This window comes from Arachis ipaensis, chromosome B3, assembly GCF_059453495.1.
Source record: "Arachis ipaensis isolate K30076 ecotype BB chromosome B3, ASM5945349v1, whole genome shotgun sequence".
Lineage (NCBI taxonomy): Eukaryota > Viridiplantae > Streptophyta > Magnoliopsida > Fabales > Fabaceae > Arachis > Arachis ipaensis.
In genome coordinates, this window is record NC_142438.1 from 134294737 (window position 1) to 134349028 (window position 54292).

The 54292-nt window shown below is 32.7% G+C and overlaps 4 protein-coding genes and 1 long non-coding RNA gene across 5 annotated transcripts; 2 read left to right on the forward strand and 3 right to left on the reverse strand.

Annotated features, from left to right (window-relative positions):
* Nucleotides 1–13936: 13936 nt before the first annotated feature.
* Nucleotides 13937–16519, reverse strand: LOC107631294 (tropinone reductase homolog At5g06060). Its single transcript, XM_016334695.3, has 5 exons — nucleotides 16209–16519; nucleotides 15812–16019; nucleotides 15393–15609; nucleotides 15199–15305; nucleotides 13937–14307 (listed from the first exon to the last, which is right to left on the reverse strand). The coding sequence occupies exons 1-5, from the start codon at nucleotides 16301–16303 to the stop codon at nucleotides 14113–14115; spliced, it is 822 nt and encodes a 273-aa protein (XP_016190181.1). The 5' UTR covers nucleotides 16304–16519; the 3' UTR covers nucleotides 13937–14112.
* Nucleotides 16520–16676: 157 nt separating this feature from the next.
* Nucleotides 16677–19406, reverse strand: LOC107631293 (tropinone reductase homolog At5g06060). Its single transcript, XM_016334694.3, has 5 exons — nucleotides 19162–19406; nucleotides 18834–19041; nucleotides 17397–17613; nucleotides 17198–17304; nucleotides 16677–17022 (listed from the first exon to the last, which is right to left on the reverse strand). Exons 1-5 carry the CDS (start codon nucleotides 19251–19253, stop codon nucleotides 16828–16830), a joined length of 819 nt encoding a protein of 272 aa, XP_016190180.1. The 5' UTR covers nucleotides 19254–19406; the 3' UTR covers nucleotides 16677–16827.
* LOC148572522 (uncharacterized) lies at nucleotides 16693–17117 on the forward strand. Its single transcript, XR_015907388.1, has 2 exons — nucleotides 16693–16831; nucleotides 16914–17117. It is a non-coding gene; the product is annotated as an uncharacterized LOC148572522 (long non-coding RNA).
* Nucleotides 19407–24918: 5512 nt separating the features above from the next.
* On the reverse strand, nucleotides 24919–26465 carry LOC148572523 (uncharacterized). The gene is made up of 2 exons (XM_088509023.1): nucleotides 25268–26465; nucleotides 24919–24953 (listed from the first exon to the last, which is right to left on the reverse strand). Exons 1-2 carry the CDS (start codon nucleotides 26463–26465, stop codon nucleotides 24919–24921), a joined length of 1233 nt encoding a protein of 410 aa, XP_088365149.1.
* Nucleotides 26466–43038: 16573 nt separating this feature from the next.
* LOC107631292 (Tetratricopeptide repeat (TPR)-like superfamily protein) lies at nucleotides 43039–45182 on the forward strand. Its single transcript, XM_016334693.3, has 7 exons — nucleotides 43039–43378; nucleotides 43458–43553; nucleotides 43654–43726; nucleotides 43831–43892; nucleotides 44247–44328; nucleotides 44718–44778; nucleotides 44872–45182. Exons 1-7 carry the CDS (start codon nucleotides 43148–43150, stop codon nucleotides 44921–44923), a joined length of 657 nt encoding a protein of 218 aa, XP_016190179.1. The 5' UTR covers nucleotides 43039–43147; the 3' UTR covers nucleotides 44924–45182.
* The last annotated feature ends 9110 nt before the right edge of the window (nucleotides 45183–54292 follow it).

Below are 54292 nucleotides of genomic sequence, written 5' to 3' on the forward strand. Positions count from 1 at the left end.
ACAAATAAGTATATTATCAATAAAAATTTTATATATAAAATAACAATGATTTTATATATCAAATTTAAAATTTTAAAAATAACACAGCTGCTGCATGGTGTCATTCAATGAATAAACCGCTTGAATAACTCAACTTTGATATAAAAGTGAAACAGAAGTCTAAAATCGAAAAAGATACGTTAGACAAATCAATATAATTCGAAACTAGAGACTGATAATGAAAACAAGGACAGTCAATAAAAAGAAGATAAACTTAAAAATAGATAATTTAATGAAGATGTGTAAAGATTGTATGAAGTTTATGCCGATTAATATTTTAAAAGTATAAATATCTGCATGAGAAGTTGTCTCGTAATTTGAATTTTGAGATACAGTATGGTTTTTAAAGTCACGAAATATCTTCGAACTTTCTGTATTCATGTTTGACACCCCATCTATATCTCAACTTACAAGATACAGGTAAAAATTAAATTCTGAACACTAAAGACATAAAATAAAATAAGAGTGCATAAGTGCACATGAGGATGTATTTTTTTTTTGGAAATTCAGGTACAATCGACTTCATGTAAGGTTGATACTTGAAAGTCACTAAATGATTTAACTGATTTGACTAAATTTTTATCTAACGACTCTCAGTATCAAGTCGAATTCACCTGAATTTTTACCATTATTTTTTCTTGATATCTGATATTTATATCTACTATGATAATGCAAATAATTTTTATAATTATCAATACATTTAATTTTTTCTTTTTGATAAAATTTTTAAGTTTATACTTGCACACATATAAACAAATAAGAACTATTGACTGCCCACTCTTTTTTTTTTTCTTGTTCCTTTTTATCTATATTTATACAACAATAAAATAAAAATTATTTTAAAAATAAAAGACGATAGAAAGTTTATTCTAATTAGAAGTTAATAAAAAGTTTCACATGTACGAGATATTTTTTAATATAAAAAAATTAAACTAATATTATATGGCTAACATGCAGTTTAATATAAAAAAATAAATAATAATATTATTATTATTAATATTATTATTATTATTATTATTATTGAAAGATAGATAATAAATATATGATTGTGGTTTAATCAATTATGATTATTACAGAAATTTTAATTAAAATTGTAATATTCTAAATTATTTATATATAATAAATTTTAATATAACAATTATATCTTTTATGATTTTTTTTTAAGATAGAAAAAGTATACTTATTTTTTTCAAACACAGTGATATGTTTTGCATGAAAAATATTTGATTTAACCTCGTTCCCCATATATATATATATATATATATATATATATATATATATATAAAATACTCATAAGAGTACTGTATTTATACACTTAGTTAGTTTAGTATTAAACTTAGTTTTATATTTATCATTTATTATTCAATCAAATGGTAAATATTTTTAGTTAAAATTATATTAATTTAATCTATATATTAACAAATAACAATTATTTTTTACACTTATTTTTATTTTGCATTGTATTTAAACAAATACTAATAAACTTCTCATTTTTTCTACTACAAATATGATTCTCATTTTTAATATCTCGTGCTAAAATTCAATCTATCATACTTTCGTTTAAGCGTTTTTAAAATCTGATTGTTGAGTGTTTTAAAAAATGTTCGTTAAAAAAATTAAGAATTGTTGAGACTAACAAGAGGTAGAAGGAAGGTTATAGCATAGTAGCATGTATAAAGGACACCCGGCATGATTGGGAGGAATGGAAAAGGATGAATGCGTGACACGCGCAAGGCATGCCGGAGATGTATGATTTAGAGTGTGTTGGTGTCTTATTTCGGATAAACTACAGGATTCATGTATCATACTAAAGTTCAATCTCAACTTTCATTTAACCGCCTTAGAAAGCTTATGCATAGTAGCATGAAGGACACGCGGTATGGTTGGGAAAAATGGAAAAGGATGAAAGTGCGGAAGGAAGGAAGGTTATAGCACAGTAGCATGAGGACACGCGGCATAGTTGGAGGTATGAAAAAGAATGAAGGCGTGACACGCGCAAGACATGCCGGAGATGCATGATTTGGGGTTATTGGTGTCTTATTCCAGATACACTCCGGAATTCGGGATAGCCGCAACCTCCTTATTAACTTTCTTCCTCACTGCCACCTATACTCTCCGCAACTTACTTTGAAACACGCGTGCCTTCCTTGTAAATAGCAAATACTGGTAACTAGCATTTTGCATCGCAATCAGCGTAATCTGCTATGCAACTACTGATATGCCACGACCTCCTTATTAGCTTTTTTTTCACTGCCACCTATACTCTCCGCAACTCACCTTGAAACACATGTGCCTTCCTTGAAAATAATAAATATTAGTACGTAATATTTTGCATCGCAATCAGTGTATTGTAATATGGGCAATACGTATGTGCGCTGCTGAATGCTAATACTGTTGGCGCTTCATGTATGGAGATTGTATTCAGTGTATGTAAGAGATAAACAACAACAAAAACTAGGCTCTACATTTTTGTATTGCTTAGAATGGTGGGATCTAGACAATATCTCCTTTCCTTGCCATTAATCTATAGACAACATGCATGGGGTTTACTGTCTAGTGGATATGGATCGCAACTTTGTTATTGGATATGCATGTATTTTTTGGATTGATCTATCAACTAGACGGCTGCTTTATCTATACGCACAAAAATCCATATTTTTATTATATACAAATATCATCTTTTATGCGTACTTTTATCATATATTTTATAAAACAGTTTTTCTAGGAACAACTAATTGAAAAATAAACTGTCTATTAAAAATAATAATAATCATTCACTATTTTAATTTTTTGAATTGCAAAAATACGAAGAATTGGATTGAACTAATTTATGTTATAATTGGTTCTTTAAATTTTTTTTTATAAAATTATTTATTTAAAAAATTTAAACTATTAAAATATAATACATAAGTATTTATATTTTTAGTATGTAAGTTTAATATGTTTTTTATTTACAAAACAAAATAATATATTCACAAAGTAAAATTGTCAAGCAGATCAATTGGATTAAATTTGATTAGTGCATCAAGCACTTACAATATTTCTAATTTAGTTCAATTCCATTTTTACGCTCGTAAAATATCACATAAATATTTGTAGCATTATATATCATAAAAATTAACTTTAGATTTAATGTGAAATTTATTATTTCAACACTTAATCTCAATTTAATTAAAAATTTATGTTATTTTTAATTATTTCAAATATGGTCAATTAAATTCTAAAAAATCAACTAAAATAAAAATTATAGAATTACATAATTAATAATTATATACTATATTTAAAAGATATTATACACTAATTAAAATAGACTTAAAATATTATTTAAATATTATTTAATTAAGCATAACAATATTAAAAAAAGCACATCACATGTTTGAAACATTATATATTTTGATTCATTGAATTTGAAAAAAAAATTACAATAGAAAAATTATAATTTTGTGTATTTAAATTGAAAAAGAAATTATAATTTTATAAATAATTGAAAATAAAACCATTGAATAAGTTAGAATATATTTATCTATCAAATTAATTAGAAGATAATAAATAAAGAAATAATGTAATGAAATGAAAAAGTTCAACTGAGTACATCTTATTTCGTTTGATTGAACTTTTGTGGTCTAAGATAGAATAATATTATACGTTTTCTTTATTTATTGGGTTATATAAGTGGTAGTATTTAGTTGGTCTTTTTTTTAAATGATATGATTTTTTTTATTGATACAAATTTCATTTTAAATATTATATTTAATATAAATTTTAGTTTTAAATTAGTTTAATTACTATATATGTCAGGAGTGATTCCAAAAAATATTTCAGTAGAATGAATCTATTTATTATATAAATTATCCTATTTATTTTTTAAAACAATTTGGATGGAAAATATTGATTTAGGCTAAAAAAATTGGCTAAAAAATCACTTTTGGACAAAAAAACTAGACGGGTAGAAATTTGTTTTAGTTGATGAATTTGTTGTAAAATAAATAACTAATAAAGATATAATAAATATAAAGTAAATAAGTATAAATAGAAGATTCTAGTTTTAATATTTATCAATATAATTATCTCACTATAATAATAAAAGAAACTCATATATTTACTATATATTAGTAATGTATGAAAGAGGGAGGAGAAAAGTTTTGTATATGAGCAATATAAAGAGAGAGAATTGATTTTTATTTATGTTGTATGTTTAGTCAGAGACTAAGCCTCTATTTATATACATATAAGGTTACTTTGTCAAACCTTATTAAATGTGATTTCTCTTGAAAACTTAGAGCTTTATGAAAAAAAAAAAAAAAAAAAAAAAAAAAAAAAAAAAAAAAAAAAAAAAAAAAAAAAAAAAAAAAAAAAAAAAAAAAAAAAAAAAAAAAAAAAAAAAAAAAAAAAAAAAAAAAAAAAAAAAAAAATAAGAAAAAAAAAAAAAAAAAAAAAAAAAAAAAAAAAAAAAAAAAAAAAAAAAAAAAAAAAAAAAAAAAAAAAAAAAAAAAAAAAAAAAAAAAAAAAAAAAAAAAAAAAAAAAAAAAAAAAAAAAAAAAAAAAAAAAAAAAGAAAAAAAAAAAAAGAAAAAAAAAAAAAAAAAAAAAAAAAAAAAAAAAAAAAAAAAAAAAAAAAAAAAAAAAAAAAAAAGAAAAAAAAAAAAAAAAAAGAAAAAAAAAAAAAAAAAGTATTATCTTCTATTCTTGTATGAAAATAGACTCCGAGGTATAGCTCGTTCTGCTAGTGCTTGAACAGACTTTCCCTGGAGCGAGAGGAGTGGAACGTCGTCTTCTTGTTGGGGAGGCGGCGTTGGACACCTGCAAAGGGACTCCAACGCTCAAGTAAGAAAGAGTATAAAGTGATTCAGAGTAAAACTGAATGTATCGCGTACCTTTAGATTAGTAGCTCGTTGGTATTTGTAGTGAGTTGTTTGAGTGGTTTGTTATGTGGATCAGGTCCGTTATTCGTATCTTGTTTGTATGTTTGACGGGGTCTGAGGTTTGTTATCATTCAGATTTGTTGGGATGGTACTGGCCTGAGTGGAGATGGTTGTTGGGGAGAGTATATCTACCAGCTATACCAGGTTCCGAGGTTATAGCGGTTGTGGGTCAGGGTTGAGTAACGGATCATCTTCAAACAGGACAGTTGGAGCTATCTTATGATCAATTAGTCCACATGATAACAGAATATATTGGATCAGACTCCTGAGCCAAAAATACTTGCGACTAGTTTCATGTATCACTAGTATTTCAGCATGATTAGAGGAGGTTGCTGCTATCGTCTGTTTTGTGGACTTCCATGATATAGCTGTACCACTATATGTGACCAAGTATCCTGTTTGAGATCTCCCTTTGTGTGGATCCGATAAGTATCCTGCATCTACATAGCCAACTAGTTGTGACTTGGATCCATATGAATAAAATAATCTAATATCAACCGTTCCATGAAGATATCGAAAGATTTGTTTGATTCCACTCCAATGTCTTCTGGTTGGAGAGGAACTATACGTTGCTAGTAAGTTCACAGCAAATGATATATCGGGTTGTGTGTTATTAGCAAGATATATTAGCGCTCAAATGGCACTAAGATATGGTACTTCGGGACCAAGGATATCTTCATTTTCTTCCTTAGGACAGAATTGATCCTTTTTCACATCCAAAGATCTTACGATCATTTGGGTACTTAACGGATGTGACTTATCCATATAAAATCTCTTCAAGATCTTTTCTGTGTATGTTGTTTGATGAATTAAGATCCCATTTTTTGTATGCTTGATCTGCAGGCCGAGACAAAATTTAATTTTTTCAAGATCTTTCATCTCAAACTCTTCTTTTAGAGTTTTATAATTGTTAGAATCTCTTCAGGAGTTTCAATGATATTTAATCATCAACGTACACAGCAATTATAATGAATCCAGATGCAGATTTCTTTATGAAAACACACGGAAAGATATCATCATTCTTGAATCCGTTTTTGGCCAGATACTCAATACGACGATTATACCACATTCGTCCAAATTGCTTTAGACCATATAAAGTTCTTTGCAATTTGACTGAGTATAACCCTTGCGAATATTCATTGGATAGTTTAGATATCTTTAGTCATTCAGGGACTTTCATATAGATATCACGATCTAATGAGCCGTATAAGTAGGCTGTTACTACATCTATTAAATGCATATGTAGTTTATGATATGCGGATAAACTGACCAAATAATGCAATGTTATCGTATCCACTACAAAGGAATATGTTTCTTCATAATCTATACCGGGCCTTTGTGAAAAATCTTGTGCCACAAGTCAGACTTTGTAACGCACAACTTTATTTTTCTCATTTCGTTTTCTCACAAATACCCATCGGTATCCAACAGGTTTTAAATCTTCTGGAGTACAGACTACAGGTCCAAAGACTTTATGTTTTGCAAGTGAGTCTAATTCAGCCTTCATGGCTTCTTTCCATTTTGGCCAATCATTCCTTTGTCGACATTCTTCGACTGATTTTGGCTCAAGATCCTTACTTTCATGCATGATATTTAATGCCACATTATATGCAAATATTTCATTGATAATTGTCTTATTTCGGTTCCATTTCTCTCCTGTAAAGACATAATTTATCGAGATCTCGTTATTTTCACAATTTTTAGGTACCTGAACGTCTTCTGGCGTTAAAATTATATCATACTTTTGGACAACTACAGGTGTCTTTACTATGTCTTTTTCAACAGGAATAGTATTTACCTCTTTTCTTTTTCGAAAATTTTTGTCTTTGGAACCGACAGGCCTACCATGCTTCTGGCGTGAATTTGCTTCGGTGGCAATTTGTTCGATGGGACATCAACTTGAATCGAAGCATTTTCAGCCAGTATATAGGATTTAGTTATCCTCTTTGTATCAGAAAATACATCAGATAATTCATTTGCTATCCTTTGCAAGTGTTTAATCTTTTGAACTTCTAATTCACATTGCCCGGATCGAGAATCTAAATGCATAAAGGATGATGCATTCCAATTAAGTTTCTTTTAAGGAAACTTATTCTCTTCCCCCTAATGTTGAAAATTTTGATTCATCAAAATGACAATCCGCAAATCGGACTTTAAATACATCCCCAATTTGTATCTCAAGATACCTTATTATAGAGGGGGAATCATATCCAACATATATCCCCAATTTTCTTTGGGTTCCTATTTTGGTGCGAGAAGGTGGTGCAATGGGAACATATATCGCACACCCGAATATTCTTAAATGGAAAACATTTGGCTGCTGGCCAAAAGCTAATTGCATAGGAGAGAATTGATGGTAACTCGTTGGCTTCAAACGAATAAGTGCTGCAGCATGTAAAATAGCATGCCCCCAAACCGAGGTTGGGAGATTTGTTCTCATAAGTAAGGGTCTAGCAATCAATTGGAGGCGTTTAATAAGTGATTCTGCTAACTCATTTTGTGTATGAACATAAGCTACTGGATGTTCAACACTTATTCCATTAGCGATACAATAAGCATCAAAGGCTTGGAAAGTAAATTCATCAGCATTATCAAGACGAATTGCTTTGATTGGATTTTTTGAAAACTGTGCTCTTAATCGAATAATTTGAGCAAGTAATCTCGCAAATGTCAGGTTGCGATAAGATAAGAAGCACACATGTGACCATCTCGAAGATGCGTCTATTAGGACCATAAAATATCTAAAACATCCACATGGTAGATGCATAGGTCCACATATATCGCCTCGAATCCTTTCTATGAATTTAGGGGGACTCAATTCCAATCTTTACTGGTGATTGCCTTAAAATTAGCTTCCCTTGAGAACATGCAGCACAACAAAATTCATTATTTTTAAAAATCTTCTGGTTCTTTAGTGAATATCCATGAGAGTTTTTAATAATTCTCTGTATCATGGTTGTTCCCGGATGACCCAATCGATCCTGCCAAGTTATGAATTCATTTGGGCTAGTAAACTTTTAGTTTATATAATGGCATGTGATTCAATTGCACTAATCTTGGTATAATATAATCCAGATGAAAGTGAGGGTAACTTTTCTAATATAACATTTTTATTTGAATCATGAGTTGTGATACATAAGTACTCATGATTTCCCTCATTCATTGTTTCAATATGATATCTATTTCGGTGAATATCTTTGAAACTCAACAAGTTCCTCCGAGACTTGGTAGATAATAGTGTATTATTTATTATGAATTTTGTTCCTCCAGGAAACAAAATTATAGCTCTTCCGGATCCTTCTATCACATTGCCCGAGCCAATAATAGTATTAATATATTCTTCTTTTGGCACAAGATGGGTAAAATATATATTACTTTTGAGAACGGTGTGCGAACTCGCACTATCTGCAAGGCAAATATCTTAACTATATGTCCTTGCCATTCTCTTTAAAGACAAATAATAATAAAATTAGTAAAAATATCTACGCAGTAAAATCATTTCCCTTGATTGAAAATATTTTCATAAGAAGTATAGTATAAAAATTTTATTATTATTATCTTGGCACATTCAATAATTTTGAAATTCATAAATATTTTATCAAACATTATTCATATATATCACACTTGAAATCCAAATGCATAAAACTTAACAAGAAGTTTCTTACATTATTTATTCATATGAATAATTAACAAATACATATATTAAATTATTCCATTATTGATCAAATGACCAATATTTCTTTCAGGATCCTCAAAGAAATCATATATATCATAATGAGTGGTGGAAATCTCAACAGCATCATTTGAAACAAATTTCGTTTACTTTCCTTTGTCATCCTTTTTCAAAGATGCTTGATAAAGATCGACTACGTGTCTTGGGGTACGACAGGTAAGCGACCAATGACCCTTTCCACCACAACGGAAATATTTTTCCTCAATTGATTGACTTTGCCCATTGTTTCTTTCTTTATCCCACTTTTGGTGATATCCTTTCTTGTGAATATAATTCTTCCTCCTTCCATAATTTTTCTTGTTACCAAAACCTTGTCATTTACCTCTTTTGGGGTAATGATTTGCCGCATTTACTTCAGGAAATAGGGCGGCGCCAACTAGACGCGCTTCATGATTTCTTAAAAGCAACTCATTGTTGCATTCAGCTACAAGAAGGTAAGAAATTAACTCAGAATATTTTTTAAATCATTTTTCTTGATACTGCTACTGCAAGAGCACATTTGAGGCATGGAAGGTCGATAAAATTTTCTCTAACATATTATTATTAGATATCTTTTCCCCACATAATTTCATTCGTGAGGTGATTCGAAACATTGTTGAATTATATTCATTTATGGATTTAAAATCCTGTAGACGCAAATGCGTCCATTCATATCGGGTTTGAGGAAGTATCACCGTCTTTTGATGATTGTACCTTTCTTCAATGTCTTTACACAGATCTGCAGGATCTTTTAATGTGAGATATTTATTTTTCAATCCTTCGTCAAGATGACGACAAAGAAAAATCATGGCCTTGGCTTTATCCTTTTGGGATACATTATTTTCAGCCTTAAGTCCTTAACGGTATCTCCAAGATCCATTGAATCAATATGGATTTTAGCATCTAGTATCCATGATAAATAGTTGTTTTCAGATATATCAAGAGCATTAAATTCAAGATGAGAGAGTTTAGACATAATAAAAAATTGTTACCTGGAGTCTTCCTAAAATTTGATCAAAGTCTCATGTTGATAACGTGTTGTAAAATAAATAACTAATGAAGATATAATAAATATAAAGTAAATAAGTATAAATAGAAGACTCTAATTTTGATATTCACCAATAAAATTATCTCACCACAATAATAAAAGAAACTTATATATTTACTATATATTAGTAACGTATGAAAGTGGGAGGAAAAATTTTTTGTATATAAGCAATATAAAGAGAGAGAGAGAGAATTGCTTTTTATTTATGTTGTATGTTTCGTCAGAGGTTTAAGCCTCTATTTATATACATACATGTGACGCATTATGATACCAGTACATATCTCTTCTCAACTTATTTTAAAAAAATATCTTCATAATTATATATAAAAATCAGCATTTAATGGATAATTAGACTAATTGTCAATTATTAATATTTTTAATTATTCTAATTATATTAATTATCAATCATTCTAATTATCAATCATTATAATATAATTTTTAATCAAACATAATCGATGACAAATTGATATTGATATCAATAATAAAAAATTCAATTATTCTAATTATATTAATTATCAATCATTCTAATTATCAATCATTATAATATAATTTTTAATCAAACATAATCGATGACAAATTGATATTGATATCAATAATAAAAAAATAAACGTAAATTTATGATTCTAATTACCATAAATATGATACTAATGTAAATATCTTTGTTAAAATAGTCTATAATGCACGTGTATATAACCAATTTGGATTGGTCGAGTGGTCAACTTTCTCGTCCACTTAAGCAAGTATCGGGGGTTCGAATCTTGCCTTGTGCACATGCAGCAACCTGTTGGCCAGCGGCAAACCCTTAAATAAAGCTCAGATCCGCGACAGATTAGTTCTTGACCTTTCGAGTTGGAGGATATCGTGGAAAACAAAAAATAAATAAATAAAGAATGCACATGTATATTAATTAGTGACAAATTGATATCGATATCAATAATTAATTTCTATAATTAATTTAGTATTACTAAATGTTATATATATTGTTTCTTTTGTGATTCATGAGTCTAAGTTTGAGAGTTAAAGTATTTTGTTTAATTTTTTAATTTGTTATTCTTCTTTGACTACTTCATAAAATAAAAATGTATTCTTTGTTATTTATCGAAGTTGATTCTTTTAAGATACAAATTATAATTTCTTTATGATATTTTTTTATGTAGCCAATCTATTATTATTCTTTTGATAATTTGATAATTATTTTTACTCAAACTTATTCTTTTCATCTATCGAGCAATTGCTTCCAAGGAGCTCTATAGGCCAAGTTTAAATTCCATCCCCTCCATGTTTTCTACGTCTACTCAAAAATCTTTGAAGGGGACTATATAATGAAATTTAATTTTCGCAATTTAGGTTCAATTTTGTTAGAAGTATGTCAAGCTTGGAGATGCGATTTCAAATATTGGTACTGTATTTAATTTTTTTTTAAACTTTTCGTAATAAAAATAATTTTATAAGATATTGTGATTTTTTTCAAAAACTACCGGTCTTGCTGCATTAGTGCAATGCCATTAATGGAAATAAAGGTTAATTTAGTTTCTCGGTGTGACTATTCTATACTTTGTTACATTACATGAATAGCAGATGATGAAACTTATTTAACAAAAGGATGATCTATATTTTCACGGATTCAAAATGTTCGAGCTAATGATGACATTGTTTCAGTTGAGTGTCGTTAATAGAATGACTCTAATCTATATGCGTCTAAGGACTATAATAGCTTAGATATTATTTAAATAATTTAGTTCTAATATTAGTATTTGATTAAATTAATTTTAAAAAATTTAAATTGTTGTCTCAATTTATATATTACGACTATTATTTTTGGGTATATTATTTTTAAATTTTATTATATGAAATTTTTTGTTTTTAAATTTATTTTTTATTTTTATTTACTCTCAATATAACTAAAAAAATAAAATAGTTAAGTTAAAAAATATACTAATAATAAATAATATCTTTGATGACAATTATTTTAATTAATTATGTAAAATTATTGTAAATAAATGATAAAATAATTAATTGTTGGGTTAAAATTTTATTAATAATAGTATTTATTGAAAATTTTAGATGTCCAATAATATATTTAGTTGGGTTAAAATTTTGTTAGTGTGTAATTAATAGGATCATCATTGTGTTAAAATTTTATTAATATATATTAACGTATAATTAATTGCACGTATAATCGTATGATAACTCATAATGAATAGTAGATTAAGGTAAAATTTAGTTGTCTAATAATATATATATATATATATATATATATATATATATCATTGGAATAAAAAGATAGGTTGATGAAGAATATTAATATTATGATTGTTTAGTTATTAAGATAGAAATAATGGTTATTAAACTCATCCGTTACAATATTAAGAATGAATAATATTTAAAGCTAAATTACAATTCATCATGAATAATTAAATTTTAATTATAATTCATATTGCATAATAGATTAATACTTATTTCCTTTGGATAATAAACGAGATAATTAAATAGTATTACATAAATTAGTAAATATTTTTAAATTATATATATATATTAATAAATAAAATATTTAATTTACTTATTTAAAAGAAATATCAAGAATTGGCTTCAAAACAAAGCAGCCACAGTTCACTCTTTTTATTAGATACCTATTTTATACGCATGCATTTATATAAGTTTTGTTATCCATCATATTATGTTTGTTCACATATAAATTGACAAAACACATTATATGTATAAATATTAGTTATAAAATCAATTATTATATATTTATATATATTTATACATATTTTTTATATAATTTTAATTAAATAATCAATTATTATAATAATTAAATTTATTATAGTAAATTAATTAAACGTACAATTGATCAATTATTATTTTTATTTATAATAGTATAATAATTTTTTATAAAATATTAAATATACATTTCTATTTACAGTAGCCTATTGACGACCATTTTTACTGTTATTTGATAAATTTAATCTGTTATTACATTATTGGTAGTTCTCTTGAGTATTCTTAGAGTACCCAAAGAAACTCCAATATTAACAAAAGCTCGAACTAGATTGACCAAACGGTTTGAACAAAAACCGACCCTTAAAGAAACTCCAATATTTATTTTTTTTATTATTCTTGTTAATTTTTTATAATTATATTTTTTATTATTATATTTTTTTTTTCAAATTTTTTAAATGAAAAAATGAGAATAAATTAGATTTCTATAATTTATTCTATTTTATCATCAAACAGAATATAAAAATATTAAATTTTATATCTTTATCCTTTATGTCTTATTATCAATATCTTGTTTTGTCCTGTTTTTACGAACAAATGCAGCCTAAAAGTGCAAGTCCAAACTACATTAGTATTAATTTTGAAACAACTATAAAAAAAATAGAATAAATTCCAATGGAGCCATGAAGGGTTTTTCAGAACAGGGAAATACATGTCAGAGGTGTTTCCAAAGTAGGGATATCTTGCTATAATACCATTCAACACAATTTATGTAGGCTTGCTTTGACCAAAATTTGTGCTTGCTGAGCTGTCAAACTAAACAAACCACCATCAGAATTATTTACTTTGAAAATTGAAAATTCAAGGTTGGAGTTGTTGGAGAGCAATTTCAAACATATGTTACATGGTCACTAGAAATTGAGACTTGAAAGATTTAATGTTGTTCTGTGTAACACGTTTGATACACATTACGTGGTACACTGGTTTATGCAAGCATTTGTTAAGTTAGTCAATCTATAATTCAGTTATTGCCACGTTTAAGTGAAATTTTGGTTTGTGTAAACATCAGTGTCAAAATATCATATCATACCAATACGATGATTCTTGTTCTCTTGAGCGAAATTCTACGAATGACGAATATAATCACGTGGTCCCATTTACACAGCTCTAAGCAATGTTTGATTTGAGGCACATGGTGAATAGTAGTAGAACAATAGTACATACCCACAGGCAAACAATATTTCCTTTAGATGAATTATGATTTCTTATTGTACAAAGGTATGTATAAGAAATTATAAGATATAACATTTGATCCTGTTGAAGGAAAAAAAAAAAAATTAAGAATATCCATCATGTTTGATTTCATAACAAATTAACAATTAACAACCATGTGCTTAGCTTCCTGTTGGATCGAAAATATCATTCTTAATGAAAAAGGGTACTTGAAGCCAGGAGATCCTAAATTTTGATGAATATTAACAATAAACTAATTAAGAAATACGAGAATATATGTTATTTTCATACTAGTTGAAATCCATGCAGGGTCCGTTCTTGATCAAAAGAAATAATCTGTCACTTACAAGACACAAGGATGAAACAAATGAAAGAATGTGGAACCTTTATTCTGAAGATGGTTAACAACAATTAACTGGGAAGTGGGAAGTAACATGAATGTTATGTTATTCTCATGCTGGGTTGGAATCCGTTCACAGTTAAGCCTCCATCAACCGAAATGACCTGTCCAGTGATGTAAGAGGCCGCGGGCAGACAAAGGAAAGCCACCAAGGATGAAATCTCTTTAGGTTCCGCGATACGCCCAAGAGGAGTTCGAGACAGCATTTCATCTATGTACTTCTTGTTGCGCAGCAACTATGGCAGCAGAAAACAATGAGCAAGAATTGTTATTAACAAAAAGTACTAACAGTATATACTATATACTCAAAGTTCATGAGAAATACTGATTTTTCAGAAACGAACAAATAAACACAAATAGTTATCAACTTTGAAGATCCATACATCTTGATCATGCAGCTTAACTAGACAATGCAAGAGCCAAACAACTACATACTCTAGATAAGTTAAGTTATGCAAGATCTCTTAGTTGATGAATTAAGGATTTGAAGACCATTGATTTATTTCACCATGTTCCTATTAGTAGTTACTTACTTCTATTTCACAAGTCATTGCCCCTTTTTTATTACTCAAAAGGAAGTCTTGGTGGTATATATAGTCAAATACATTGGCAGAAACTGCCTAGTTCAGATGCAATGAAATTTCTAAGACAACAGACAAGCTATGATTGTATATCTCTGAGTTATTCATCATAGGGGAATATGTTATCTACTGCTCTTTAGTATGTTAAAATTGAACTGGTAAAAACGAAGGATCTTAAATTCTTGTATTATTTATTAAAAATCTGAACTCTCTTTTAATGGTTGAGCACACTCTTCAGTGACAAGTACATGCTACTGAACAAAAATACTAACCCTGCAGTGATATCTCAAGTGCATCATTACAATCAGTTAACTTTCATGTAAAAGGACTTAACGATGAACTACATTGGACCAGACTATAGAAATTTCAGATTTCACTTACAGTTTAGCAGATATTTATGGAACAGAAACTTATAAACTAGTTTTCGAAGTCCCTACTGAGTCAACAGGAAAGTCAATGTACCATTACTCTAAAATCTATCTTTGAATCCGTGGGAAGAAAACGGAATGTAACTAATCAACTGAAAACATGAAGCAAGAGTATTACATGTTCTACAAGTGGTGTATTGGTGGTTGCAGGAACAACACAATTGCTCCTTATGCTGTCTTTTGCCCATTCACAAGCCAGATTCTTCACAAGCTGATTAATTGCAGCTGAAAACAGCATTGGACACAAAACATTTGATCACAACAACATTTTAGAATAAGCAAGGGAAAAAGTTAAATAGTATGAATGCTTACCTTTACTTGCGGCGTAGACTGTTCCAGTACCTAAGCTCACCACACCAGCAATAGAAGAAATGAACACAATGCTTCCCATTTCAGAAGCTTTTAGAAGAGGATGCACAAGTTGGCACAGATGGAATGCAGAGTCTAAATTAATTGCCATCATTTGTGAATAGTCTTCAGCAGAGTACTCAATTGTTGGCTTCCTAAAATTTGCTCCAACATTGTTCACCTAAGTTCATGTAAGGAATCAAGATTATTTCCCAACGATCCCCTTTCTTCTTCTTTTCTTTTATCTTAAACAAAGAATGCATTCAGTGATTAAGTCATAAGGTCAACATTATAATCTACTACAATTTATAAGTAACACTTAACATACAACATTGAATTTCAACATTTACTATTTCTAATTTAGAAGTGGGGCATTAACTTACATAAATGTTGAGTTTGCCATTGAAGGTGGAGGTCACTTTCTGAATGAGATTCTCTCTGTGGGCTTGAGATGACACATCACACACTGATCCAGAAACCAAAAACCCCTTGCCACGCCATTCATCCAAGCAATTATTCAGCTCTGCTTCGTTTCTGGAACAAGTGTGAACTTTGGCCCCAAATCCACACAATTCCTCCACGATGGCATGCCTATAAGAGAGAGTAACACAGTTTTCGATATTCAGATAAAATAGAAATCAAGGGGAAATAAAAAAAGATCAAATTTTCAATTGTGTTGGCCAAAGTTTGAAGCTTTGTAGCTGAAATTGAAATGGGTAAGGATCAAAATAATGTCTTTTGCAGTAAATGAAAAAGAAAAACATAAAAGGAGAAAGTGACCCGATGCCGCGAGTTCCACCGGTAACGAGAGCGGTCATTCCATTGAGCGACCATCTTGAGGATCTGTTATTGGTACTGCTTTCTGCAACTGCCATTTTAGTATGTCCCAACTTAATTTACTGTGTCCACATATTTTTCTGAGCACAAGGGTTATCTCCTCCTAATTATACATATGTTTACGTTCAATTATGATGTTTTTAAATGTATTGCTTAAATCCCAAGTCCCAACTCATGGTTAATTGTTAAATAATCCTTTTCTTAATTGTGAAACAACTATATTAAATATACATGAAAAATTAACCACCATTCGTGTAAAATGCATATTGAATACAAAATATATATTGAAAATTAAGGGTGGGAATTTTATGCTGTTTTTCCATATACTCACTTTCGTTGACTAGTTAATGTGAATTCCTCAATCAAAGGTGAAATCATCATCAAATGATAAATTGAATTTGCTAGTCCATATTTGTGGATACCTCTCTCAGTAGAGGCTTCATTGTTTATAAATAATGATACAAGTTACAACTGAGTTTGAATAAAAGGAACAATCAATTCATAAAAGAATGAAATTGAAGAATGAGATCAAGGTCTTCAACTAGGAGCAACTAATGGAACTTCAGGTAATTCTCATGCTGGGTTGGAATCCATACACTGTTAATCCACCATCAACCGAAATAACTTGTCCAGTGATGTATGATGCAGCAGGCAAGCACAGGAAAGCCACCAATGATGACACTTCTTCTGGTTCTGCGATGCGCCTAAGCGGAGTTCGAGATAGAATATCCTCTACAAACTGTTGGTTCTTAAATAACTACAAGCATAAAAGAAAGGAAATTGTAAAAAACACATTATATTTTATTATGAGAGGATTATATTATGAATGAAACTAGAGGTGCAATTTAGTTTAGTGCTTCTTCATAACCATAAAAATGTTCTCAGAAAGAAAACAGTTAAAAGAAATGAAGATACGCAATAAAAGAGCTTACATATTCAACAAGGGGGGTTCTGGTTGCCCATGGTACAACACAGTTGCTCCTTATGTTGTCTTTTGCCCATTCGCAGGCTAGATTTTTTGTGAGTTGATTGATTGCAGCTGAAAATTCAATGAACAAAATATCATTGTTTATGTGTTTAGTAATCATGTGTGACTGAAAAAAGATCAAATGACTGGATATAGCAACTAACCTTTACTTGCTGCATAAACGGATCCAGTACCTAAGCTTGTAACACCTGCAACAGATGATATGAACACAATGCTTCCCATTCCGGATGCTTTTAGAAGAGGGTATGCAAGTTGGCACAGATGGAATCCAGATTCAAAATTAACTGTCATGAGCTCTGAAAATTCTTCAGCACTATACTCAGTTGTTGGTTTCCTAAAATTTGTTCCAACATTGTTTACCTAATCACAAAGTCACGCATATGTATGATCTGCGATAAGTAAATTAGATGAAAGGACTAATAGATGAGTTTGAAGCGATTTAGTGAACTTGTGGGAATATAAACTTAGTAATGAATTTAGAAATATTATCAATGATGTTGGTAATTGATTAACTCCAATGAGTGACTTCTCCAAGCTATGAAAACAGAGTACATGAATTAGATTCATTGGTAAATGTTTATAGAAAACTGATCTATTACTTTTTTTCACTCACATTTTAATACTGGTCAAGAAGCACAATTCCTAATCACTCTCCTAACCAACAGAGTAAACACTTTAGTTGTAATGGGGGATAACTCTTCATTTTTCTACACAAATCTAATTGAATTTAATGTAGAACTCAGTTTTATTCTCTCCCAATCCAGTGTTAAACTAAAACTTCTTTTAATGATTTTTTCAAAAGAATACTCTTGATATATAGAAAAACATCATCAAATATGAGATCAGAGGTGTCCGCGGATCGGATCGGATCGGATATGGCCAAAAATTCGATCCGATCCGCACAATATCCATCGGGATCGGATCGGATATAGGATATCGGATATATCCGCATAATTAAACCTTCTCTTTTTAATCATATTTCTATGTAAAAAAATTCGATAAAAGTATTTCTTTCATACTTTTTTAAACTTATTTATTCCTAAAATATTTTTAATAAACTCTCTCTAAATAACAAAAATAAAATAATACAATATATGAATAATAATTATTAACTAAAACATACAAACAAGTAAATATAATACTAAACATATATATATTTATTTATTTTTTAATTATTATAGTGCGGATCCGCGGATCGGATACGCGGATGTAGAGCAGATATCCGCGATCCGATCCGCAAAGGGTGCGGATCGAATCCGATCCGCAAAGGGTGCGGATCGAATCCGATCTGATCAATTTGCGGATCGGATCGTATCCGCAATTTTCGGATCGGATGCGGATATTTACCGCGGATCTGCGGATACGATCCGATCTATGGACACCCCCTATATGAGATGACATAAATATTTGACCAACAGAAAAAAATCAATACATGACAATGTCAGGTAAATTTTCATATGATGAAATCCATTTTTAAATTTAATATCTCCCAACGTATATAGATCTATAGTGGCTTTTTTTTTTCCCTCTAATAAGACCTTAATTAAAAGGGCAAATCATTATTAATTAAGAGTACTTACAAAGATGTTAAGATTGCCATTGAAGGTGTTAGCCACTTCCTGAATAAGGTTCTCTCGCTGGGGTCTCAATGAAACATCACAAACGGAGCCAGTAACCACAAATCCCTGGCTCCTCCATTCTTGTAAGCACTTGTTCAACTCTGATTCGGTCCTTGAACATGTGTGCACAGCAGCTCCAAATCCAACTAAATCATTCACTATGGCATGCCTTAATTATCACAGTTTCAAAGATTGAACTCAAAATCAATATGAATATGGGCAATTATATCATAATGTTTAGGGTACAACAACAATGACAATACATAATTAACTAAGAATGAAATGATACCCGATGCCACGGGTGCCACCAGTGACAAGAGCTGTGACTCCATTGAGAGACCATCGAGCTCCTCTTTTGCTGCTTTGTGCTGCTTCTGCCATTTTCTCAGTTATCACTCTGCTTCATTCAACGATCAAAATATAGGTTTAGCGATTGACAAGCAACTTGTTTAAAAATAATAATTAATTAATGGGGTCGATGAATTGGAGTAGTATTATTAACTTATTATTAATTAGTGTTATTAATAATTAATAATATCAATAATTGGTCTGCTCATTTATTATTATGCTCGTAATTTAGATTTTTTTTTTCGGTTTAATTACTCTGCTGCTCTTTATAATTTTATTGAATTTTTAATTAAATCTTTATATTTTTTTTCTTTTCAATTAAGTCCCTGTACGTTTTTTTTTTCAATTTAATCTTTACCGTAAAAAATCGTTTAAAATAATAGAATATTCTGTCTAAAAACAAATATTCTTACGATTAAGTTAGAATAATTAACTGAAGACATCTCTATTTTTTTAAAATACCAAAAGAACCCTTGGTATTTTATCCCAAAGTGAGATAACCCTAATCAGCCATAACTTGTTCTTGGAAATTCTTGAGGAGCTGTTGCTTTCCGTTGTTTGGTGTCGTCGTCCTTGCTATGCTCTGCTTTATTCGTGCGTCGCTTGCCTTGCTGCCACTCACCGTGCCTCGCAAACTCCTTCTTCGACTAACTCTCCCATTCCCTCTACTTCGCACTTCCCCAAATTGTCCCGATTGCGCCTTAGCCGCCGCCATTTTCCGACTGGCCCATGGCGCCTCCTACGCCACCATGGCATGCCGCTTTGGGATCTCCCTCGCCGAGTCCTGCCGCGCTTTCTTCACGGTCTGCAAGGCCGTGACTAATAAACTAGGGTACCTATTCAAGTTACACATTGATTCGGAGAGGGTTGTGGTGGGTTTCAGGTGGAGCTCGCTCCCCAATTATTTTGGCATTCTGGGATTGGATAAATTCACGACTGAATGTTAAAATGGTGAGTTCAGGGGAGATGAAGGGAAGAACTTCACGAAGCTTGAAAACAGAGGAGAGTGTGTTTACTATCACAACTCTGTCACTCTTGAATTCATTTTCTGATTGCACAAAAAAACTGATTCAATTCACCTTTCTTAGCTAATAAATAGCAGCAACTTAATGAGCTGCATAACTAACTATCTAGTCAGCACTCTAACAAACTTATTCCCTAATCACTCACTAACAGAATCTGCCTATATCCGTAACTCCTAACTAATTAGCTTGCTAACTATTACACATGACTCATTAGCTCACGTAACACCCCCTCTCAAACCAGAATCGGTGACATTCACCATTCTGAGTTTGCTACAATATTTTTGAAACATGTTAGGAGCTAATACTTTGGTTAATACGTCAGCTGTTTGGTTAATTGTGGTAATAGGCAACAACTTGATTACTTGTTCTTACCATTTATCTCTTACAACATGACAATCCATCTCTATATGTTTGGTTCTCTCGTGGAAGACGGGGTTTGCCGCAATATGCAAGGCTGATTGGCTGTCACAATACATAGCAATTGGCTTCTGCGGTTTCACTTGCAAATCCTCTAAGATGTAAGTAATCCATTGTGCCTCCCTAGTGGCCATAGCAAGGGCTCTGTATTCTGCTTCACATGATGATACAGCTGCTGTACTTTGTTTTTCACTTTTCCAGGACACAATAGAAGTACCTATGAAGAAGAAATGACCAGATACTGATCTTCTTGTGTCCGAACATGTACCCCAATCACTGTCTGAAAAACCGGTTGGCTCCAAATCTGTCTGAGATAAAAAGAACAGCTCCAATGCTGGCTCATTCTTGAGATATCTAAGTAGTGAGTACCCTTATAGCTGCCTCAAAGTGTTTGTCAGTAGCGCACTCCAAAAATTGACTCAATCTTCCAACCGCATAACATATATCTGGCCTTGTATTGGTTAGATAGAGTAATCTTCCAATTAACCTTCTATATTTAGATGTTGAGCTAAGCGGAGTTCCAGTATTCTTTGTCAACTTGCTGGTGTAGTCCATTGGAGTTGAGATTGCCTTGGCTTTCATTAACCCGTAGTCTTTGAGTATATCGATGCAATACTTTCTTTGACATATTGCAATTCCCCTCTTACTTCGAACTACCTCCAATCCCAAAAAAAAATTTCAGGTCCCCAATGATCTTGAAGAGATAATGTAGATGTTGCTTGATGAACCGTTGATGTGGTATTTACAACCACACTTACTAACCGGCAAGTGCATCGGGTCGTACCAAGTAATACGTTACGTGAGTAAGGGTCGATCCCACGAGGATTGATGGATTAAGCAACAATAGCGTTTGATAGGATTAGTTAGACAGACAGAAAATAGTGTTGGGGGTTTAAAGACATTAAACAATAGTAAAAATATTAAAGAAGGGCAAGTAATTAAGATGGGAATAATATATGGAGAAAATAGTTAAGGTTTCAGAGTTATCTATTTTTCCGGATTAACTTTTCTTACTAACTAATTTAATTATGCAGGATTTAATTTATGGCAAACTGTATGTGACTAGACCTTAATTCCTTAGACCTTCCTAGTCTCCTCTAAAATTCATTAACTGCCAATTCCTTGGTCAATTAATTCCAATTAGAGGGTGATAATCAATTTCTAGTTTATATGCCACAAAAACTCTAATTACCCAAAAATAAAAGGATTATATGTCACGTATCCCGTTAAATCCAGATAATTAAAATTTAGGAGAAATTGTTTTCAAGTTGTTGTTCAAGTAAAGAGCTTTTCCAAGTTTACAAGAACTCAAATAGAAAGAGGGTCATACTTTCGTTCCACCCAAATTCATAAGATAAAGAGCGAAAACAATTCTTAAATTATAAATCCATACATGAATTAAAATAGAAAAAGCAATAAAATTAATCCATAGAAATAGACAGAGCTCCTAACCTTAACAATGAAGGATTAGTTGCTCATAGTTCAGAGAAGAAAACTAGGATTCTGATAAAATGTACAGAGTTTTCATCTGATGGCATCAGATCCCTTTTTATAACTAATCCTAATAAATTTAAAATCTAATATTTAAAATTAAAAATAATATCTTTTCCTAATTTAAGATTTGAATTTAAATTCGAATTAATTAACAAGTCTTCAACTGATGGGTGGGGACCACTTGATTTGTCTATTCTGCAGCTTCTAATCTGTGTTTTCTAGGCTGAAGACTGAGTTAAAACAGCCCAGAAATTGCCCCCAGCGTTTTCTGTCAATTCTGCAGATCGCTCATGTGACGCGTCCGCGTCGTCCATGCGTTCGCGTCATTTGTGTAGATTCCAGTCCACGCATTCGCGTCAAGCACGCGATCGCATTATTGCGATTTTCTCCATTCCGCGCGGTCGCGTGAGCCATGCGTCCGCGTTGGTATTCGCTGGTCATTTCCTTGGCTTCTTCTCTTTCTCTGCAGAAACTTCATCAAATCCATCCGAATGCTACCTAAATTAAATAAAATTGCACAAAAATCAAAATAGCATCCATAGTGGCTAAAATATAATTAATTCTTAATTAAACTCAACAAATTAGATGCAAATTCACTAGGAAAAGATAGGAAAGATGCTCACGCATCAACCGTATTTCACACATATCATCTCCAGCCAATATTAAATCATTGACATACACCAAAATGGTTGTGAATTTGCCCTTGTTTGATTTTGTGAAAAAGCTATAGTCATGTCGTGATTGAGAATATCCAGCTTGAAGTAGTGTGGTGCACAATTTTGTGTTCTATTGTCTGCTAGCTTGTTTCAAGCCGTAAAGAGAACGGTCCAATTTGCAAACCAAATCTGGTGAGGATAGTTGGAGACCTTGGGGAGGGCACAATATATAGTTCTTCAGCTAAATCACCATGCAAAAAAGTTGTGTTGACATCCAATTGATGGACAAACCAGCCTCTCACCGCAGCAATGGACATGAGGATTCGAAAGGTATTCATTTTCACCACAGGACTATATGTTTCAAAATAATCCACCCCTGCTGTTTGGGTGAACCCTTGAGCAACCAGCCTGGCCTTGTGGCGATCAATTGAACCATCAGGCTTCAGTTTCAACCGGAACACCCATTTGCACCCGACAGCCTTCTTTCCATCAGGAAGCTTGGTAAGTGTCCACGTTCTATTTTCCCTTGGAGCAGTTAATTCAGCATTGATAGCCTCCTGCCAACTAGGATCACAAACGGCCTCGGCATAGCATTTTGGCTCTTTGTGTTTGAGTTGAGAAGTATGTGTGGTGGATAGAATTGAAGATGCATTAATTGGGAGGAGGGGTGAAGGTGACTCTGACTCAAAAAACAAAATTGTGGACTGATCAAAGAAATTTGTTGTTTGCTCATGTAACATATTTTCAAAATTTTCCAAGAAAATTTGATGAGAATCATGTGAATTAAGAGTTGAATTCGAGGAACAATTGGTGTATGACACAGTTGGCATGCAATGATAATCCTCTAGATATGCAGGGGGCTTTCTATTTCTTGTAGACTTCCTAATCTCTTGAGGTGAATTAGATGCCATGCTAGGATGTGGTGAATCACTTGACTGTGAAGATGCAGGCATGATGTCAGGTACAATATTCTCATGTTGATGTTCTTCATCTAAATGATTAACTGCTGGTGATGCATGAGAATTAATGCTACTATGAAACTCAGAAAATGGATCATCAAATGCTAGATTGTTTAACGTAGTAATGGGTGCAGGATCAATAGCAATGTTATTGTCAACTGAATTTTGCAATGAAAAAGGGAATACATGTTCATAAAATGATATATTTCTCGATATTAAAATATTTCTACTTTTCAAGTCATATAGAACGTGCCCTTTGACATCTTCTTTGACACCTAAATATACACATTTAATAGCCCTCTGATCTAATTTTGATCTATGAGTTGAATTTGTTGAAGCAAATCCTAGACATCTAAAGACTTTGAGGTAAGATATATCAGGATATTTTTCTTTCAAAATTTTATAAGGAGAATGATTTTGCAATAGCACACTAGGAATTCTATTAATAATGTGAACTGATTGTGCTACTGCGAAATTCCAAAATTTATTTGGCATGTTAGAATGGAACATCAAAGCTCTTGTGACTTCCAAAATATGTTGATGCTTCCTTTCTACAATACCATTTTGTTGGGGAGTTTTAACACATGAAGTCTGGTGAATGATACCTTTGGATGCATAAAAATTGTTTAGTTTGAATTCATTTCCATTATCAGTTCGGATCTTCTTAATTGTTACTCTGAATTGAGTTTCAATCATTTTAACGAAATTTCTTACTAATTCACTAGCTTCACTCTTTAATTTCATAAAATACAACCAAGTGAATCTACTTTTATCATCCACAATAGTCAAGAAATATTTGAAACCCAAAACAGAAATGGTATTGAGAGGACCCCAAATGTCAATGTGTACAATGTCAAAGTTGTTCATGCTCTTAGTGATCCTTGACATAAAAGGCAACCGTTTTTGTTTTGCATAATGACAAGAATCACAAGGCTTATTACAAATTGAAAACTTTAAATCTTTGTATTCCTTTTTCATAACAACAATTCTATCATTAGGTAAATGTTCTAATCTAAGATGCCATAGTTCAGAGTGCCCTAAGTGTGTGGACTGTGCTGACAGTGTGGATGCAAGTGATGCAGATGCAACTTGTGATGTAGCTTGAATGGGTGTGAGGTTCTCAAAAGCATAGAGTCCTCTCCTTTGTTCAGCTACACCAATTGTTCTCTTGGTAGTTTTGTCCTGGATTTCACATTCATTTTCATCAAAAATCAATTTGTATTTCAAATCGGCTGTCAATTTTGAGACAGAGATCAAATTGAATTTAAAATTTGGAATATAAAAGACATGTAGCAAAGAAAATTGATCAGAAAACACAATTGTTCCTGCAGTATTGACTAATGTATTTGTGCCATCAGGCATGCTGACTAGTACGGGTTCGATTTGGTACAGGTTTTGAAATGAATTTTTGGCATATGACACATGATTGGTTGCTCCTGAGTCAATGACCCAGGATTTAAGACTGAATGTAGAAAGTGACATTATATAAGAGATACCTTGGTTTGATGGTAGAGTTGTGGTGACAAGTTGATTTATGCTATGCTTTGGGTGTGCATCTTGTTGGTTCAGAAGAGCAAGCAAAGCCTCCTTTTGTTCTAAGGTGAAATATGGCTCAGATTTGCCAAGTTCTTCCTTCTGAGATTCATTGCTTACTTCATTATCATCTTCAGCAACCATGTTGTTGATCATGGCTCCATTGTTCTTGAAATGAGGGGGGAAGCCATGCTTTTTGTAGCATGTGTCTGCCAAGTGACCATGCTTGCCACAATGAGAACATTGTTTGGAACCTCTTCCATTCTTTGCATTGTTGCCATAGCCTCTTCCCCCTCTGCCTCTTCCTCTTCCTCTTGTGTTTGTGATACTATTTTCATTTCTTGAATTGATTAACAATGCCTTTTCTTCCATTACTTCATTCAGGTTCAGCTGCCGCTCTTGTTGCAACAAGGACGCAAAGGCTACACCCACCATAGGTAACGGCTCCATCAGCATAATCTGAGATCTCACAGTTGAAAATTGTTCGTTAAGACCTCTCAAAAGCCTAACTGTTCTAGATTCTTCCTTGTAACCTCTCATTATGTTCACCTCACAATTGCACTTCTCCACACATCTTGAACAGTTTGGAATTGGACATAAATTTTTCAATTCCTCCCAAATCGATTTCAGCTTAGTATAGTAGGCAGTTACTGATGCATCTCCTTGCTTGGTTGCAAATAATTCTTCTTCCAATTCTGCTATTCTATACACGTCACCATGACTGTACCTATGCTTCAATTCCTTCCATAATTCTTCGGCTAAGTTAATCCACATGACGCTTTGAGCAATTTCAGGGCTTAGAGAGTGATTGATCCAAGAAGCAATGTATGTGTTGCAATGGTCCCATGCCTCAAACAATACATCATCCTTTGATGGTCTTTGAATCGATCCATCCACAAATTTCAGCTTGTTCTTGGACTTCAATGCTCTCCACATGTCTCTTTCCCACTGTTGAAAATTACTCCCTACCAATTTAACAGCAACTATGGCTGATCCTGGATTTTCTCCAGAATGCAAGAAATAAGGACTCACCGGATCCAATGTTGGATTTGATTGACCTTTGTTCGTGCTTGATTGGTTCATCATGTTGATCTGATTCACCAACGCAGCAAGTGCATGAATGTCTACTGAAGGAACCGATGGAATACCTTCACGTTCCATCGCCTCTTGTTCGTAAACCCTAATTTCAGAATCAAATCAATGAATCTTGTTGATGCAGATTCAGAACTTCTTCCCTCAATCTCGCTGATCAAAAATATTTGCCAGTGCCGGATTGATGCACGACAACGCAAATCTCATCAGTCTCTATCGATTGAGTTTAAGGGAAGAGGAGAAGAATTAGATGAGAAAAATGAGAGAAAATTGATTTTGTAAGAAGAAGAAGACAAAGAATGAAGAAATGTGCTGCAAACTTCTTTCGAAGTTCCTCAACCTTTTATCATCATTCCCCTCCACGCTCACCGCACCATGTTGAAATGGTGAGTTCAGGGGAGATGAAGGGAAGAACTTCACGAAGCTTGAAAACAGAGGAGAGTGTGTTTACTATCACAACTCTGTCACTCTTGAATTCATTTTCTGATTGCACAAAAAAACTGATTCAATTCACCTTTCTTAGCTAATAAATAGCAGCAACTCAATGAACTGTATAACTAACTATCTAGTCAGCACTCTAACAAACTTATTCCCTAATTACTCACTAACAGAATCTGCCTATATCCGCAACTCCTAACTAATTAGCTTGCTAACTATTACACATGACTCATTAGCTCACGTAACACTGAAAGCAAAATTTTGGGTGAAGATGGGTTCTTGATGGTTCAGGCATTGGTAGATTTCGAAGGTAGGTTATTGGATATTTCAGCTGGGTGGCCTAGTACGTTAAAACTCCAGAGTAAGCTCTTTCTTGACGTTGAGAACATAGAGTTGTTGCAAGGGCCATCTTATAAGCTTAGTGATGGTAGTTTGATTCCTCAGTTTGTGTAGGGGAATTCGTATTATCCCCTTTTTTCATGGCTTTTAACATCTTATAATAGGGTGAATAAGGAAGATAGTTTTGGTTATGTTGAAAGAGCATTCAACTGTGTACACGCACATGCAATGGGGTTGGTTAGTGATGCCTTTGGGATGCTAAGGGTTAGGTGGCAGCTCCTTTCGGATTCAAGGAAGTGAAAAGGGAAGTGTGTTGAGTATTTGCCTTATCTGATTGTGACTTGTTGTTTGCTGCATAATTTTTTGATTAAGTGTAACGAGCCAATGCCGGTTAAAGAAGTGAGAATTGTGGAAAAGAAAAGAGCGAACGATGTTGCTTTTAATGGAGTGGTAGATGAGAGTGCAATGAGGATAAAAGATGCACTTGCCATGTATTTGAGTAAGGTGAGCTTGAGAGGATAAATAAATGAATGAATGCTATGGACAAGAAAAGACTGATATTTGTAAAATCTTATAGGGGCTACCACTTCTGTTAAGTTAGTTGGCTTTCAGTATCCTTATTATGTGTAGCATTTTTGTTATGTATACCACGTGTAGTTTTATTGTACCAATCACAATCAGAAAATATGAAGTATTTATAGTGAAAGATAGGGTATATAAGTAATTTTACAACTCAGTAACATTTTTTTGACGTGACTAAATTGAAAAAAAATTAACATATAAGGACCCAATTGAAAAGAAAAAAAAATATAGGGACCTAATTGAAAATTTGGTAAAACTATAAGGACTTATAAAGTCATTAAACATTTTTTTTGGCATAGGTAATTTTGAGTTTGAATTATATATATATAAAAGGTGGACCGATATGCCAACCTATTTTTTAGCAGGATAACGAGTTCAAGTCATATTACTTTGGCGAGACAGATAGGTCTATTTAACTTTTTGACGGGACGAGACGGGATGGTGTAGAAAAGCAGAACGAAAGAAAATATATTATGAGTTGGTTTGGATAAAATTTTTGTAGTAAAAAAATATTTTTAAAAAAATTAAAATATTTTTATTTAAATTTAAATTTATTTGTATATATTTTTAAAAAATAAAAATAAAAAAAATTTTAATATTTATTTTTTAAATATATATTTAAATATAAAATATCTTTTGTCTATTAATTTTCTTTTTAAATAGATAAAAAAATAAATATTTTTTAAAACATAATCCAAATTGATCCTATATGCGACTTGTCTTCTGTATCGCTGAAACATAGGCAAGACTTGTTTGAATGATTTCTAAAAAATGGATAATTTTTAAGTATGTTTTTTTTTTAAAAATACTTACCACACGTTACATCAACATTCAAATTTTTTTTTCTGATGGATTGAATAACTTCTAATTTTAAGCATTAGTGTGTACACTTACACACACTACGTCTACACACAAGAATTTTTTTTTATTTTTGTCAAGTTTATATTAGATGAGATTCGAACTCTAGACCTTCTAGTAAGAAAGGAGGACATATGCTATATGAGTTAAGACTAGGGGTGGCAAAGCGGGTCCGCCTGTCCCGTCTAGATTCACACCATAAGCGGAGTGGTTCGGTCTGCGCCCGCCAACTAAAGTGGGTTCAAAATGTTAGACAATAAAATTAGTTAAAATTAACAAAAAATAATAATTAAAAAATTAAATACAAATAAAAAATAGTCAAATTATAATATAATTTTTTTATTATTTTTTTTTTAATTTTAACTTTAATAAAATTGTTCAAAATAATATTTATCAATAAAATCATTTTTATTTTAAAAAATAAGTCACATAATTTAAACATATATACGAAATTATAAAATAAAATAAATAAAATTAATAACTAAAAGAAGAATAAAAAATAAAAAAAGTGTTCAAAAATGATATAATTATTAATTTTGTAGTAATAATCACTCTTTTATTTAATAAAAAAAATTTTTTTGACCCGGCAGGCCAGCCTGGCCCGTCCCGCCAAAACTCGCAAATTTGGCAGATTTTTTTTTTTTAAATTTAATGGGTTTCAAATTCTAAACCGACTCACCTTTTTTAGTGGGTTCGATCCGACAGATTTGATCCATTTTACCATCCCTTAGTTAACACTCATTAGTGTAATACCCAAAATCTTTAGAGAGAAAAAAAAGACCGTGTTATTTAAGCTATGGTATCTAAACATACAAGAGCTTGCAATAGGAAAAAAAAATGTTAAAAACAGGGCCGAGGACAAAATTTTTGTGAACTTACCATCAAATGCTAGCATGAGCACGACCAAAACAATGCTAGCATGAGGTCACATATTTTATGTTTCACAATAACTTTGACAAAAAGTATGGCCAAACGAGAAAAATCAAGAAAGCCCAATATTCCTTAGACCAAAAAGATAGGTAATCAAAATTATTAGCATTTTTATTTTAAAAAAACTTAAAAAAGTCATTTTAGCATCGAAATATGCTGATTTTGATAAAACAGACTTTAATATTTGTTCTTGATAAAATAAACCCCAAATATCAATTTTATTTGACAAAAATAACTTAATCGTGTTGTGAAATAAAAGATATATATAATAGAGATGTACAAATAGAAGACTCTAGTATTAAAATAATTAGCCCAATAATAATTTATATATATATAATAATATTATATGTTGTAATGTGTATATATATACAAAGATAGAAAGAAGTATTAAAAATAAAGAGAGAGAGAATCGCATCTGTTTATTGTTGCAATCTCAATATAATAAAGATGGTTAATATTGCTATTAATATTATATGTAAAGAGTAATAGAAAATAGAATTTAAAATACTTATAAAATAAAAGAAGAGGAAGAATTGTAATAGTAATATAAGGAGAAGGGTATTTGATTATAACATAAAAGAGGATTTATTTGTATGAGAAGGAAGGAAGGATAATATATTTATTCTGTTGTTGTTGTAATATATGAATAGAAAAGAACTTTTGTACGTAGAAAGAAAGAGAAGATTTTGTATTTGTATTATTACTTGTGTGTAATTGTTAGAGGCTTAAGCCTCTATTTATACACGTACATTAGGTAACTTTTTTCAACTTCATATTAAATGAAGTCATTCTTGAGAAACTATATATCATGGAAAATGGTCATCCACGTAAGGTATGATAAAGTATCCTTATCACAACACTCCCCCTTGGATGACCATTTAGGATTATGCCTCGTTAAAACCTTACTAAAGAAAACCCAATGGGAAAAAAAACTTTAGTGAAGGAAAAAGAGTACAAAATCCTTTGTGATGGGGACTGCCTCATTAAAAACCTTGTCAAGAAAAACCCAATGAGAAAAAAACCTGACCAAGGAAAAAAGAGTACAGTCTCCCCCTCTTACCGACATCATTTAATGTCTCGAAATCGGCGCATCCCAATCTCATGTACCAATCTTTCAAAGGAGGGTTTTGGGAGTGACTTTGTGAATAAATCAGCCAGATTGTCACTTGAACGGATCTGTTGGACATCAATTGTCCCTTGATTTTGAAGGTCATGAGTGAAGAAGAATTTGGGAGAAATATGCTTTGTTCTATCACCTTTGATGTATCCACCCTTAAGTTGAGCAATGCATGCTGTATTATCTTCAAACAGGACAGTTGGAGCTATCTTATGATCAATCAGTCCACATGATGACATAATATATTGAATCAAACTCCTCAGCCAAAAACACTCGCGACTAGCTTCATGAATCGCCAGTATTTCAGCATGATTAGAGAAGGTTGCTGCAATCGTTTGTTTCGTGGACCTCCATGATATAGCTGTACCACCATATGTGAACAGGTATCCTGTTTGAGATCTCCCTTTATGTGGATCAGACAAGTATCCAGCATCTGCATAGCCAACTAATTGTGACTTGGATCCATAGGGATAAAACAAACCCATATCAACCGTCCCATGAAGATATCGAAAAATTTGTTTGATTCCACTCCAATGTCTTCTGGTTGGAGAGGAACTATACCTTGCTAGTAAATTCACCGCGAATGATATGTCAGGTCGCGTATTATTAGCAAGATACATTAGCGCTCCAATGGCACTAAGATATGGTACTTCAGGACCAAGGATATCTTCATTTTCTTCTTTAGGACGGAATTGATCCTTTTTCACATCTAAAGATCTTACAATCATTGGGGTACTTAATGGATGTGACTTATCCATATAAAATCTTTTCAAGATCTTTTCTGTGTATGTTGTTTGATGAATAAAGATCCCACTTTTTATATGCTCGATCTGCAGGCCGAGACAAAATTTAGTTCTTCCAAGATCTTTCATCTCAAACTCTTCTTTTAGAATTTTTTATAATTGTTGGAATCTCTTCAGGAGTCCCAATGATATTTAAATCATCAACGTACACAGCAATTATAATGAATCCAGAAGCAGTTTTCTTTATGAAAACACACGGGCATATATCATCATTCTTGAAACCGTTTTTGGCCAGATACTCAGTAAGACGATTATACCACATTCGTCCAGATTGCTTTAGACCATATAAAGATCTTTGCAATTTGACTGAGTATAACCCTTGCGAATATTCATTGGATGGTTTAGATATCTTTAGTCCTTCGGGGACTTTCATATAGATATCCCGGTCTAATGAGCCGTATAAATAGGCTGTTACCACATCCATTAAATGCATATGCAGTTTATGATATGCAGATAAACTGACCAAATAACGCAATGTTATCGCATCCACTACTGGGGAATACGTTTCTTCATAATCTATACCGGGCCTTTGTGAAAAACCTTGTGCCACAAGTCGGGCTTTGTAGCGCACAACTTCATTTTTCTCATTTCGTTTTCTCACAAATACCCATTTGTATCCAACAGGTTTTACATCTGCAGGTGTACGGACTACAGGTCCAAAGACTTCACGTTTTGCAAGTGAGTCTAATTCAGCCTTCATGGCTGCTTCCCATTTTGGCCAATCACTTCTTTGTCGACATTCTTCGACTGATCTTGGCTCAAGATCCTTACTTTCATGCATGATATCTAATGCCACGTTATATGCAAATATTTCATTGACAATTGTCTTATTTCGGTCCCATTTCTCTCCTGTAAAGACATAATTTATCGAGATCTCGTCATTTTCACAATTTTCAGGTAACTGAACGTCTTCTGGCGTTATATCAGAATTTTGGACAACTGCGGGTGTCTCTACTATGTCTTTTTCAACAGGAATCATATTTACCTCTTTTCTCTTTCGAGGATTTTTGTCTTTGGAACCGACAGGCCTGCCACGCTTCTGGCGTGTATTTGCTTCAGTGGCTATTTGTCCTACTGGGACATCAATTCGAATTGAGACATTTTCCGTCCTGCCACGCTTCTGGCGTGAATTCGCTTCAGTAGCTACTTGTCCTACTGGGACATCAATTCGAATTGGGGCATTTTCCGCTGGTATATAAGATTTGGTTATCCTCTTTGTATCGGAAAATGCATCAGGCAATTCATTTGCTATTCTTTGCAAATGTATAATCTTTTGAACTTCTAGTTCACATTGCGCTGATCGAGGATCTAAATGCATCAATGATGATGCATTCCAATTAAGTTCCTTTTCAGGAAGCTTATTTTCTCCCCCTAATGTTGGAAATTTTGATTCATCAAAATGACAATCCGCAAACCGGGCTTTAAACACATCACCAGTTTGTATCTCAAGATACCTCACTATAGAGGGAGAATCATATCCAACATATATCCCCAATTTTCTTTGGGGTCCCATTTTGGTGCGATTAGGTGGTGCAATGGGAACATATATCGCACACCCAAATATTCTTAAATGGGAAACATTTGGCTGCTGGCCAAAAGCTAATTGTATAGGAGAGAATTGATGATAACTCGTTGGCCTCAAACGAATAAGTGCTGCGGCATGTAAAATAGCATGCCCCCAAACCGAGGTTGGGAGATTTGTTCTCATAAGCAAGGGTCTAGCAATTAATTGGAGGCGCTTAATAAGTGATTCTGCTAACCCATTTTGTGTGTGAACATAAGCTACTGGATGTTCAACACTTATTCCATTAGCCATACAATAAGCATCAAAAGCTTGGGAAGTAAATTCACCAGCATTATCAAGACGAATTGCTTTGATTGGATTTTCTGGAAATTGTGCTTTTAATCGAATAATTTGAGCCAGTAATCTCGCAAACGCCAGGTTGCGAGAAGATAATAAGCACACATGTGACCATCTCGAAGATGCGTCTATCAGGACCATAAAATATCTAAAAGATCCACATGGTGGATGAATAGGTCCACATATATCACCTTGAATCCTTTCTAGGAATTCAGGGGACTCAAATCCAATCTTTACTGGTGATGGCCTTAAAATTAATTTCCCTTGAGAACATGCAGCACAACAAAATTCACTAGATTTAAGAATCTTCTGGTTCTTTAGTGAATGTCCATGAGAGTTTTCAATAATTCTTCTCATCATGGTTGTTCCCGGATGACCCAATCGGTCGTGCCAAGTTATGAACTCATTTGAGTTAGTAAACTTCTGGTTTACAGTGGCATGTGATTCAATTGCACTAATCTTGGTGTAATACAACCCAGATGAAAGTGAGGGTAATTTTTCTAATATAACTTTCTTATTTGAATCATGAGTTGTGATACATAAATACTCATGATTTCCCTCATTCATCGTCTCAACATGATATTCATTTCGGCGAATATCTTTGAAACTCAACAAGTTTCTCAGAGACTTGGTAGATAATAGTGCATTATTTATTATAAATTTTGTTCCTCCAGGAAACAAAATTATAGCTCTTCCGGAGCCTTCTATCACATTGCCTGAGCCAATAATAGTGTTAACATATTCCTCTTTTGGCACAAGATGGGTAAAATATATATCACTTTTGAGAATAGTGTGCGAACTTGCACTATCCGCAAGGCATACATCTTCATTACATATCCTTGCCATTCTCTTCAAAAACAAATAATAATAGAATGAGTAGTATGCACAGATAAATTGAATACTTGATCAGAATTATTTTTCTAAGAAATACTGTACATAAAATAATGTCATATACTAAAATTTTATTTTAAAATTTGACACAATTAATAATTTCAAAATTCATAAATATTAATATTTCATTATTTATGTACATCACATTTGAAACTTAAATACATAGAAAATAAAACTTAACAATAAGTTCTTTACATTATTTATTTACATATATACTTCACAATCCCATAGATTAAACTATTCCATCATTGATCAAATGACCAATATTTCCTTCAGGATCCTCAAAGAAATCAGATACATCATAATGAGTGGTGGAGTTCTCAGCATCATTTGAAACAAAATTTGTTTCCTTTCCTTTGTCGTTCTTTTTCAAAGATGCCTGGTAAAGATCGACTAGGTGCCTTGGGGTACGACAGGTACGAGACCAATGGCCCTTTCCACCACAGCGGAAACACTTCTCCTCGGTTGATTTATTCTGCCCGATATTCTTTTCTTTGTCCCACTTCTGGTGAGATCCTCTCTTTTGAACATAATTCTTTTTCCTTCCATAATTTTTCTTGTTATTAAAAGCTTGCCATTTACCTCTTCTGGGGTAATGATTTGCCGCATTTACTTCAGGAAATGGGGCGGCGCCAGCTGGGCGCGCTTCATGATTTTTCAATAACAACTCATTGTTGCGTTCGGCAACAAGAAGGCAAGAAATTAACTCAGAATATTTCTTAAACCCTTTCTCTCGATACTGCTGCTGCAGGAGCACATTCGAGGCATGGAAGGTTGAGAAAGTTTTCTCCAACATATCATGATCAGTTATTTTTTTCCCACACAATTTCATTCGTGAGGTGATCCGAAACATTGCAGAATTATATTCATTTATAGATTTAAAATCTTGTAAACGCAAATGCGTCCATTCATACCGGGCTTGAGGAAGTATCACCGTTTTCTGATGATTGTACCTTTCTTCAAGGTCTTTCCAAAGATCTGCAGGATCTTTTAATGTAAGATATTCATTTTTCAATCCTTCGTCAAGATGACGACGGAGAAAAATCATGGCTTTGGCTTTATCCTTCTGGGATGCATTATTTTCAGCCTTAATGGTATCTCCAAGATCCATTGAATCAAGATGGATTTCAGCATCTAGTATCCATGATAAATAATTGTTTCCAGATATGTCAAGAGCATTGAATTCAAGATGAGAGAGTTTTGACATAATGAAAATTTGTTACCTGAGTCTTCCTAAAAATTTGATCAGAGTCTCGTGCTGATAACGTGTTGTGAAATAAAAGATATATATAATAGAGATGTACAAATAGAAGACTCTAGTATTAAAATAATTAGCCCAATAATAATTTATATATATATAATAATATTATATGTTGTAATGTGTATATATATACAAAGATAGAAAGAAGTATTAAAAATAAAGAGAGAGAGAATCGCATCTGTTTATTGTTGCAATCTCAATATAATAAAGATGGTTAATATTGCTATTAATATTATATGTAAAGAGTAATAGAAAATAGAATTTAAAATACTTATAAAATAAAAGAAGAGGAAGAATTGTAATAGTAATATAAGGAGAAGGGTATTTGATTGTAATATAAAAGAGGATTTATTTGTATGAGAAGGAAGGAAGGATAATATATTTATTCTGTTGTTGTTGTAATATATGAATAGAAAAGAACTTTTGTACGTAGAAAGAAAGAGAAGATTTTGTATTTGTATTATTGCTTGTGTATAATTGTTAGAGGCTTAAGCCTCTATTTATACACGTACATTAGGTAACTTTTTCAACTTCATATTAAATGAAGTCATTCTTGAGAAACTATATATCATGGAAAATGGTCATCTACGTAAGGTATGATAAAGTATCCTTATCACAACAAATCGTTAACCTATCACTTTTGTCATTTTCGATTTCAGCATGACCATCTCATCATGCCAGAACTATGTTCCATCAAATGATTTCCCTCTCCATTTGTTGCATCTCTAATCTCTTGTGGTTTTTCTCATAAATAGATGCTTTGTTTCTCGGCGACAAAAAATTATTTTCTATTTTTGTTCCACCAATAATGTCTGGAACAAAGCACAACTTCTCAAATTGGGGGTTAGGATATTTTTCTGAGTTAATAAAAGTAATTTGATGCAGTTTAAGTAAGTACTTAAATTTAGTCTGGTAAAATTTTTATTTTTTAAAAGTATCTTATAAAGTTAACTTTTAAAAGATAGTTTTTAAAAATTGTAACATTTATGTTTGGTAAATCAAATTAAAAATAACTTTCAATAAATACAAGCAATAACAAGTGCGTTTGGTATAAAAACTTTTAAAATTTCAAAATACTATAATAGACATGAATGCAAGTATTAAATTTAAAAATTAGTTAATATATGAAGTTATATTAGATTTTTAAATTTTGAAAAGTACAAGACAATTTTGAAAAGCTCTATTTTAAGTGTTTTCAAAAGTAACCCAATCTTTTAAAAATTGCAAGCACAAGCACATAATCTTTTTAATTTATCAAACAAAAAATGAGAAATTTGTGCTTTTAAAAATTTTACCAAAACAAGCTTTAATGTGTCACATACTCATATAGATAACTCATCAATGAATTACGATTGGACAATTTTTATATTTAAAATTTGATGATTTTAAATCAAGTTTTTTTTATTTCTTTTTGTAGATAGTAGATTTAAAAAAAATTAAAAATGGGTCATAAAAATTGAATTTAGCTTTTTTGCTCGTAGTTTCTAAATAATTTTAAATATAAACAACAACAACAAAACTTTATCCTATTAGGTGGAGTCGGCTACTACATGCTTACATGAATCAAACGACATCATTGAATTCTATCATGTATTATGTCTACAATGAGACTGTTTATATGTAAATCTCGTTTGACCACCTCATCAATGGTCTTCTTAGATCTTCCTCTGCCTTTCACCCCCTTATCCACCCTCTATCTCATCCACCCTTCTGATTGGGTACTTTGTCGGTCTTCTTTTCACATGTCCAAACTACGTAAGACGCGATTCTACCATCTTTTCTACAATGTGTGCTACTCCAACTCTTTTCCTTATATCGTCGTTTCTTATTTTATAACCGTTTATCCATCTGAACATTTTTATCTCTACCACACTTAACTTATGTTCGTGCTCTTTTTGGCCGTTCAACACTCTGTACTATAAAGCATAACTGATCTTAAATATACTCATAAAATTTCAAATCAAATGAATATGTTATTTATTAGAAACATAAATCATTTATCACTAATAAAGTGATATATATTTTTTTTATACAATTTTAATTTTTCCTTATTTTTCCATATAGAACTACAAATCCATTAAAAAGTAAACCATTATTTGGGGGTAGGGGATGTTATAGAAGACTAAAACCTGCCTAGCAAAAAAGTTTTAAATTTATAATATTATTGAGATATTTGGAATTCTTAATTAATTATATAATATTTTTTAATATTGTTTTTTTTTTCCAATAAATATCAGGTGTCTCAATAATATTAGTTAGGCTCTTTGTTAGATTTAGACACATTTGATAACTCTTCTATAACGTTATATGTTTAGGAATAGTTCGGAGGTGAATATTTTCAATAGTAAATAATAATATACAATTTATCTATTCCATAATAAAGATAGATATTAGATGGAGTATAGTGCACAATTTTTTTCACAATGCCTCGACTACTTGGAGGAATATTTTAAGGGTTTATGATATCTTAAAAGAAAGATTTAAAATGTGGAGAATATGTAACAATTGATTTAGTATAATGAGTAGAGTTTTCTTGACAAATTTTGTAAGTTTACATTTCACATTCATATATCTGAAATAATTTTTTTTCTTTTGTTGATTTGTGGAGTAATGGTATTTGGGAGGAAAGATAAAGATGTGAAACTGTCTGAAATTATCTTAGGAATTGTGTGAAATCAAGAAGCATTTGGTAAAGGACAAAACACTATAATAAGCCAACATCACTTCAAATTTACGTAAATGAGCCAAAAGGAAAATCGATTCAGCAATAGGCCAAATCATATTTTAATGTAATTCGAACCAGGCTAGTTCGAACTGCATTTAGGAATAAATCGAACCAGGCCAGTTCGAATTAGGAAGAAAGAGTTGATAGTAAATCGAACCAGGCTGGTTCGAACTAGCATTGCATGTAATTCGAACCACCCCAGTTCGAATTATAGGTAATTTAGTGTCTTCAAGTAATTCAAACCACCCTGGTTCGAATTACACTTAAGTTGCGTTCTAAGTAATTCGAACTACCCTGGTTCGAATTACTAGTGATTGTGCTATATAAGGAGTTCGAATCAGCCTCATTCGAACCATTCTCACCTTCCCCTACCCCACCAAATCTCAGAGAAAAGGACCCAGATTCTCTCCGACAAAGACCTGAACGGAATACTCTGCTGATGGGGGACGATCCGGCACGGTTATATCGCTTGGATGGAGTCGCCCATATAGCTAGGGTCATCAACGAGGAGGTTAGTACGGATATAACTTTGTTCTACCGGTACATGTGAGTTAGTGGTTTTGCATGCGGGTTAGATGGTGGTTTATGTTAGTGGTTTCTGTTAATAGTTTATGTTAGTGGTTTATGTTAGTAGTTTATGTTAGTGGTTTTGCATGCGGGTTAGATGGTGGTTTAGTTGGTGGTTTATGTTAGTGGTTTATGTTAGTGGTTTCTGTTAGTGGTTTATGTTAGTGGTTTATGTTAGTGGTTTATGTTGGTGGTTTATCTTAGTGGTTTGTGTAAGTGGTTTATGTAAGTGGTTTACGTTAACGGTTTATGTTAGTGGTTTATGTTAGTGGTTTATGTTAGCGGTTTAGTTGTGGTTGTTTAATGTTAGATCTTTCATGTCAGTGGTTTATGTTGGTTTCTTATGTTAGTTGTTTATGCAAGTGGTTCTCGTTCATGGATTTTTAAGCGCTTATATTTAGTACGATTTTTAGGTTTATCAATTATCGTGTTGATTATCTTTGTCACTGGTAATTAAGTTGGTCCCACTAATGCGGTTCATTTCTTCCGCAGCCTCAGCGATGCATCAGGAGCATGCGGCGGCAGCAGGGCATGGTCCTCGATGACAGATACGTTCCGTACCTGCAGATGGCAGGTCTTTACCATCTTGCAAGGCTGAACGATAGATGGTTCCGGTTGGACGAGGCCCTTGTCAGTGCGTTTGTCGAGCGATGGCGTCCGGAGACGCACACGTTTCATATGCCGTTCGGAGAGTGCACGATCACACTCCAGGACGTGGCATACCAGCTGGGTTTGCCAGTGGACGGGCGTTACATCAGCGGCTGCCTATCAGAGTTCCATATATACATCGAGGGTGGCCGTCCAGCCTGGGTTTGGTTCGAGGAGTTGCTTGGAGTGGTACCTCCTCCTAGCCAGGTTCAGAAGTACGCGGTCAACTAGTGCGAATGCAACAGGTAGAATGTTCGAGTTCCCATCCTGTGCAATCACGATGAGCAACGTTCCCCCGTACTTGCCATACAGATGTGTGCCGTCGATGCTAACTAGCGGCTTGCAATGACGGAATGCCTCGATGCACGGTGGAAACGTCCAGAAAAGTCTGTGAAAATAGGCTTGAGACTCGTCAACTTGTCCACCAACTCGAACGGGGCTCATGCGTAGGACCGCAACAGTACCCGGCATCGTTAACTGGACTCCCAACACCCACCTAGGGAGCTCGTTGTATGACTCATCCCAGTCACCGTAGATGAGGGAAATAGCCTTCTGCTTCGCCATCCAGACCCTCCTGTAAGTCGGCCTAAACCCAAAGTGTGCTGCTGTGGCATTTAGGAGCACCTTTATGCTGACGGATGCATCGGCCCTGACCATTGGCATAATGAACGCCGAAATCACATGATAATCCAAGCTCCTGTGGTCACTCGAGATGGAGGTCGCAAGACAAGTGTGAGGTCCATTGTACCGTTTAACCTCCCAAATGCCCTTGCGCTGCCTAAGGCTCAGTCGAATCAACCAGGTGCACCCATTCCCAAACTCAGAACACTTGCCCACATAACGGCGATGATCAGACTCCACTACCTTGTACTGTACCCCTCGCCGGATGCTGTAGGTCTTCACACTTAACAGGGCCTCATCTTTATCTTGAAATTGCTGACCAACCTGGAACTCTGTCAGACCAGCTGTCCCTTCCGCATCTCTAGCTCCGTATCCAACGGAATGCCCTGAAATACCCTCCTGCCTCATGGCGTCCAGGTCCAAAGAGGAAAAATATGGTGGATACTGCTGTGTGCCAGAACTAGAACCACCGATCGCCAATGCAGGCTCACTCGGTCCGACATCGTCGCCGCTGTCATCCTCAATCATATCCGGCTCGACGTCGTCCGCCTCTGCATCATCCAACAATCCGTCTCCGACGCCCACTGGTGGAACGCCCTGTAAACCGTTCGGCGGAACATCAAATGATCCTACCACGTCGCCTACTTCATCATTGAGATCAACAGCGAAAGACGGGGAGGCGACCGGTTGGACCGCTGTCTTGTACACAGGGATGGACGAAGAAGCAACGGCAGGCCTGGAACTGGAACCGGCTGCCGTGGCTACAGTGGTGGTATTCCGGTTCGAACCCCCTGAGCTGGATACCACATCAACCAGCTTTGCCAACAATTCTGGTGTCCTCACCTCTGGGAACTACCTCCGACAAAGAAACAAAACTTGCAGGTCCTCATCACTACCAATCGTGAAACAATCATACTTCACAGTATCCTGCAGGACCGTGACTGGAATGCGATAGAAAAAATTCTTAACCCGCTTCGCACCTTCCACACCGAGTTTCATCAGCACAGATCTAACAAGGTCATCATAGCTCGTCGTAGGACTGACGACAATACAGAGGGGATCCTTATCTGTGAACTTCACACCGGAACGAGTTTTCCTCTTAATGGATCCTCTGTGGTGAACCAAAATACCAAAACTCTCCTCACTGGCCATCTTACACCCTCTAATGAGAGCAACTCACGTTTACAACCCTATATATACTGCTCTGTATACCACTAATTCGAACCAAGGTGGTTCGAATTAGAAGTTGTGTAATTCGAACCAGCGTGGTTCGAATTACTTAATGCAGCATATTTACCTATAATTCGAACCAGCCTGGTTCGAATTATATGATACAGCTTCTCTCTCTGTAAATCGAACCAGCCTGGTTCGATTTACTTCAAGCTTCTTCTCTCTCTGTAGTTCGAACTGCAGTGGTTCGAATTATTAACAAATAGAGTTCGAACCACCCTGGTTCGAATTATATAAAAATACAGTCTGGCTTATTGCTGAAACAATTTTCGTTTTGGCGTATTTACGTTACAGGATTCTTCACTTGGCTTATTAGGGTTTTTTGCCCTTTGGTAAATGTGGGATCCTTTGTTTATTGATTCATTTGAAGGTATTCTTTTGGAATTTTGGATTCAGAAAGTCATGCCGAACAATGAGGTAATTGTAGGGGTGGGTCTTTGGTGGGTGTGGAGGCATCGTTGTAATGATATTTTCAACAATGAAGATCAGTGGACAGACTATAAAGTTGTTGCTATGGCTCGGATAACTGCTAATGATTTAAGAAAGTCTGCCAGTGCCAGTTGTATAACTTTTAAGGATCGAAGGAAGTGGGACCCTCCAACAAGTAACACTTTTAAAGTTAATTGTGATGTGGGTCTGTTTTTTTATTGAAATCTAGCAGGAATTGGTTATGTTATTAGAGATTCTAATGGGCGTTAAATTTCGAGTTGTTCTAGTAGCTATCCTCCAGAGCCTATCGTCATATGAGTTTTTTTCTTTTTGGAGGGGTCTGATTTTAACTTGGGATTGTGGATTGAGAGATATTGTGTGCGAAACAGATTGTCTTTACATTTTGCACATTTTAAACAAATTCGCCAAAAAAGCTTAATTGTGATGTGGTTGATATTCTTCAAAAGATCCAAGAGCTTCTGTCAAGACCTTGGGTTGTGGATTTTGAATGGATTACCCGTGAAGCTAACGCTGTGGCAGATTGGCTGGCGAGATATGCGGTCAAGACCAATCCAACTCATGTTATTTGGTCGGAGTCTTGTGATTTCTTATGCTTATTGATTTAGGATAATCGTCTGTTTTTTTTTTTTTCTTTATTTCTTTACTTGTTTAGTATAAAATACTTGAATATAAGATTTCTTGATTATCTATTATATAGGGATGGCAACGGCGCGGGTAGGGGCGGGTTTTTGCTCTACCTGATCCCGCCCTGCCTTACAATAACCCGCATAAAACCCGCTTCACTTCTATCCGCGGGTAGTAAATGGTTGAACCCTAACCCGCCCTCGCGGATACCCGCCCCTATAATTATTAAAATCTAATAAATAAAATTAAATTTCAAATTTTATATAACCATCATCACATACATAACATAAATTAAAGTAAAATTTTAAATATAATACAATATTATCAATTATTTTATATATATTACACATATTATGTATTAAAATTATATATTATATATATATCGGAACAGGTAACACCTAAACCCGGTCCCGCCCCGCTAAAAATCTGCTCTAGTGCGTGGCGGATAATTATCCGTCCCGATCGGATAAGGACATAGTGGGTACCCGCAAGTTCGGGTGGTGTTGCCATCCCTAATTATATATAAGATTGAGAGATGTTTAAATACAATTTTTCTATTTATTTAAAATACCTTTCATTTTATGTATCTATAAAAATATATATATATTTTTATTTTAAAATCAAGAATATCTGAATTAGAATATAAGATATTGATGCTGTGGACTAATTTTATTTTTACAGTATTAGTATGTAATCATAAAATAAAAAATGAAAACATGCAGAGTGGATGAGAGACAACATTATCCAGTATCCACACATGGCATGGTAGCTTTCACCGTTTGTCTCTGATTGCAAGCAAGGAAGAAATGGCTCTAAGTCTCAACATCCTCTCACTGTGTTCCACTTCCTCTTCAACTTCTAAACCTCATATCAGAACTCCCACTTGTCATCTTGCTCCTTTCACACTCAGCTTCAAGCAACAACAATCTTCTTCTCAGAAGCTGACATTCTCATTGGCTGAATCTGTGTCTGGTGCCACCCTTGCTGCTCTCATCTCTGCTTCCCTGTTCTTTGTTGACCCTGCACTTGCATTCAAGGTCCAATTCCCTAATCACTAACCGTTTCTGATCTGCTTCATAACTTTTGTTAACACTGAAGCTTGTTCAATTCAACCAGGGTGGAGGTCCATATGGCCAAGAGGTCACAAGGGGACAAGATCTCTCTGGCAAGGATTTCAGTGGAAAGACCCTCATCAAGCAAGACTTCAAAACGGTCCAACTTCCTTTTTCTTTTTTCTATTTTTTTTTTTTTAGTTAATGGAGAATGTGGTTGTTCTGATGCAACTTACCTTTTGTTATATTGAATGTTACAGTCCATATTGAGACAAGCCAATTTTAAAGGTGCAAAGTTGTTAGGTGCTAGCTTCTTCGATGCTGATTTAACAGGTTTTCCTGCTGCTTACATGTGTATACTATAATGTTTCTTGAAACAGCACAAATACTTGTGTATTTACATTTTGTTCTCTGCCTATCTCTCTTGTTGTTGTCAGGTGCTGACCTTTCAGATGCTGATCTTAGAAGTGCAGATTTTTCATTGGCAAATGTCACAAAGGTAATGTAATTTTCTTCTACTGATTTGTACCCTTATTCAATCATCTGTCCCTTTGTTAAATCACTTATAAAAGAGATAAAATTACCAATAAATGCTATCAGATTCAACAAAAGGTAAGCAAATTAGGGTTTAGTATATAAGATTAAATGCAGATGAGTCAACTAGTATGGACTGTGGATTCTTCTGCAACTGCTGTTTTGTTAACTCTGCTTCCAGTCACATACCATTAACCCTTCTTTTTATTTAATTAAAGCTGAAAATTTGCTCTACTCTAAGTGATGGGTTTTTTGTTTCTTCAGTCATTTCACAATGTTGATCCTGTTGGCTTCTGCATGGCATGACCAATTTTTGTAGGCAAATTTAAGCAATGCTAACCTGGAAGGTGCACTTGCAACAGGAAATACATCTTTTAAAGGATCAAATATTACCGGAGCAGGTAAGTAATTGCATCACTTATCTATGATACACAACTATCTTGAACAGTTACCAAATTTTATTAGTCCTCTCCAAGAAACACTAATATCATCAAACTAGCAAGTTCTGTTTGGACTATATCTATGGTCATGCCTGTTGTATGCAACTGACTTTTGTGATTAAAAATCTAAAATATATAGAATCAGTAGGATGCCTGTTCCAAGTGTAGCTTAAAATTACTTAAGAATTCATACCTCAATATGCAGTTAAAAAAAACTTGCAGTAATTTTGGATACTCAACATGCAGTCTAGATGTTAGAGTATAGAGTAATATACTCATTAATGCAGTGCAAACTAGATGCATAAGTTGGGTTAAATAATAACCTTGTCTGTTATCTTGGTTGGAGCCAGATTTTACTGATGTGCCGCTAAGAGACGATCAACGCGAATATCTCTGCAAAGTTGCAGATGGGTAAAGACTTATGTTATTATACTTTAATCTCGTTTTATTTTCTGAACATGCTTCATCAGAGTCATCCATAACAGAATTTGTTACTGGTAACAGAGTGAACCCAACAACTGGAAATGCTACGCGAGATACATTGCTGTGCAATTAGTATTCCATTGCTGCGGAGTGAGGAGTATATATCTTGAATCAGAGGAGAGGGCTAGATCATGATGCTGCATACTGAACTGCAACTTTTGAATTTGATTTTCGACGAATAAAACTCCTTATTATACATATATGTTTTGTTAATTTTAGTAGTGTATAGTACATTGCATAAGTCAGCAACTCGAATTAGTGGGAAAAGACTTGGTTGTGGTTGTATAACATATAATATATATCATGCATTCATAGCAGAGGTTAATGTATTAGTCTTTTTGGTTAGCCATTTTCTATGTAGTTTTCATGGTAAAATTGTGCACTAGAAACACTTTTTTTTATAAGACAAATTTATGGTGGTACCATCTGAACCACGTGAAGGAGTTCATCCTAGCTTGGTCTGTCAGAAAAGGTTTCTGCACTATAACCATAGCTGAAGTTTGGGCTATCTATTAGGTTCTTTCATTCTTTGTATGAGTAAGGAACTTCAGTTGTAGGAAGTAGGAACGTCCACTGGAGTGTGATTCTAGATGATCATGGAGCTATTACCTTTACTTGTTTATTCTAACATAGAAATGATGGTGTGGCTGGTGATCATTGATTGGCAAGTAAATACTAGATGTATTAGATTTTTGTATGACACTGCAAATCTGGATCCTATAAAAATAATGAATTTGGATCTTCTAAATTTTAAATTTTCATTTTAGAGGATAAAGTGTAATTTCTCATTTTTGAATGGTTTTTCTCTCATATTTTCTCTTGATCCCACCTATGAAATAAATAGTGAGAGATTATACCTTATTCTTTAAAGTAAAATTCAAAATTTAGAGGATCTAAATTCAAAAATAATAATGAATAATGAAATAAAAGAGTAATCATTAGTGGATCAATAATTTTATTGCAATTAGTTCCTTACTTCCTTATCAAATAATCTAAACTGATTATATTTTTTCACTTTTATTATTTTTACAAAATTTTTTATTCACTTTATAAGATCTCTAAAGTGGTGGTGGTATATGATGTACGAATACTGACACAGACACGGAATATGCTGATACGTCGAAGTTTAAAATTTTACATGATATGGGGACACGCATACATATAAAATATAAAGTATTTTTTAGATAAATTGTAATGATATTTTGATATTTTATTGATATTAATATATAAATTAAAATTTTTAATTATTTTTAATATCTTTTTTAATCATATCAAGTATTTAAAATATTTTTTGTTTTAATAAATAATAATATATACTATATCTAAATTTATTTTAAGAATATATGTTAAAAATAAGACTGAACACGCTGACACGTGATGGTATTTAAGTGTGTCCAGGCGTATCCGGAGAAGAATTTTTTATTTTTTATTAAGACACGGTTGGACACAGCAGACACGCGTGTCGGACGGGTATCGGTGAGTGTCGTGTCTGAAATATGTTCGACACGCGGACACGACAACCCAGCGAAGTGTCAGTGTTTCATAAATATGAGTAAAGTATCGTTTTTGTACCCAACGTTTAGTGTAAGTCCCAACATTGTCCCTAACGTTTAAATCGTCCTATTTAAGTCCCTAACATTTCAAAATTGACTCAATGTTGTCCTGCTGTTAGAGATCTGTTAACGGAATTGACGGCAGGACAAAATTGAGACGATTTTGAAACATTAGAAACTTACATAGGACGAAAATGTTGGGAAAAAAAACGATACATAAAAATAAATTTTAATTTTATCATTCACTAATATCAATCTTTTACCGTGCATAGTTATTCAATTATTTTTTAATTACATCTAAATAAATTACACTTAATCACATTATTTTGATTCTTAATAAATTTATTTTATTTTTATAATTTTACTCTTAAAGATTTTTATTCAACAACAACAAAGCATTGTCCCACTAAGTGGGGTCGGCTACATTAATCAAACGGCGCCATTGTGCTCTGTCATGTGTCATGTCTACAGAGAGACAATTTACATGTAGATCTCGTTTGACCACCTCATGGATGGTCTTCTTAGGTTTTTCTCAGCCTTTCGCTCCTTGTCCATCTTTCATCTCATCCACCCTCCTGACTGGATGTTCTATCGATCTTCTTCTCACATGTCCAAACCACCTAAGACGCGATTCAACCATCTTTTCCACAATGGGTGCTACTCCAACTCTCTCCCTTATATCTTCATTCCTTATTTTATCCAATCGCGTATGACCACTCATCCATCTCAATATCTTCATCTCTGCCACACTCAACTTATGTTCATGCTCCCCTTTAGCCGCCCAACACTCCATACCATAAAGCATAGCCGGTCTTATAGCGGTGCGATAGAATTTACCTTTAAGTTTTAAAGGCACTTTTTTGTCGCATATAAAACCAGATGCACTTCGTCATTTTGACCACCCTGCTTGGATCCTATGATTTACATCCTGTTCAATCTCTCCATTATCCTGTATGATGCACCCAAGATACCTAAAACTTTTAACTTTTCGTAGGATATTTTCTCCAATCTTCACCTCTATATTAGGGTTTTCCCTTCTCGGACTGAACTTACATTCCATATATTCCGTCTTGCTCCGGCTTATGCGCAGACCATACACTTCTAAAGCTTCTCTCCATAACTCCAACTTCTTATTTAGGTCTTTCCTTGACTCTCCCATAAGGACGATATCATCGGTAAAAAGCATCCACCATGGCACAGGCTCTTGGATGTGCTCTGTGAGTACTTCCAAGACTAACGTGAAAAGGTATGGACTTAAGGATGATCCCTGGTGTAATTCTATACCAATAGAAAATTCCTCTGTCACACCACCTTGAGTCTTCACACTAGTTGTGGCCTCATCATACATGTCTTTAATTGCACGAATATATGCGATCCTTACCATCCTCTTTTCTAAAAGCTTCCATAAGACCTCCCTTGGTACCCTATCATACGCTTTTTCCAAATCAATAAACACCATATGTAGATCCCTTTTATTACTACGATACCTCTCCATCATCTTTCTTAAAAGGTATACCGCTTCAGTGGTAGATCTGCCTGGCATGAATCCAAATTGGTTCTCTGTTACTTGTGTCTCTTTTCTCAACCTCCGTTCTATCACCCTTTTCCATAACTTTATGGTATGACTCATAAGCTTGATCCCTCTATAGTTTCCGTAACTTTATATATCCCCCTTATTCTTGTAGATAGGTACCAAGGTGCTCTTTCTCCATTCATCAGGCATCTTCTTTGACCTTAAAATCTCATTAAAAAGCTTGGTTAACCAGTTGATGCATTTTTCTCCAAGACCCTTCCAAAACCTCAATCGGGATATTATCAGGTCCTACTGCCCTGCCATTTTTCATCTGCTTTAGAGCCTCTTTTACCTCGAGGTCTTGAATTCTTCGATAGTAGTCAAAGTTTTGATCTTCTTCCCTTGTACATAATCGACCAAGGCTCGGAAGAGTCTTCTGTCCCTCATTAAATAACTCGTAGAAGTAACTCTTCTACCTTTCCTTAATCTTCTCCTCTTGAGCCAACACCTATCCATCCTTATCCTTTATGCACTTAACCTGATACAAATTTCTCGTTCTTCTTTCACGGCTCTTTACGATTCTATATATGCCTTTTTCTCCTTCTTTTGTACCCAAAGACTAGTAGAGACCCTCATATGCTCTTGTTCTTGCTTCACTTACAGACACTTTTGTCTCTTTCTTAGCCGCCTTATATTTTTCCCAGTTATCTGCGTTATGGCATAAAGACCACTCTTTAAAGCACTCCCTTTTTATCTTTATCTTTTCTTGTACACTGGCATTCCACCACCAAGACTCCTTGTCTCTTGGTCTTATTCCTTTAGATTCACCAAAGCTTTCTTTTACTGTTCTTCTAATAACTTCTGCCATTTTCCTCCACATCTCTTCCGCACTTCCATTTCCATCCCACTTTGCCTCTTCTCCTACCCGTCTTAGGAAGCTTCTTTGTTCCTCACCTTTCATCCGCCACCACCTTGTCCTTGGGTTCTTCGTATAATGTCTTTTCCTCAACGCGGAAATCCATGACGAGCACCCTATGTTGTGTTGTCAAACTCTCTCCCGAGATAATTTTACAATTAATGCAAAATTTTCGGTCGACTCTCCTCAATAGGAAGAAGTCGATTTGAGAGCTTGCCATGCCACTCTTATATATTATAAGATGTTCGTATCTCTTTTTAAAACATGTATTTGCGATGAGAAGATCAAATGTTGAGGAAAAGTTCAAAATAGTTTTACCCTCGACATTGATCATCCCGAAACCATGGCCTCCGTGAATACTCCCATATCCAGTCACTTCTCTACCAACATGGCCATTTAAATCTCCTCCTAAGAAAATCTTATCTCCCAAAGTTATGTCTTGAACCAAACTCTCTAGATCCTCCCAAAACCTTATCTTGTGTTGTTCGTCCGAACCCACTTGCGGTGCATAGGCGCTAATCACATGGAAAGCACCTCCCTCCACCACAAGTTTGATAGAGATGATCCGATCTCCCATCCTCTTGACATCCACTACGTCCTTCTTCCACTGCTTATCCACAATTATTCCAACCCCATTCATATTTTTCACATTTCCTGTATACCAAAGTTTGAAGCCAGAAGTATCCAATTCCCTAGCCTTCGCACCAACCCATTTTGTTTCTTGTAGGCACATAATGTTAATCTTTCTCCTTGTCATGGTGTCCACAAGTTTTTACTCATCATAAAATTTTTGTAGAATGACTAGAATTACATAATCACATTATTTTACTGTATATGTATCATTTTATTCCCCACAAGTTTATATACTAGTCATTTTACAAATATTGTATGATGAGTAAAAATTTTTAAGAGCAAAATTATAAAAAATAAATTTATTTAGAATAAAAGTAATGTGATTAACTGTAATTTACTTAGATGTGATTAAAAAAATAATTGAATAACTATGTACCGTAAAAAAATGATATTATTGAAGGATAAAATTAAAATTTATTTCTATGTATCGCTTTTGTCCCTACGTTTTCGTCCTATTTAAGTCTCTAACATTTTAAAATTGTCTCAATTTTATCCCGCCGTCAATTCTGTTAACAGATTCCTAACGGCAGGACAACATTGAGTCAATTTTAAAGCATTAAAGACAACTTTAAGACTTACTCCAAACGTTGAAGACAAAAATAATACTTTACTCTTGATAAATTTTATACAAAACATTACAAGTAGAAGTAATCTTCTAATAATGAGTTTGAAATACCTGAGTATCTTAGGTTTAAACATTAGAGTAATGTTATGGTGCTGAAAGAGAAAATTTTCAGCAGGTGCTGAAATTAGGTAGCGAAGTGGAAAAGTTTACGCGTGTGGCTATTGCCTCCAAGGTTCCCAACAAGTCATGCAATGTGCCCAGACATTGATAAAAGAGGACGGTTAATTAGATGTCGTTTGATCTTGTTAATGATGATGATTAAGTTGTTGGATTTTTTTTGGAGTCAAAAAAAGTTTGGTATGTAACGTTTGTAGATCCAAAAAAGATTGGGTGTTGTGATAAAAACATTGTACAGCCGGATAAAATGAATAATGATAAAAATAGTCACACTGGTTATAAATAATTTATTGGTATAAAAAAAAAATCAAGTTCCAAATGAATTGAATTCTTGTCTTTTATTTTTTTTTTGTACTTTATTTTTGTTGTGTACAAACTTTTTTTTATTATTTGTTTACCTCTTTTAAAATTTATAATTGTGATAGTTGTATATTATGTTTATGATTGTAATTTTTTTAAAATATAAATTATTTATCCTACTAAAAAGGGTAAAATAAATAAAAAATTAACTATAACTAACAATAGAGTCATATCAAAGTAATATTTATAATAAAAAATAGTACTAAATAAAAAATACTAAATAAATTATGAGTAATCTAATTTCATAAAGTATATTTTCATATATTATTCATATATTATTAATATCTAAAACAAACAACAACTAATATACATGAAGTAGTGCCAATAAATTATAGTTCAAATGACATAATCTCTCCATATTTACCTAAGAGGTCATTTTTATATCATTTGTCAAAGTGGCATATTTAAGAAAAATTAGAAAAAAAAATCTATGCATAATTTACACACTTATTTTAATTAAAATAAATATTTTAGAAAATTAATTAAAAGGCCTAGCTATTTCCACATTTAAAATAAAATAAAAAAATAATTTCGCATATTTTTAAGAATCTAAAGGCTACATACATAACCTAAAATATTTAACCTGTATAATATGCAATTACACTAAATATTGTATAAATAACGAAAATGCATTATTATTGTTATTTGTAGAGTGGTGGGCTCTTACATTTTGAAATAGTGTGAATGATTTCTGATCAAACCCAATAATAAGAATAAGCATTGGAACGTAATGTCACCACCACCAACATCTCCTACACTTCATTTGGGACTTGATTTCTTTTTTGAGTGCCAATAAATTATGTATAACTATTGTGCTATTATTATCATTATTCATTTTATTGGACTGTACAATATTTTTATCACAACACGTAATTTTTTTTTGACTCGTAATACATTACATACCAAATATTTATTGGACTTTCAAAAAAGCCCCAACAACCTAATCATCATTATTAATAAAATCAAGAGTAATTACCTAAATCAGTCTCTGAGAATTTTAGAATTGGACATTTTAGTCTCCAAGAAAAATTAATACACGGATCAGTCCCCAAGATTTTACTCCGGCAGACAAATCAGTCCCCAATTCATTTTTCGGTAAAGTAATTACCCAGATTAGTCCCCAAAGATTTTAAAAACGGACATTTTAGTCCCCAAAAAAAGCTAATGTACAAATCAATCCCCAATTTTTCTCTCTATTAGACATAATAGTCTCCCGTCTAAAAATAAAATAAAATAAAATAATTATTATTATTAATTGCACAATAATATTGTACTATATTTTTTGTATTTTTTAGACAAAAATAATGATAAATTTATTCATTAAATTCTTATAATATATATATATATAGTCACTTAATAATAATAATAATAATAAAAAAAAAAAAATTATTAGAGATTATTTTACAAGAAATTCAAAGTTAAAATCATTTGATATTTTTGTATTTAATATAATCAAAAGATGTCTTATGTAAAAAAATTATATATGTTTATATTAAAAAATATGTATTAAAACAAAATATTTTAATTTGAATTTATATTAAATACATATTTTTTTAATACAAACATATTTTTTAAAATAGTACATCTTTTGATTATATTAAATACAAAAATATCAAATAATTTTAACCTTGATTTTTTTGTAAAATAATCTCTAATAATTTTATTTATTATTATTATTATTATTATTATTATTAATTACATAATAATATTATACCATGATTTTTTGTATTTTCTAGGTAAAAATAATGATAAATTTATTCATTAGATTCTTATATATGTATTATATATATATATATATATATATATATATATATATATATATATAGTCACTCAATAATAATAATAATAATAATAATAATAATAATAATAATAATAAAAATTATTAGAGATTATTTTATAAGAAATTTAAGGTTAAAATTATTTGATATTTTTGTATTTAATATAATCAAAAGATGTACTATTTTAAAAAATATGTTTCTATTAAAAAAATATGTATTTAATATAAATTCAAATTCAAATATTTTATTTTAATACATATTTTTTAATATAAACATATATAATTTTTTTACATAGGACATCTTTTGATTATATTAAATACAAAAATATCAAATGATTTTAACTTTGAATTTCTTGTAAAATAATATCTAATAATTTTATTATTATTATTATTATTATTAAGTGACTATATATATATATATATATATATATATATATATATATATATATATATATTATAAAAGAATTTAATGAATAAATTTATCATTATTTTTGTCTAAAAAATACAAAAAATATAGTACAATATTATTGTGCAATTAATAATAATTATTATTTTATTTTATTTTATTTTATTTTTGGACGGGGGACTATTATGTCTAACAGAGAGAAACGTTGGGGATTGATTTGTACATTAGTTTTTCTTGGGGACTAAAATGTCCGTTTTTAAAATCTTTGGGGACTGATTTGGGTAATTACTCTGCCGGAAAATGAACTGGGGACTGATTTGTCTGCCGGAATAAAACCTTAGGGACTGATCCGTGTATTAATTTTTCTTGGGGACTAAAATGTCCGATTCTAAAATCCTCGGGACTGATTTGGGTAATTACTCTAAAATCAAATAACATCTAATTAATTATCCTCTTTCATCAATCTCTAGACACACTACAAGACTTGTCGGCTATGAAGCACGGGTTCTCTCATGGTGCCGGCGTATCCGTGTCGGACGCGAATCCGACGCCGACACGCGGTGGATACTTCAAACGAGCGTATCGGCAGTGTGTCTTCTTGCGGTACAGAATTTTGGTGGAGCTATCACGAATCCAAACGAGTCCGACTCGATTCAGATGTTCATGAGACGAATCTTTCTGCTGTACTGTAAATCTTCAATTGATTTTGTGATTTTATGGCCCGATTAATCAATTTTTTCTTTCTAATTTTAAAATATTCTAAAATTAAAACAAATCAAAATTTAAATTTAAAAATAAAATAATTAATAAATCAAAACCTAAATCTACCTACCGTTTATCTTTGGTAGCTTACTTACTCACTAGCTTAAAATTTTTTATTTTTTTAATAATTGCATAATTTTAAGACTTTTTTATGCAACTATATTTACTCTTATATTTACAATATGATATTTTATTAATTTAATATATTATTTAAATTTTAATTCACAACGTATCCTAAACGTGTCGTATCCAATTTTTTATAAAAAGAACGCGTCGGCGTATCCATGTCGTGTCGTGTCCGTATCACGTGTCGTATCGGTGCTTCCTAGCTTGTCGGGACCTTGGAGACAATAGATACACGCGTAGCTTTTTTATTACGCCACCTAATTTCAGCACCATAACATTACCCTAATGTTTAAACCTAAGATACTCAGGTATTTCAAACTCATTATTAGAAGATTACTTCTACTTGTAATGTTTTGTATAAAATTTATCAAGAGCAAAGTATTATTTTTATCTCCAACGTTTAGAGTAAGTCTTAAAATTGTCTTTAATGCATTAAAATTGACTCAATGTTGTCCTGCCATTAGGAATCTGTTAACAGAATTGACGGCGGGATAAAATTGAGATAATTTTAAAACGTTAGAGACTTAAATAAGACGAAAACGTAGGGACAAAAGCGATACATAGAAATAAATTTTAATTTTATCCTTCAATAATATCATTTTTTTACGGTATATAGTTATTCAATTATTTTTTAAATCACATCTAAGTAAATTA

Coding starts and splice junctions, on each gene's coding strand:
- LOC107631292 (XM_016334693.3), top strand. CDS start 43,148: ATGGCTCTAAGTCTCAACATCCTCTCACTGTGTTCCACTTCCTCTTCA. Junction 43,554..43,653: donor TCAAGCAAGACTTCAAAACG/GTCCAACTTCCT, acceptor TGAATGTTACAG/TCCATATTGAGACAAGCCAA. Junction 44,779..44,871: donor CTCTGCAAAGTTGCAGATGG/GTAAAGACTTAT, acceptor TACTGGTAACAG/AGTGAACCCAACAACTGGAA.
- LOC107631294 (XM_016334695.3), bottom strand. CDS start 16,303: ATGGCAGTTGCAGAAAGCAGTACCAATAACAGATCCTCAAGATGGTCG. Junction 16,020..16,208: donor GGTGGAACTCGCGGCATCGG/GTCACTTTCTCC, acceptor TCTCTCTTATAG/GCATGCCATCGTGGAGGAAT. Junction 14,308..15,198: donor ATACACCACTTGTAGAACAT/GTAATACTCTTG, acceptor CTGCTGCCATAG/TTGCTGCGCAACAAGAAGTA.
- LOC148572523 (XM_088509023.1), bottom strand. CDS start 26,465: ATGGAACGTGAAGGTATTCCATCGGTTCCTTCAGTAGACATTCATGCA. Junction 24,954..25,267: donor AACTCTACCATCAAACCAAG/GTATCTCTTATA, acceptor TGTGAAATCCAG/GACAAAACTACCAAGAGAAC.
- LOC107631293 (XM_016334694.3), bottom strand. CDS start 19,253: ATGGCAGAAGCAGCACAAAGCAGCAAAAGAGGAGCTCGATGGTCTCTC. Junction 17,614..18,833: donor ATGGCAATCTTAACATCTTT/GTAAGTACTCTT, acceptor CTTTGTGATTAG/GTAAACAATGTTGGAACAAA. Junction 17,305..17,396: donor CGTTTATGCAGCAAGTAAAG/GTTAGTTGCTAT, acceptor TTGAATTTTCAG/CTGCAATCAATCAACTCACA.